The sequence below is a fragment of the Crotalus tigris genome, unplaced genomic scaffold, assembly GCF_016545835.1.
Source record: "Crotalus tigris isolate CLP2741 ecotype Arizona unplaced genomic scaffold, ASM1654583v1 scf7180000018491.14276545383:2951260, whole genome shotgun sequence".
Lineage (NCBI taxonomy): Eukaryota > Metazoa > Chordata > Lepidosauria > Squamata > Viperidae > Crotalus > Crotalus tigris.
Window position 1 is genome coordinate 724,740 of NW_024097037.1, and position 72,089 is coordinate 796,828.

Sequence of the window (72,089 nt, forward strand, 5' to 3'; positions counted from 1 at the left end):
TTTCTAAAAGGTATTTATGTCTAGGTGGTTTTAAAAGCATTTCCTCGAATGCAGGGGGAAAAACAAACAAACACAGCCCCTTTTAAAACCCACAGCTGGTTTTTACCTTTGTAAAAAATCTAAACACACATATTTTGCCATTTGTACCCTGAATAAAATTTATTCTGCCCGCCTTCCCACTATAGCAAAAGACAAGGAATATTAACAGGAATTAAAATGCTCACAAGAGGCAAGCAGCCAACCAGGCTCACAAGAGGCAAGCAGCAAGCAGCCATGTGTGTTTCTGTCTGTCTGCTAGTAAAAAAAGGGGGGTTAGGCCTTGTTTGGGACGTGCCCGGGCATGTCATGCTCCCCGTGATCTGGGCATGCGCAATGCTCAAGGGCGTGTCATTGCAAGGGGCAGGGGAGTTTGCTCCCCGTGATCTGGGCATGCGCAATGCTCAAGGGCGTGTCATTGCAAGGGGCAGGGGAGTTTGCGCGGGCAGGGACATGCCCGGGCATGTCATGCTCCCCGTGATCTGGGCATGCGCAATGCTCAAGGGCGTGTCATTGCAAGGGGCAGGGGAGTTTGCTCCCCGTGATCTGGGCATGCGCAATGCTCAAGGGCGTGTCATTGCAAGGGGCAGGGGAGTTTGCGCGGGCAGGGACATGCCCGGGCATGTCATGCTCCCCGTGATCTGGGCATGCGCAATGCTCAAGGGCGTGTCATTGCAAGGGGCAGGGGAGTTTGTGTGGGCAGGCCTGAACAGCTAGCGATTTAACCCCAGCAGTCTTTTGAAGATGGCAGCCTCTGATGGAGATTTGTTTGATGTAAATTTGACCCCCAAACCACCCAAGCGTGGGCGCAGAATAAGAAAAGGACCTGAGTTATACAGTTTCATTGAAGAGAACAAACTTATAAAACCTTGTTATTGCAGATTCTGCAAAACATCAAATGGTAAGTAAATATATATATATAAAATTAAGAAAACAGTATTTTGATTGGTTGAAACAGCTAGCCTAAATCTACCTTATTTCCTGCTTTAGAAACGGCGGAGTCTCAAAATGTCAGCATGCCTCAGATTCTGAAAGCGTGTATTATTAAAATATTACACCACTGTTTAATGGGGTGTCTACAATCAGATGAAGACCACGTGGATGGTACCAGTGAAACAGAACATATTAAAAGCTTATGCTTTAGACTTTCTATGCCTCATGTTCTCTGGATCATCATCAGTATTTCTGACAAAATGAATAACTTATATTTCACCCAGGGTTCCCTTGATGAGGTCAAGACATTCATACAGCGCATCGAAAAGAGCCGTAAACCACTGTCATTAATGTCAAAGATTGAATCTGAATTGCCATTGTCTCTGAAGAGGCTCATATGCCAAAATGTAACAGAAATTAATTACAAGAATCTCTTAATGCTATGAAATTTATAATAAAATGGGTTTTACAAATCACATGAAATATGTATTATGTTTTTCTTTTGCTGACCCCTGTTTAACTTTGGCAGATGTTAAACACAATTTAATCAAAACTCAAGGGGTATTATTCAATTGGGTTTTCCTGATGAGGCGGGGCTGGCCAGATTTGCAAAAGTTGTGAAAAGCACACCTCCTCTGATGTGATTAAGTTGTGACATCACCAGCGTATACAAAAGCAGGGTCCATACTGGTCTAGTCACATTTGCTGGTTTCTGGCATATCTGTACCTCCGGAGCCATTTGATCTGCTAAGAAGACCCTTTTCAGAATGGAAGCCACTATTGTAAGTAGTTTTATGGCTAATTTTTGAAACACTTAGATGCAAAATGGAGTTTTAGAATATTCTTGTCTGCTTGCTTTTTGACTGATTGATTGTTTTATTTCACTAGAATGAATTGACAGACTCAGAATGTTTGAGGGCTTATGAAGGTATTTGTCTTTCATACTTTTCACACATTTAGATTCTGGTAAACATTTCTGCAACAAATCTGACCATAGGATTTCTCTTTTCCTTCAGAATGGGAGGATGATCAGCTATTTACTGGAGTAGTTATTGCTATTGAGAACCAATTGACAGACTCAGAATGTTTGAGGGCGTATGAAGGTATTTGTCTTTCATATTTTCATAACATTTTAGATTCTGGTAAACATTTCTGCAACAATTCTGAACATTGGGGGGCTTTTTTTCCTTCAGAATGGGAGGATGACCAGCCCTATGTAGACCTTACATTACCCCAGGAGCCCCAAGAGGCCCGGCCATGCACAAGCTACACAACACGAATGCTGTTAGGAGGTATAATATTTAGCATTTTATCCAACTACAAAATCATTAGTATTATTTTTTAGAAACTAAAGGTAGGGGAACGGTATTACATTATTAGGAATGTTGGTGATAGCCTTTTGTTTGTTTGTTTAACCAGAGCCGGCCTGCAAAAAAGCAAAAATGCATGGAGGTGGACTTCCCGCATCCCCAGCAGACAGTCATAAATGTGATTTCATGCCAGCATCTCAACCAGAAGGGGAGATATGTCATTCTACACCACAGCTACAAGCCCCTAACTCTGCAAACTCTCAGAATATGAACAATGTTTATTTGGATATGGTACAGGAATGGGAGAAGCCTATCAGGAATTTCAGGGCTGTGGAATATTATCAACGCTATAGATTTATTAATCTTGACTGAATCCAGTCTTTTGTAGATGCTATAGAGGCTGTTCATAATGTGATACAGCCTCTTTTGAATAATGTTGCTAGGGACATAGGTCCAAACGATTTTGTTCAACTACGGCTGGATGCAGAGGGGTTAAATCATCCTCTCTTTTCTCTTAGGAGGAATATCAATGATTTAAATGCTGAGGATTTTCTGACCGGTATTGAAAATCTGCTGCAAAGTAAGGCCGAGATATTGTGGGGGGGTGATTTGCAATTAGTGGTTACCGTCGTGAAGAACAAGGAGGGGGGAGGTCTTAGGAAGTTAAGCACTGTGCTGCTCACCAGAGTGCTGGAGAAAAAAAGGCAGCACCTAGTAGATTTCAATGTGGGAGGTGAATTTCTATGTTTTGCTAGCTGTTTGCTCTGGCTGATTGGCGGGGATGTTAGAAATCAAGAAATTATTACCAGGGCCAGGGAACTTCACAATAGACTGGGTGTTTCCACAGAAAACAGAATTGACTTTTCTCAGATACACCTCTTTGAAGAAGCTTTAAGGGTCACTATAAAGATCTTGTTTTATATGCAGGACGGTTGGCGGTTTTTTGTCACAGGTAGCCCCCAGCAAGAAAAAATAGTGTTTATATTGTTACACGACAAGCATTATTATGGCATCAAAAATATCAAGGGCTTCCTGGGTGAACGCTATTTCTGTAAATTCTGCCACACAGCCTACCACCACAAATTTAGTCATGGCTGTCAATATATCTGCAGAGCCTGCCTCACCCAAGAATGCCAGCAGGTGGTGGGGGAGAAGGCGCGCTGCTGTAGGTGCAAAGAGTTTTGCCGGTCTAAGGTGTGTCTTGAAAGACACACACAGCTTGCTATGGAGGGAAAAGTAGACTGTAAGAATAAAGAATATTGTGAAACGTGTGGGGTTTACGTCTTTAGCCCCCACAAAAAGTGCAAGGAAACCAAGTGTGGACAGTGCTCTGAGAAGGTTGAAAGTTTGGAAGGGCATTTATGCTTTCTAAATTCGTTGGACCGGCCGCAAATTGGCAAAAGATATATTATTTATGATTTTGAATGCTGTCAAGAGACAGGCATCCATATACCTAATTATGCCTGCGCCAGGGATATGTTGAAGGATGAGGATGATAAAGATGTTGTGAGGTGGGATTGTTATGGTGTTAGATGCCTGGAGCAGTTTGTAAAGAATTTTATAAATCATAAGTTTAAAGGATGTACTTTTATCGCTCACAACTCCAAAGGTTATGACGGGTACCTAGTACTGAAGCAATTGATCCGTGAAAAGGTTAGGGTTCAGCTTATAAATCAAGGGGGAAAACTTTTGTGTATCACCCTGCCAGATTATAAGATCCGGTTTATTGATAGCCTCTCATTTTTGCCCCTTAAATTAAGCAAATTACCCAAAGCTATGGGGTTTCAAGGCAGCAAAGGATATTTCCCCCACTTGTTCAATACAATGGCCAATCAAGACTATGTGGGGCCACTCCCTGAAATCAAGTATTACAGCCCTGAAACCATGATGTCCGGGGAGAGAGAAGAATTCATGAAATGGCACTCTGCTAATACAGGTACTGTGTTTAAACTAAAGAAGGCTCTGGCTTACTATTGCAGACAAGATGTAGATATATTAAGAGAGGCCTGTATTCGATTTAGGGAACAGGTGATGGAAATGACTGAGCGAGAGTGTTTCAGGGGGGTCGGGGGGGATATTGTTGAGGAGATAGCGATTCGAGGCATTGACCCCTTCCAACATATCACACTGGCATCTGTCTGTATGGCCCAGTACCGGTTCATGTATTTGAAGAGCTATACCATTGCATTAGCTCCTTTGGACAATTATCACAAGACACAGAAAAGGTATTCAGCTCCAGCGATTCAATGGTTGTTGCATATAGAGCACACTGAGAATCTCAATATCCAGCATGCTCTGAAGGGGGGTGAAAAGCAAGTAGGCAAATATTTTTTGGATGGTTTTGCTGTCATAAATGGAACTCCCACAGCTTTTGAATTTCGCGGGTGTTTTTTTCATGGGTGCCCTGTCTGCTACTCTGAAAAAGACTTCAACAAATTACTTGATTCAACATATGGAGGCCTGCACAATCGTACTAAGATTAAAGAAGAGTACCTCAGGGGCCAGGGGTATGCTGTGCGCTGCATCTGGGAACATGAATGGAGGGCCATGGTGGAGGATGACACCTCTTTGAAGCAGTTTCTAGTTGAGAATAAGCTCCCAACTCCTTTGAATCCTCGAGATGCTTTTTTTGGTGGTAGAACAAATGCTACATGCCTGTACTACAAACCAAAACCCAGTGAACAAATCTTATACTATGATTTCACCAGTTTGTACCCGTTTGTGAATAAGACCAAGGAGTACCCAATTGGCCATCCGCAAATCATCTACCAAAACTTTGGGGACATAAAGCAATATTTTGGGTTGGCCAAAGTCAAAGTGTACCCACCAAGGAATCTCTATTTCCCAATCCTACCCCACAAATCAGGGGGCAAATTAATGTTTAGTTTGTGTGCAACCTGCACAGAAAAACTGCAAACCACCCCCTGTAAACACAGTGATGAGGAAAGAGCTCTGACTGGGACATGGTGTACCATTGAATTGAATGTAGCTTTAGAAAAAGGTTACAGAATTGTTGAAATCTATGAGATCTGGCATTTTGAAAGAACATCAAATGAGCTATTTTCAGGTTATATGAACACGCATCTCAGACAGAAACAGGAGGCCAGTGGTTACCCTGACTGGTGCAAAACAGAACAGGATGAAGAGCAATATATTCAGGATTATGAAAAGATGGAAGGTGTCCGCTTACGACGTGACCACATTGAAGTAAATCCTGCTAAAAGACAGATTGCCAAGCTGTTTTTAAATTCGCTGTGGGGCAAGTTTGGTCAGAGCACCAATCACCCGACCACATCCGTGGTGACAAACCCTGAGGATTTATTCAAATACCTTTTTGTGCCCTATTATGATGTTTCCTCATGTGAGTTTGTGGATACAGAGACAGCTGTTGTGACATGGAAAACAGCCAAGAACCACCCCACCAAATCGACATGCACTAATGTATTTATCGCCAGCTTTACTACTGCTTATGCCCGGCTGGAATTATACAGACTACTGGATGGGCTGGGCGATAGGTGCCTGTACCATGACACCGATTCAGTCATTTTTGTAAGTAGAGAGGGGGCGTGGACACCTCCTTTGGGTGATTATTTAGGACAGCTGACAAGTGAGATTCCACCAAACACCTCGATAACAGAGTTTGTTGCAGCTGGTCCCAAAACGTATGCTTATGCTTTGTCCAACGGGGAAACGGTGCTAAAAGTGAAGGGGATCACGCTAAACTGTGGTAATAGCAACAAGGTTAATTTTGACAGCTTGAAAGATTTGGTAGATGATTATTGTGTGTCTGGTGCAGAGAGAAAAAAGGAGATCGGGGTAGAGCAGTTGGGGATTGTTAGGGTTAAGAAAAATTGGACCCTAGAAACGCGGGTCCTCCGAAAAACTCTAAAAGTAGTGTATAATAAAAGGTTATTAAAGAGTGAGGATTACTGTACGCTGCCTTACGGTTATTAAGGATGGCAGAAAACATTGCACAATTTGTACATCCTTTCTCCTGTATTATAAGCGGCCCATCCAATTCTGGCAAATCTTTTTTTATCAAACAAATGTTAGAACATGGTGATGTTGTGTTGTCTCAAATGCCTCAAAATATTGTATGGTTTTATAGTTGTTGGCAACCTCTGTACAAAGAACTGCTTAATAAAGTTCCTTATATTAAGTTTATGGAGGGGCTTCCGTCTTCTTTTGAAGATGATGATTTGTTTCCGCCAAAACAAATCACTCTAGCTGTGATAGATGATCTCATGGCATCGGCCGGTGACAGCGATCAAATAGAGAAGGCTTTTACACAGTACGTCCATCACAGAAACCTGAGCATTATTCTCATACTACAAAACCTGTTCTTTCAAGGTAAGAAAATGAGAACAATAGCTCTGAATTCCAAATATTTGGTTTTGTTCAGCAGCCCCCGTGATCAGATGCAAATTGTCACACTGGCCAGGCAAATGTATCCCACTAACACAAAGTATTTTTTAGAAGTATTCCAAGATGCCACTCGCAAACCACATGGGTACCTTTTGGTAGATTTGGCAGCCACCACTCCAGAATCCTACAGGTTGAGAACAGGCCTCTTCCCGCCTGATTGGCCTACTGTTTACACAATGAAAAAGAAGTGTAAAAAGCAGTAGCTCAGTTACCCTAGCACTAGTTCATTTAAGATGTCAGAGAGGGTACGTAGAAATTGGGGGCTTTTAAAAATCTTAGTAAAGGCTGGACCAAGACAGAGAAAAGCCATCTTATGCAATGCTAACAATGACCTGGTGGGGGCAATAGCAGAAATAGCTCTGAACACCCTAAAAGGAAACCTTCCTCTGAAACCTTCACAATTCCGGTCTCTAAAGAGAAAGAAAGGTGTCATTAAAAAGTTGAGTGATAGAAAGGTCTCACTAAAAAAGAAGAAGAAGATCATACTTCAGTCGGGTGGTTTTATCGGGCCCTTACTAGGGACAGCTATTCCGCTGTTGACTAGCCTGTTAGCTGGATAAACCATGGATCATGCCGAGAAAATGTACCTGGTGTCGCGTCATCAGATGGAGCAACTACAGGGTAGGCCACCTACTATGGGGGCTATAGCCACTAACCGGTTGGATGATGAGATGCGTACCATTCTTCAGAGAGCTGATTTGTCTGAGGATGACAAGATTAAGCTCTACAATTCTACACTGCAGAGGTATCTAAGACTGACCAGGCAAAATGAATCTGAAAAGGACAGACTGAATCTCATTTATCCACCGGAAGAGCCTCGACCACTTCCAACTTTACCAGAACAGCCGCCACAGCCATCTCCGCAGGACACAGCGATGGATGAGATCCTAAGGGGTGTGAGCACCCGTTACAGGAAAAATGCAGAACTTTTACTGAACAAAATGAAGCAGCATCAGGACGTCTCAACCTGGGATGATCGTGGTACCTTTTTATACAAAGGGGTCCCTATTCCTGGTACTAATATTTTAGACTTGGTAAAAGGAGCCTCACAACACCGAGCTCCTACTGAGAAGCGGAAACCTAAAGGCTGGGATGACTTTATGAATGCTATGGCCGAGGTGAATGTTCCAACCTCTGTGTTGGGATCTACAACTGTTAAAGAGCAAATAGAAAAGTTGAAAGATTCTCTGGTTGTTAAGGATGAAGCTGCTACTAACCCCGTCTCTGTTATGACACCCCCTTTTGGAACTCAGAAGCCTCTGATTACCGGTACCCCCTCTAGCCCTTGGACATTAAATCCTAGAAGTAGGTTCAAGTTTGGTGACTGGCTCAATTTGTAAAATGAATAAAAACACAGTGAAACAAGTAAAAACGTTTAAGTCTTCTTCTTTATTTTACAATAAGGCATGCATGTCTGCATGCATTGGTGACGGTTACAGGTTCCAAGCCCCCTTCCCACCTTTATAGTTTTTACAAACAGCTTTACCATTTGATCATTTTTAATATCGGCTTTGGAGTACATCTTTAAAATATTTTCATAGTCCACTCCTTTAGTCCGGTTCAGTAGAAAAAACGCACAGTGTTGCCCGCAGGTCACAGCGCTGGGGTGTTGCAGTTGACGTTGGTGAAATGTGTACTTTTCAGCTTGCTGCTCTAAAAACATCACTATAGAGCCAGGAAAGTCAGGGCTATCCGGCTGTCTTCCATAAGAATCAAAAAATTCCCCATATCCAGGAGATGGGAAGTAGAGGGCCAGCCAGTGTTCACCAGGCAGAGTGTGAGGGTGAGTATTTACAATTAATCCAAAAGGTCTTTTGGAGATATGTCTCTGGGGTAGCAGATCACAAGGGTAGACCCCTAGAAAGGCAGTATTTCCAGAGAACAATTGGAGGAGCTGCAGTGTGTCCATACTCACATATAATCAAAAAGCACATTCCTTGTGTGACTTATTTCAATAAGGTTTTCAAAAATTGCATAGAGAATCATGTTGACGGTGTTGGGGAGGGGTTGTGCAAATCTAATTTCGGCTCTGAGGTTACCATTCTTGATCAAAGAATAGTGCTCAGAACACCCCTGATCAGGACTCAAGTCAAAACAATACAAAGTATACCCTCGGTTAAACTCTTCCTGGCTGATTATCAGTGGCCTGTCTTTCATGCCTTTGCCCGTGGCTTGCACCATCTGCATATACTCTCTCACAAAAAGACTGTGTTCATAATCAGGCTGGAGAGGCTTTGCAGGGATCTGCTCGCCATCACAATACAGGGCGCAAAAATTGACATTGCAGTGTTGAAAATTGAACGGGTTTCTTTCATAATCCCCACTAAAAGATGCATTGTCCACAAACCCAATCACTAATTGTTTAGGTAGCTGCCCCAGAAATAGATTTTCCTGATTACACACAAGGCTCCCTGCAGGAATGCTGTAAACCTTCATCCCCACTCGATCAATGGGGTATTTGGCATTGGAGGTGAGCAAAGCTTCTGCATGCCCAAGGCGCACTCCCGGGGCTATTTTTACACGTTTTACAAAGAGAGAAGCTGCCAGGAGTTGCACTTTATAATTCTCATTGCCGTCCTTCATCACACAAAATTCATTTCTGCTTCTTGTGAGTTTGACTTTCACATCAACGCCATTAATCAGCAGTCTGTCTTGAAAAAACAGATCGCTATGCAGAGGCCCTAGCAAATCCCATTTACGACTACCGGCCGTGTGTCTTGCTCTCGCTTTGAAACCGGAGTTCCCAGCAGCTGTCAGTAGAGTACTCTCCATGAGTTCTGAGTCATCTTTGTAAAAACCCCCAGCTGTAAATTGGGTACCCAGTGCATCACTACCAAAGTTCAGAATCAGTTCAATCATGGCCCGATAAGAATAGCAATGATGGCTCTGTGTAATGAGCCGATCTCCCAAAGTAACATCCAGCTGGTTAAATAGTGATGCTATAGGGTAGTTGGTCAGGCCCACCCTTGCCCCATCATCAATATCCGTCCCATCCGCCTTTACAATCTTGCAACTCACATACAGCAGAGTGTTGTTTAAATCCGTGTAATGCTCACCATGCCCCGTGATAAAAAATTCCAGGGGTGCGTTGGGTGTTAGCGCTGATAAAGGAGGGATCTCGACATAGGTACTGTTTTCAATACTGGTCTGTGTAGGCGCCAGTTGAAAAAGATCCAGTTCTGATTTAACACATTCCTCTGAAGCAGAATGAATAAATGACATATTGTATTAGAATATGTCTTCCTTGTCACAGAGCTTCCTCTTCTGCGCACGTCTCCTCTTGGTATGACGGGGCTTTTTCACAAGTCTTCTCTTTTTAAGCGGAATAGGCGGGCCCGATGCATAATTCTTCCTGGCTATGAACAACCCTGATCCAGCCTGCCCCCTATCAACAACTTGGGATACAAGATTCCCCGCAACATCTCTGACAATGTTTTTGGCAGCAGATTTCACATGCGGCTTAATGATTTCTAACCCACGCCTCAAAAAAGGCATTGCTTTTCGAAAAAGCCCACGGAACAGACCCCCTAACCCTGTCCCGTACATAATGGGGGCTCCTCGGAAGCCTGGAAAGCCTCCACCGGCTTGTGCCCTGTAGTAAGCCACGTAGTCTTGAGGGTTCCTGTGCTCCTTGATTACAACCATCCTTCACTTTTCCGAGGCCTAAAATGAAGCTTGACAATCACCTTCCCGTTATAAAAACGCACGTTTTTGTCCTGGTCGGTTTTGATTTCTATAGTAACGGTATCGATGTGATGTTTGCTGACTGGTACATAATGTGGACGGTCATAGGTTATTGTGATGAAATCATTGTCTTGCCCTTGCACAGGCACACAGCGCAGTAATGGCACATAGTAGTCACCCACTATCTGGAGCTCTACAATGTCTGTGTAAACATATAAGGTGTTGAATCCAGGGAATGTACTTAACAGATGTCCAAGTTCTCCGCTAACTAGAATGGTATGCGGTTCATCACCTTTAAGGTTAATTTTTCGACCCACTGCATCATACTGTAGGGTTGTCTTAGGGCCGTCCTTGGCACTTGATATAAGCTTGTTCATATTTTCTAACAGTTGTTGGATGCTAGTATAGTATCCGCTTCTCAAAGAAAAATGCCATCTCTTTCTCTCATTAGCAATTTCAAAATATCCAGAAGAAGTTAATGTGTGCCAACTATGCGGATACTGTATCTCTGCTAGCCCTACTTCCCATGACCCTGGAAGATCCAATGATCTTGCTAATTGTATAGTAAAATTAGAATTTCTGTTTTGGGGGAAAATTGCTGCTGACGCATTGCTGGGAAGGGTGATGTAAAACTCTGCCATATCAAAGATGTTGTACTTCAGTCTCCTTAACCCAACTGTTGAACTTCTCTGGCCATCCAGTCCATTTGACTAGAAATTCTCTGTGTCTCCCCCGCCCTCTTTTTTGGATAATTTTCTCTATTCTGTATATGCGCTGTTGGTCAGCAGGAACCTTTTGGAGCTCCTCAAAGTAAAAAGCCCCCTTTACAGGGTCACCAGTGTAATCATTTAATCTATACACCGCTCTTTCCCCCCTTGTCTGCAGTTCTTTGACGATGAATATCTCATCCGTATAGGTTTGCTGATAGCCCTTTTCAAACTTACCCTTCAGTCTGGATACCCTGACATGATCCCCCATCTTAAGACATTTTTCCTTTCTTTTTCTTTTTAAAGTTGCCCCATAAAGCCTCATCCACACACCCCTTTCGTTAGACAAATTTACGGTGTTAGGAGCAGTACCGATGCTACGATGGTAAGAGCTATTGTACCCCTGAATAGTATCTGCTAAAATGTCCACATACCGGTGGGTATTTCTAGCTGTGAAATATCTCCAGAGTTTGTTTTTTAGGGTTCTATTAAACCTCTCTATAACGGCTGCTTTAGTTTCGCTATGAGTGACAAAATGATGAATGCCGTAACGTGCTAAAAGTTTCTTCAGTGGAATATTCAAGAACTCTTTACCTGCATCTGTCTGTAATTTTCGGGGTGCACGTCCTGTTTGAAAGATATTCTGGAAAGCGGATGTAACTTCCCTCCCTGTTTTATCAGATAAAGGGGAGGCCCAGGCATATTTAGATAACACATCGATAACTGCTAAGATGTACTTTTTTCCATGATTCTCTTTAGAAAATTTGGAGACATCTATGAGGTCAGCCTGCCATTGATGATCTAAGCCAGACACTACTGTTTTATTTCTAGGAAAATTAATTCTTGCAGGCTTATGAAGCATATAAGCGTCTTCCCCTGACAGCCACGTCTTGACTTGCTTCATGGTCAGGTTTTTATCATGTTTTCTAGCTTCCTGAAAAAGGGCATTCACACCTCCATAACTCCCTACACACCCCGGAGTATAATAAATACGACTTAAAAGCTTTTCATGCATCGTTATACTGAAAGACCACTGACAAATGTTCAAGTGTTGACATTAACACAGTCTTTTATTGGTTATACAGAATTCAGAGGGTGCACGGCTCCGCCATCAGAAAAATATCCCTCATCACCACTATCAGAATCAGAAGATAATACTATTTTATAATACTCTGACCCGTCTGAGCCCCACAAATCACGTCCGCAGTCACAAGCAAACCAGTCTTTACACAAATTGCAGCTCTTTAACTCACAAGGTAGATAGCGTGGTCTCTGGGATAGCTCATAATCCCTGTTACAGTCTAGATCAGAGAAATCTGCAGAAGCTTTCTGACCATGGCGATTACCACAGGAATCTAAAAGCGGGGTGTCTTGAAGTGTTTGCTGTCTAGGTATTACTAATTCAGAGTCTGCAAAATATAAAGCACATCCTGTTAGCGGTGTATCCGCTCCAGCACCATTTACATTATCATAAATAAAAACATATTTACTTACCATTTGATGTTTTGCAGAATCTGCAATAACAAGGTTTTATAAGTTTGTTCTCTTCAATGAAACTGTATAACTCAGGTCCTTTTCTTATTCTGCGCCCACGCTTGGGTGGTTTGGGGGTCAAATTTACATCAAACAAATCTCCATCAGAGGCTGCCATCTTCAAAAGACTGCTGGGGTTAAATCGCTAGCTGTTCAGGCCTGCCCACACAAACTCCCCTGCCCCTTGCAATGACACGCCCTTGAGCATTGCGCATGCCCAGATCACGGGGAGCATGACATGCCCGGGCATGTCCCTGCCCGCGCAAACTCCCCTGCCCCTTGCAATGACACGCCCTTGAGCATTGCGCATGCCCAGATCACGGGGAGCAAACTCCCCTGCCCCTTGCAATGACACGCCCTTGAGCATTGCGCATGCCCAGATCACGGGGAGCATGACATGCCCGGGCACGTCCCAAACAAGGCCTAACCCCCCTTTTTTTACTAGCAGACAGACAGAAACACACATGGCTGCTTGCTGCTTGCCTCTTGTGAGCCTGGTTGGCTGCTTGCCTCTTGTGAGCATTTTAATTCCTGTTAATATTCCTTGTCTTTTGCTATAGTGGGAAGGCGGGCAGAATAAATTTTATTCAGGGTACAAATGGCAAAATATGTGTGTTTAGATTTTTTACAAAGGTAAAAACCAGCTGTGGGTTTTAAAAGGGGCTGTGTTTGTTTGTTTTTCCCCCTGCATTCGAGGAAATGCTTTTAAAACCACCTAGACATAAATACCTTTTAGAAAAAAATATCTTTTAGAAAAAAGGGGTTAAATGCAGGCTCTGGCTGCCTTTCAGGGGCTTCTTTTTCCCCAGCTTTTGAGGCACTGATTTTTAAAACTCCACAAAAATTAAAAGCATCGTTAGGCTAGAGTGATTAGAAATAAAAAGCCTTTTTTATTTTTTATTTCACAGCTCCCCAAAGTAGGGCTTGTTTCCCAAAAACACAGGCCTCTGCTAATTATTCACTTAGCTCTTTTGGGTTTTGAATGTCCATAGAAATAGTCTAGGGTTAACAGCTCCCCAAAGTAGGGCTTGTTCCCCAAAAACACAGGCCTCTGCTAATTATTCACTTTACTTAGCTCTTTTTGGTTTTGAATGTCCATAGAATTAGTCTAGGGTTAACCTAATCATGTACCCAGAGGGTTGACTGCCAATCTTGATGGGATTAGGCCAAAACGTCACATCCGGAGGGTGGGGGCTGAGCACGTCACTTCCTTTTAGGGCTGTGCCCTGTTGACGTAATCAGCACGTGGGTTTGTTTACTTTGATGACGTCACTGATCAAAAGTGCTGATAATTTTCATTAAAAAAAGGTATACACTACTTCTACTGTCAGAGGTTCAAATCTGTAGACTTTATTATGTTAATTTTGAGATTATTATCAGCACTGGATTTGCAGTTAAGGGGGGGGGGGAGAAAAATACTTTTAAGATAATAACTAGAGCACAGAATGGTAAAGGTAGAATTTAAAAGCTGTTTTTTTATAGCACCAATTACACTGGTTTATTCTCAGTGCTGTCCATCTACTGATGAGTGGCAGGTCAGCTTTAAAATAGATTCAGTACAAGATCCTGGTCTTGAATATATTAGTTTCAAAAAAGGCACAGAAGGAAACCTATTGAAAGAGTCAAGTCCTAAGGAGTACTAAAATTGTAATATGATCTGAGCCAATATTCCTTATTTTATCCATGTGTACATTAGATTAGAAATAATGAATATATGGAATATTGCCCTGGAAAGCTGGTGTGCTTGTTACAGCTGCATTATACCATACTTGACTGAAGTCCACAGAGAGGAAAAGATGAAAAGTTGCCACCTGAACCTTACTGAGACCATTGAATTTTTATTTTTATTTTTTTCATCTGGAGGACAAGAACTTGAAAGAGACTTCTTCCCAGCAGGATGTAAATAATGCATTTGTTGCTCTTTTGGACATTTTTTTCAGAACATACAGTTCTAAAACTGTTTCTGTGACCAGAAACAGAAATTCTCTTCAATAGGTGATTGACCAGTAGCTTTCAAGCTTCATGGGGGAAAATGCGTTCTGCATTTTCTGCCAGTGTTTCAATTTATTTTGATGAATCTGCTTCATTAGACATTCACCCATCTCTCTGAGAGAGACAAAATTGGTGGTACAACTTAAAGTTCTGATGTCTTCTTTTTTTGTTCTTTCTCATCATCGTCCTTTTTTTCCCTGTTTTCTGCACCTGAACATATCTGCTTTCTCTAAGTCAGGTTGTCAAACTCAATTTCACTGAGGGCTGCATCAGCATTGCAGTTGCCCTCGGGGATGTGTGTGTAGCCAGGGTGGATGCAGCCTACTGGGTGGGCATGGCCAGCTCTACATCGTTCACATCAAGGGTGCCTGTGGGGGCCTGGGCACGAGTGGGACAGATCTGAGGGTCTCTGGCAGAAGGGGGTGGGACCAGGGCAAGTGCCAAGGCATGGTCCATTTCTTCATTCTTCACAAAGGGTGACACCTCCCCAGCATGCACCCAGGGGGCGGGGCCGACATGGCAGGGGCTGGTTCCTCCCTGTTTCTAGACGGCCTTGTGGAGCTAAGACTGAATGCCTTTCAGCATTGATGGCCACCACAAAATTGTACATTGGCTCCTGACTGGCCTGGGCCAGGGCTAAGGCAGTGGGGGCTGTTCCCTCACTGTTTCCAGGATGGCTTCACGGGCCACATGAAACCACTTCGCGGGCCACATCCAGCCCCTGGGCCTTGTGTTTGACATGTCTGCTCTAAGTCATTGCCATAATTTTAAAATCTCAGTTTTCTGTTGCAGAATTAAATTTTTGAAGTCCTGTATTTTCAAGAATGCTGAAAAAATACCTGTTTCCAGTGGTGGGATTCAAATATGCGAACAAACAGTTCTCTGTGTGGATGCTATGTCTGGAAGTCCATTCTGGGCCTGGGCAACAAAAAATTAGCTACCGATTCTGCTGAAGTGGTGCGAACTGGCTGAATCCCACCACTGCCTGTTTCCTCGTGTGTATGTTTGCTCTTCTTCTTTTCTTTCTCTTCACTTTCTTTCAGCTCTTGTTAAAAAGTTTGCTGATTCATTTTAAAGTTTTCATTTTATCTTATCCACTTATCATCTTAAAATCAAATCCAAATAGCATTTTATTCACTACTTAACTAATCAGGGAAGCAACAGGGCAAAATACGATACTGTTTGAATTAAACAGAGCCAGTGCAATATAGTGGTTATGAAGCTGGAGTAGAACCAGAGAGACCTAGTATTCAAATCCTCATTTTCCATGAAAACTCATTGAGTAACTTTAGTAAAGATATTATCTTGTAGCCTGTCTCCTACTATTGGATGCCCTTTTAAGCTCCTGGAGGAAAGTCTGCTGGAAATACAGCAATTACAAGTAGTTACTTTATTTATAACAATAAAATAAGACTATTAATTAGCATTTTTCTAAGAGGAGAAATTTCTACTACACGAAAAATAAACATGGACAAGTATGGCTCAGTTTTACTGCTATTAAATCATTTGCACAGACTATTTAACCTTTCAATTTTCAGTTGCACCATTTGAACACCCATATGTGAGTATGATGGTTTCTAAACTTATGGAATAACAGATAGACACAGCCCAGCAGAAAAGAAATGTCTGGTGTGCAGAAGCCAGATGGTCCAGATTCAGTTCCTGATGTTTCCCAATAAAAGGGTCAAATAACAAGTGCTAGGAAAAAAGCTCTCTGCTGGAGAAGCTGTGAAGTGACAGGAAAAAGTATCAGTTTTATTCTCTTATTAAACACACACATGCAGTTTCTCGAACCCCAGCATTTTTCAAGCTATATGGATATTCTAAATAAACCAAACTGGATCCTCCAAAAAGTTCTGAACATAATTTCTGCTAGACTTGTATCTGGTTGTTCTCCAGTTATCCAATGCCTTTAGCTGCATGGTTTCTCCCATTGATGATTTTCTTGTCAGGTAAAACAGTCTGAGATTGATTATAAGGCTGGTCAGGTTTCTCTTTTTCCCTAGCCTTGAGAGTGGTTGTCTGCCTATGGACACTCATCCAGTATATTGGACACTGGATTGATGGGTTTGGCAGAAGGTGTAATTTGTAACTTGAAGGGAAGCTGACAGGGATAACTAAGCAATTTTAGATTTCAACTTTTCTAAATCTCTTAAAGGCAGTTTCTTTCTTTGCTTTTCAAACGGTGTATTTATGTACTACTTATATACTATTTGTTTCATACAGAGTCATGTGTAAGCAACCAGATTTTAAGGAAGAGTCTGATATAGAAAAATGAACTGGTCAGGCAGGGAGGGTATGTTGTGGAAACCACCACTTAAAGAATTTTGACTGTGTGTCAAAATTCATGGTCTGTGTGTCTAAGAATGCCTGGAACCCTTTAGTGGTTGATGGGTTAAGAGGGCCCCTTCTGCCTTTTTAACTTTCTCAATTGTTCTTTTAAACCATGTTTTGCTTCTGTTTTTAAAATATTGTTTTAACTATGGCTTTTATATTCAAATAATATAATTATTTCACATATTAAATATGTATTATTTCAGAACAAAGAATATTTTAAAGCAGCCTTCCTCAGTCTGATGCCCTACAGACATATTGGGAAAGAATTTCTGAAAATTATGGTACCATTAGATGGGGAAGATGCCAGGCTGGGAAGGTTGATCTAAATAGCTATACAGTACTGTAAAACAAATAAAGAAATAAATGATGATGATGATGGATACAATTATTAGGAAAAATTATGATAATTAGCCATTGAGTTTACCAATTCAGATTACAAACCATTTGTTTAGCTCAGTATTTAAATTCTTTTTATGTTCTGGTTGGATCATAGGTTCAAGTAGTTGAGTATCTTTTGCTGGAAGTTTTCAGCTGTATTTCTGCCAGGAAGAAGGCACCACTCATGAGTTTATCTCAGTGATAAAAAAACAGAAGGCAGATAGCAATGATATAAAACTGCATGGTTAACCATTTTTGTCTGTTGAGGGTTACCAGCTTGATTTTGGCCATTTGTAAATATGCCATTGTAATTTCATCCTTGTCACTAACAGCCACAATGCAAACATGACCTGTTAATAACTTGTTAATTGAGCCTAAATGATTCAGTCAATCAGCCTACACGTTATGAGTCATTGAGTTACAAAGAACTGAACAACTGTATACTACAACATGTTGAGGAAATGATAAATCTCCTGTTTCAGCTGCTGGCTAGGATTACAAAATGAATGTGGGGTAGCAGGACAAGTATGTTATTAGAGACTGTAAGGTGGTGGCCATCTTGGGTGGTAAATGGTAGAAGATGGTAACAAATTTAGAAAGAGGGAACTGTGCAACTTGCTCTGGGTCTGCTAAATTGTTTCAGCATTTCAGCTTTTATACTTACAATGAGAAAATCACCATCTTGATCTTTGCTCTGTGCATGAAAACATTCTGGGCTAGCTTTGGACTAGGGATGAGACACATTCATCCAGCTTTGAGCTCTCTTTCCTGCTCCAGCATCCAACTGAATATTAATTAAGATGGTTGCCACAAGAATGGGAACACTAAGAGTTCTGTTACAAAGAATTTTTTAGTTCTGGTTTCAGTGATTAATAGAATAGGTTTCCTTAGCAGTGGCAGAAGAGGTAGTATTTTTTTCAAAAAATAAATGCTGGCACATGCAAAGAAAGTAGTGGATTTCTTTTCTGCTTTGCCCATCAGGGTTTCATTCTTTTAATTCTTCAAACTTTTTGTTCCAGACATTTATGTTGATCCATATACCACCATGTTTCTCAGTATACCAGTGAATTCTGGTGGAGCATTGAAGACAATTACTATTCTAAGAAGACTACAAGTTGTCAAAAAACTGGAAGACCACAGAATATGGCTGATGGTTCAAAAAAGCCAAGTGGTAACAAAGTTCTTACTCCACCTGATAAATGCAACAAAGTTTTGTATTGAACAAGAAGTAGTAAACTATGACAGATGTTCATTGTTGAAATAATAATAATGATGATGATGATGATGATGATGATAATAATAATAATAATAATAATAATAATAATAATAATAATAATAATAATAATAATACCTTCGAGGTCATCTAGTCCAACCCCTGATCAGGCAGGAAACCCTATACCATTTCGGACAAATGGCTGTCCAGTCTCTTCTTAAAGACTTCCAATGTTGGAGCATTCCCTGCTTCTGGAGGCAGGTTGTTCCACTGGTTAATTGTTCTAACTGTCAGGAAGTTTCTCCTTAGTTCTAGGTTATTTTTCTCCTTGATTAGTTTCCATCCATTGCTTCTTGTCCTTCCTTCAGGCACTTTGGAAAATAGCTCGACTCCCTCTTCTTTGTGGTAGTCCCTGAGATATTGGAACACTGCTATCATGTCCCCCCTCGTCCTTCTCTCATTAAACTAGATATACCCAATTCCAGCAGCCTTTCCTTATATGTTTTAGCCTCCAGTCCCCTAATCATCTTTGTTGCTCTTCTCTGTACTCTTTCTAGAGTCTCAACATCTTTTTTACATCGTGGTGACCAAAACTGGATGCAGTATTCCAAGTGTGGCCTTATCAAGGCATTGTAAAATGGTATTAATACTTCACATGATCTTGATTCTTTCCCTCTGTTAATGCAGCCTAGCTCTGTGTTGGGCTTTTTGGCAGCTGCAGCACACTGCTGGCTCATATTTAAGTGATTGTCCACTAGAACTCCAAGGTCCCTCTCACAGTTACTACTATTGAGCAAGGTATCCCCTATACTATACCTATACATTTGGTTTTTCTTGCCTAAATGTAGAACCTTGCTTTTTTCACCAGTGTATTCTGGAATTCATGTTTACATTTAGAAAAGTATGAATAAAGATTGGTAGTTGATCATTAATGGTGTTAGTGAAACAAGCTTTGAGTTGGAAAGATAGTCCTTGATTCATGACCACAATTGTGACCAAAATTTCCATTGCTAAGCAAGGTGCTTGACATCTGAGCTGCATCTGATTTTATGATCTCTTTTCCATGATTGTTAAGTGAATCTCTGCAGTTATTAAGTTAATCATACAATCATTAAGTGAATCTGGCTTCCCCCATTGACTTGGCTTGTTGGAAGTTGTTTCGGAAGGTTGTAAATGGTGATCACATGATGCACAGATTCTGCAGCCATCATAAATACATGTCAGTTGCCACACAAAACTTGATCACACGACTCTAGGGATATTGTGACAGTCGTAAGTGCAAGGACCAATCATAAGTAATTTTTTTTCAGTGCTGTTGTAACTTCAAAAATGGTCACTAAATAAAGGGTTGTAAAGTGAGGGTTACCTGTAATGGCAAAGCTATTGCTGTCATTACAGGATCATAATGGTATTCTCTTTGAGCCTCATGATGCTCATAGACTCTGAAGCTGTCTTCAGAATTTTCTCCCAAAGCTTTGAAAGTGAGGAGTTATGGTAAGTGCTGCTTAAAGAGAGTGGTAGCAATATCCCACCTGAGGATCTCCTTTTAAGAAAGATCTCACTGACCTTATCTAGAAATCTAGATTATGGTTGTATACAAATTCTATCATATACATTACATATACATACATATATACATACACACATATACATACACATACATACACATACATATAAAATAGAATCCACTAGCCCAGTGGTTCTCAACTTGTGGGTCTGGACCCCATTTGGGGTCAAACGACCATTTCACGGGGGTCGCCAAACAACGCAGTCCACCATCCCCCCCCCCTTTTCCTTAGCTGTGCTACTCCCTTTTATTCTACTGGCTTTTGAAAGCCAATAGAATAGACTCTCTTGAATAGAGTCTAATTCTATTGGCTTTCAAAAGCCAATAGGAATTGTCCAGGCTGTCTCTGCCCTGCTGAGCCCGCCAAAAGTCCCATTCTGCAAACGGTGCTGCACCAGTTCAGTAGTCCTCGATTTACGACCGGTTGAGTAGTCTTTGACTTACGACCGGTTGGGGGTCGCGGCATTAAAAAGGTTGAGAACCACTGCACTAGCCAAACCCATTTATGTTCTTCTATGCTTTAAATTATTTTCAGTCCTTTTTAAAGAAACATATTAGTTGATCTTGTTTTGGAAACTATTACAGAAGTTCAGATCAATTTGTCTTCAGTAAACAAAGAAATTTTAAAAAAAGCAATCAGACCACACATTGTTTTTCTGGGAGTATTTGGCTCTCTCTTACCTTAGTCAAGAAGTGGAAAAATGCCAAGAGGAAATTATTCACTCTGTTTACACTGGAGATTAACCTGATCACGAATTCTCTTACGATACATACAAGAAAACATAGCTTACAGTTAAAGTTATATGACAATTATTAGCCTGCTCAGTTTTTGATGCTGTGAATGAAAAGCCTAGGATAATATTGGTGCTTACTGAATTATAAATGACATCAAAATTAAAACAAATTAATGTTTTAAGGAAGCTATGAATGAAATAACAGGGTTTTCAAGAACTTGAATCAAATGAAACCTGATAACTCTGAACTACATTTACCTGAAGCCCTGACTTGAACCAAGTATCACTTTAAATAGATCTAAAAATGGTTGCTTGAAGAACAATAATTCAAATCTCCTTAAAAAAAATCATATTGATTTTCCCCTCTAATCAGTCTGAAAGTTACAACTGACATGTAGAATAACCATAACATGATGGTAAGATCATTTGTTTATTTATTTATTCAAACTTCCCTACCACTTCAATAAAGCCTGCTTTATGCAGGTTACACACTTGCTTAAATGAAGTAAAGAACGACACAATAATAAACATCTAGTGTTATGCTACATCATTAAACATTTACCCAGCACCTCTGAATCCTCAGGGAGACACTTCTCAATATCAGTACTGTATCCTCTTCCTCCAATAGGCCCTTTAGAACAACCATGTCTTTCCTAAACATCATTAAAGAAGGAACCAGACTCACTTCTGGAGGGACACTTTTCTTTGACAAGCCCCTCACAAAGAATGCTTGTTTATGAGTTTTCTCTCATGAAACTTCTCAATAGTTAGGACATTCAACATGCCTTCTCTGCTAGCCTATGCTATGTGGGCAAATTTTGGGAGGAGCAGATGATCTCAAAGATAGCCAGGTCCAAAGATTTATACAAGTTTATAGATAACAACAGTACCTTGAATTGCACCCAGATACAAATGATAACCAGTGCACTGTCCATAGCATAAATGTTATGTAGCAATAATGGGTTTCAACTGTTAATATAAGGGCAGCTGCATTCTGTACTGGTTAAAGTTTTTAGGTAGTCCTTGAAGACAGTCCAAGTAGAGTGTGTTACAGTAGTTCAATTTAGAGGTCACAACTTACTTGGAAACTGAACAAAGTAATTGTTTACATTGCTTACCTTTACAAAGCCTTTCCCTGTTCTTCTAACAAGGGCTGTGAGTCTAGAATTTCCTTTAAATTATGGGTTGTACTTGCAGGAACGCAGCCCTATAAAGAGTCAAAATTGGGACCATCTCAGATCAGTTTCTGGATCAACAGCCATTAACAGATTTGATGGACACAAGGACATTATACTCCATGAAACGATGTTCCAAAATTTGAAGAAGTAAAGACAATAGTTATGCAGTTCCTCATAATTAAAAGAAGCAATGAAAAATGTATTTATCTTTATTTATAATCCCAAATCTGTCCACAAAAGAATACTGAACTCATTAGCACTGGTTGGAAGCTAAAGAACTAATAGATAAGAATAATGTAAAGGAAAATTTACACTGTGCTTACTTAAATACATTTAATTCTGTTTAATCATTATAATATTATTACTTTTCTCACATAGCTTTATTGTAAGGTGGTAACTCATATACTTAACAGAATATAGTGTTAAAAGTGTGATTTCAACTAGCTTTAATAACTTGAAAATTAGCTTTAATATTGCAATGTATCAATAAAAATCAATGCATATTATTGGTACATTACATAATTATACTTATTTTTAACATTCTTAGATGTTAAAATATGACCTAGGCAGTATATAAATATTGTAAATAAAAATATAAGGGGAATTGGTGCCAAATTAATAATATTTGGCAAGAGAAAATTTATGATTTATCTATTTGTAGAAGACGTGAGAAAACAAATTGTGTGTTCAAATTAGTATTTTTGTCTAATAATCCATTCATATAGCATCTGTTTTGATTTGTGTACCCTAGGATGTAAGTAACAACCAATTAAAATTAACAAATGAAATTTAAAGATATCTGAAGCCTGAGAGCTAAGCAGATCATGCAATGTTATATTTATGCCATTACTGTACAAGCATTTGTAAAAATGCTGATACAAACAAAGGAACTACTTCTTCCAGAGGCATCCATGAGGGAGGGGGCTGTCAACAAATGTCAAAAGGCAGCCAAAATGACTTTCAAGCTTCCACTGCAGTGGCAGATATAACATTTTAATATATGCTTAAAAATTTAGAATGATTAAGTATGCAAAAGCTGAGAATATAACTAGCAAGGGCTGAAATTTGATATTCTTCTCTGGGGTGTAGATCAGAACTGATTTTTTTTTTATCACCGATTATGCCTTGATTAGTTTCAGATTTACAACTTAGCATGAAACTAATGTAATGAGTCACATTACAAACTGATTTATTTAATTAATGCATTCCCTATTTTAAAAGTACAGGTAATTTTATAATATGTTTTCATTGTTTTTCTGTGGCATCACCAATTTGTCTGGTATTCCAGTAATTTTTAAATGATTTTTTTAATGCTATCATAGAGCTTTGGATTCTCTGAAATAATCAGATACTTAGTTCTTGTGATTCCCCCCCCCTCCCATTTATTTGTAATGTAAAGAAGACAAAACCTTCTTTCTTTAAGCTGTGTTTAAGTTAAGGCATTTAAACAAACATCTCTGATATTTTGTCCCCACCTGTCCCTTCTTATAGCTTCCGAGATGTGCACAAAAACAATATCTTAATTAATAAGTGCCTGTTCAAGCATTTTTAATAGTTAACTATTTCTCTGCTTGCAATGCCATTGGCTTAAGGCTGGCTATATGCCTGTACAGCTGGTAGTAATTTATAAGCTCCTATTCTCTTCAAGCTAAACAAGGGCATTTATCATGCTTTACTGGGTTTTCAGTACTTTGTGTTCCTTGTCTTTCTTCTGAAATGCAATTCCACAAAATACCATCTTTCCACCTCTGGATAGGATCCTACAATCCTCCACCTTCTCTTTGCAGTGGTGTTCAAACCATTTTCAACATACAGTATTTCAAACATTTGCCAGCTTGCTCTGGAACAGGCAATGTTCAGCAGCTATACCTGATTAATCCATCGTGAATCAGCACCCATCTTCTTCATCCTCCAATCTCTGAGGTTAACCAGGTTTACTCCTCTGGCCATTGTATCAGCAAGAAATTTTCTGTATTAAATTGTTTACCTACCATTCTCCCACCCTAAGTTATTGGCTACAGGTTAAACATGACTGCCTGAGAAATCACCTAACATGCGTTCAGCTTCTGCATCCTGCACAGGTACAATTGTAATTCAATGGCCATCCTTCATCAGTTCACTGGAACAACCCAGAATGGAACAGAAAATGACTCAATTTTCAAAAACAAAAGAACAAATCCATGTCATCTGGAGGTGTATGATAAATACATGTCACTTCTACTTCTTTTACCATAGGTGAACTTTTTCTGTGGGGCACACATTAAAAGGCCTGTGGATTGTTTTGAAATTATGTGAAAAGAGTCCAAGACTTATCTGCTGTGCTATAGAGCAGTGGTTCTTAACCTGGGCATTATCGCCCCCCAGGGGGTGATTTTGTTTTTCAGTGGGGCGAAGGAACAAAAAGGGGGTGATATGGGGGCGATGGAGCGAGAGGTTTTGGGACATTTTTGAGACTTTTTCGTACAGTGAATCACTGTATATCTGATGGACGGGGGAGCGCTTCTTTCGAAACATTACATGCTGAGTGGCTCTGTAAAACATTTTGTATTGTACTTTTTTAGCATGCACTCCAGTTCGATATTATATTTTCTTTGTGTCTTTTTAATCCTTTTTACAGTGTGCATGATTATATATGCTTTCCTCAAATCTTAATTTAGTTTCAGAGTTTTTGTCTTGAAATTCTTAGTTCCTGCACTGCGGTTTGTTCTTATGCCCTTTTTATATTTCTTTTTGCATCTTAAATTTCACTTGTAATTCAATCATTAAATGTTACTGTTTTTCTTTTCGGGCATTTCACTTTCTTGCAATTGAATTTTGTTTTCAGTGGTCATTACATTTAAGTGTCTTGAATAAATAAGATAATAATGAAATACATGTATCACAAAGTTTGGGAATAAAGTGATGGGTGGCACCAAATTTTTTTCACACAGTTGAGATATGGGAAAAAGACTGGAAATAAATTATTTGCATCAATATGTCCTGATGACAATTTTAAAGAAAATAAAAAAAGTGTTTGGATAAATTGAAGAATTATTTCCTATGTTGTGATTGAGAGGTTATGTAGGGAGAGGGGGGGGATGACAACTTCCTCATTGGCTCAAGGGGGCGATTCATTCAAAAAGGTTAAGAACCACTGCTATAGAGCACCCCATAACTTTGGAAATTAAGCAGTTCATCACATAAATTGATATTTGAGTCCCTTGCTTTAGGACCGGGGCTTTTTTTCTCATAGAATGCCCAGAACAGAGTTCTGGCACCTTTTTTGGATGGAACCTTGTAGGGTAGGAAAGGCGGGTTGTATGGCACCTTTTTTTTTTTTTTTAAAGAAAAAAAGCACTGTTTAGGACCATCTGAATGGCCTATTAATAATGTTTTTTAAAACTTAATTAAGACATTTTTAGTTAAGCCAGTATAGTTTTGAAAGTTGGTCCTATATTTTTTCTCCCTTGAAATGCACTTTAAAATGATTCTACATGGTATAGGTTTTCCTGCTTAAGGGGGTTGGACTAGAAGACCTCCAATGTCCCTTCCAACTCTGTCATTATGTTATTTAGTTATCAAGGATGAAGCAGGAACATGAAGAATTCATGTCAACTCCAAAGCAGTGATAAAGGCAGAGGTGACCAGATTAATCCCCCCCCCCACCATCAACTTTAAAAGATGATTCAATTTGCCTGAATTTGGCCACTTTTATCACTTCAGAAGGGAGGTCATCCAATTACCAGGGGGAAAAAAATGAAGTATTACTTTTAGCTGATTTATCCTATGATATAAATGGAGAGACATCAGAATATAAAGTAAAGTGGGCTTTTTGATGTGATTTTCTAATGAAAATATTTAGGAGTTTCTGCCTTGTTTTCCCCTTGTTTGCACTGATGCATAAATAGGATACTTCTAATCTACAAAAGAGAATTTTGTGTGCTACAAATGTAACTTTTTATATATGCAGCCTACATTCTGTTCTCATATAATAACTTGACCATAAAACCCATGGTATTTTGGGGGGGAGGGCATTCTCTTTCACTAACTGAATTGAATGTATGCTATCTTCATCTCTTAAATGCGCCTGTACTTGACCATGGTCATATGAATATCATCTCCCCCCCCACAACCCTCAATTATTACAACCACAAATTGATAAGCAACTATCTTTTTTTAAGCGGGAAGGAAAACTGAGATTCTTAATGAACAAAAAACTCTAAGGAAAATTTACATTCCTAAATCACAGAGAATCACACATTGTCCCCCAATAATAGCATTTTCCTTGTGAAGTTGAGTGGAGTAAATCCCAAGTAACCAAGTTGTAAGGAAAAAACTAATAAATTTTATTCTTTCCTTACTAGTTTATATGCTCCTCTAATGACATCTGACTCTTCCTGTATTCCTGAATTCAGGAATTTGTTTTTAAAAAATATAACAGAACAATTAGAACAATGCCTCCTATGTAGTGTCCAATGCTTTTGAGATTTCCTTCTGCTTTGAAGTATTGCCAGGTCTGCTGTAGTCAAGTGGGATACCAGCCAGGCCAGAGCTAATGAGACAAATTGACATTTAGCAAAGAGCTTGTCACTATCAGCCTACATTCACACAATAAAAACGACACATGAATCATCATCCCCAATAACTGCATTGTATCACACTTTAGATCAATATTTAAGACTTTAAAAGCCCATAATGTTGTAACAAATGAGACAGAATTAAAATGCCAGGGTAGAGCTGCTTCCTCTACTCTCCCATATTCCTTCCTTCATTACACAGTTAAAGAGTAAATTCAGTCATCAATCAAAGTTTGTCCCTGTATCTGCCTCTAGTTTTCTGGAAGTAAGCAAAGATATGTATAGTATACTGAAATCTGCTTTCATTTGTGAAATGGCATTTTGTTAACCAATCTCATTCACATAGATTTTTAGAATTTCTTTTGGTGTTTTAAAGCATTGAAATTGACGATAATTCTGGTATTGTGTTTTCTCTTGCACATTGCTCTTTTACACTCCCTTGCTACTCATGATTCTTGATCAGTAAAAGTCCCTGGGAGGAGTTTCCTCATTATGTCTTTAAAATGAGAAAAAAGCCATGGAAATAGCAGAATTCAGGCAACTGTCCCGATCATGCACCTCTATACATAAGAATTGCTTTAAATTTTAAAAATATATTGAAAGCACCTTCTTGAACTGAAGTGAATGGTCTAAAATATAAAGAAATATCAGCAGAGCAATATTTTACAACTTCCTTGACAAACAATAACTGCTAGTTCAACCTACCGCTCAGGCTTATTATTGTGGAAATAAAATACAGGGAGTCCTACTATGTACAATGCCTTGCACTCACAAAGGAGTAATCAGATTTCATTTAATTGGATTGTTTTTCCAAGATTATTTGAAATCCAGGACCCAAAGCATTTGGAGTTTATATTTGTCTTAATTGAGAAATTTATGAAACATTTGAAAATGAGTGATTTGGAATTTTATATATAGTAAATTGAATGTATTTAAACTGTGCTCTTTTTTGTTACTGTTGTTAGTGCACAGTAAGAATAATTCCACTCAAAGTAATGTTCAAAATAACTATTTGATCTTTTTTTAATGGCTGAGAACTGTTCTGGAACATTTGAGTAATTCTGAATATCTGAACTTCAATCTGTGTATGAGTCTATTGTGGTCTTTAAAAAAATTCACTAAGCTCAAATTCTTCAAACATTTAATCCAGGAAAGGAACAAACATGCATGAAACATAAGGTTTTTTGGGCTCCCAATGAGCAATAGTTGAGGAGAATCAGTTCCTGTATGCCCAGTTTCTCCCAAAACATCATTTAAAATGCTGAATATTCAGTTCATTGCAGAAGTTCTGAAAAGATAAATGCACATTAAATCTAGCAGTGTCGGTCAGATATTCTAAAAATCTGCACTTTGATTTATGATAGTGCTTACTATTACATTAGAATCTTGTCTATTTGCCAGATCAAAAAAAAACTCTTGCCTCTTTGCTTTTAGTGGCCCCTTCTCAATATTTCCCTGATGTTGATGAAACTGGTATTTTTCAAAGCAAATGGAATAACCTTAATTTCTTCTATATTAGTTCCATCCATTCCAATCTTTTTTCTATCTAAAATGGGAGCTTTCTTGGTTTTGCTTTTTGCTCTAGTAGATGTTTGAAAAATATTTTAATAACAGGACATTAGAGGGATAGAAGGTGCTTTCTCCAGCTGCTTTTCCTTCAAGTAAGTTTTATCTTGAATTTACTATGCAAAGCTTAATATTTGATCTGGTCAGAACATTAACATCTAATTTATTTGATGAATAATTGGGTTAACAGGGTGCTTATTTTTTAATGAACAGGGGAAAAGAGCAGATGTGATCATTTATTTATAATTGATTAGAAAAATCTGCCTCTGCATAATGCATAAATGTACAGGTCAGTGAGTTCAAAACTTTTTGTTACTTTATCGGCATATCTTAAATTTTCAGAATAATTTTATGAAGATGCTAGTGTGGTTTGAGACAAATTTTGTACCATGGTCATTATTTCCCAATCTGGAAGCCTTCAAATATGTCAGAATTCCCAGCCACAATAGTAACTCATTCAAACTAAATGTTTCACAAGTCAAAACAGATCATTCATATGGTTCTGAAGGAGGACTAAACCTATCTATGGTTAAGAGGGCTATCTATGATTACTAATTTTAATAGCTTTATACTCCAGAAACTAAGGCAGCATATCTTAAGTACTACTTGATAGGGAACAGTGAAATAGAAGTATTATACTCATAGAGTTGGAGAGGATTCTTTAGACCCGAAAGTTCAAACCCCTGTAGTATAGAAATATAAATGAAAGCATCTTTGACAGATGGATATTCAGCCTTTAAACATACCAGGCCTAGGAAGGCTACCATCACGCTACATAGTCATTTCTACTGTTGAACTATTTTAATAACATCAGGATATTCTACTTCAACCAACAATCTTCAGTCCTATTTTTTTCACACTTTCTTCATAGGACATTTTTTTCATCCTCTTAATTATCACCATTTTTCTTGTCTGAAATCATTGTAGTTTGTCTGGGTCCTCCTTAGCTTATAGTGCCCAAAACCAAAGACAGCACTTGACTGATTCATACCATATTTTTAATGATATAACCTAAAAATGCATCTGCCTTTTTTTGCAACCATATAATACTGCTGACTCCATTTTAATTTGTGATTAACTATAGTTCAAAGATCTTTTTCATAAATAATTTTGTCAAGTCAGATATCCTACTCCATCTATACTTGTATGTCTGATTATTTGTGATAAAATGAATAATTTTTCATTTGAGACTATAGCTATTAAATATCACAGTGTTATTTTCCAGCCTTTTCTCTAACTAATCAAGATTGTTTTATATTTTGTTTCTGTCTTCTAAGATATTAGCTAAACCAGTCAGTTCTGTATCATCTGCAAATCTGATAAGATTCCTCTCTGTTTGTCTTTCCATTGATTAATGAATGTGTTGAAGAATAACAAATCCAAGTCTGAACTTTTCTGCATCCCATTCAATATCTCTCTCCAGTCTGATCATAAACTATTGTAGCCACTGGTGTACAAGCAAGCTATGGATCAAACTGTTTGTGGAATGTTAATCAGAATGATATAAGGTACTTTGACAAAAGTTTCCTTAAGATCAGGATATATTATATCCATATCATCCACACAATATATTAAGGCAAATGTCCTGCTGTGAACAAATATCCTACTGTGACTTTCTGGAAATCATTTGTTATTTGGCCACTAGATGACCCAAATGCTTGATCCAATTGGTTTGGGGCTTGTGTAATAGGTCTTTTAAAGTTCTTATTGTAGACTGCAGGAAAAACTCTAACTTCTTTTCCAAACCATCCAGGGTAATTTGCTTGAAACTGAATAATGGACTAGATAGGTCTGATTGAACAATGCACTTATTTCCGTACATTCATATGTATTCTTAGGTTGGCCTCTGGCAAGTCATTACCTCATTGTTTTATTTACTAATATGAAAACCTACAAGACTGTAAGGCAGATGAATGCAATAATTATTATGATTATATCAATGAGAGAGGTACTAGAAGAAATTAATATTCATAATGTGAATAATTTAGAATCAAGATGAGATTAAACCTTTCCCCTTTAAGTATCTCTCTTGTTCTGTACTAAGGAATAAGGAATAAAACCTTATTCCTTTTATAACAACAACAAAATCTGTTGCTACTAGATAAGTTCCTCCAGTACTAATGTCCTCTATTTGAATTGGATGTCAATACCTACAATCAACAAGCCTGGTCAATAGAGGAGATGTTTGAAACCAAAGTCATTGGAGGACACAACATTAGGAGAAGGCTGCCCAAATGATATCATACAGAAGACACTACAATCACTGATGTGGATGATAGGAGTTGAAATCTAAACATATGTACTAGGTTACTCATTGTTTTGCCAAGTGTCAGGGCAGCGATTAGGTGCCCAGGCAATTGATTCTTTTGGCTCCAGAGACAATAAACATGCCAGTGAATAAAGACATTTTAAACTTTATTATTAACTCAAGCAAACAGATTGAAAAGCATAACATAAAAAGCATACCTGCCAAGCAAGATAACAACCAAATCTCTTACAAGCTGTCAGGAGCTCCTTAATAATGACAGCAGAGATGATACCCAAGGGTGGCTAGTTTCCACAGTGCCCAGAAGCAGCCAACTTAAAGGCCAATAAAGCTGGCACTATGACTTCATGGCCTTGCTTCTATGGTCATGAGGCTGCAACACCTGATGTTGACTGGGATGAGAACCAAAAGTCTGAGACTTTCACTGAAGAGAAATGCTTTGCAGTTTTGTGAAGATTTTTCTTATTCCCTTCCACCCACCTTTTCTTTTATTCAGCAAGCAAGAGTGAAAAACAGATAGAATGTTTCAAACTGAGTACTAAACTTTTATACTTTTCTTAATGTGAAGGAGAAATCAAAACATTTTACTGAACTCCTCAAAATATAATGGTCTTCCACAGTGCTTTTTTTGTAAAAAAAAAAAAAAAAAAAGGTGCCAGAACTCACACACGTTATACAACCCGCTTTGCCTACCCTACAAGATTCCATCTAAAAAAGGTGCTGAAACTCCGTTCTGGGCATTCTATGACAAAAAAAGCCCTGGTCTTCCATATTTCAACCATATCTTTCTCTATACTAGATGACTCCAAAAAGTTAAAAAGTTTTGAAATATCTAGGGACCTATACAATTCTGTTCTATTTTGTTCCAAATGGTTCTTTTGCCTAAATGTTTCCTGTTAAGTAAGCCAATGGGCAACCTTGTTTCTAGAGTTCCATTATGTCATACTCTCAAAACTAACTTCTAGAATTCAAACACGAAGGCTTTAATTAAAGCCATTGTGTCCCCATGTTTATAATAAACATTATGTCATTTTATTCTATTGGTACAATAAATATTTGTCTAAATTAATATGAAATTTCCTGTAAGATTCCTTGGCCTCTTCAGGGAGGTTTTTTTATTTAACTGAAATATATAACAATTTCTTTCCTTCATTTTCTTTGTTTGGAAATTAAACAGCTTGAAGTTTTCTGGCAAATTTTCAGAAGGATATAGTGAATGCAGTGGGTTGGGAAATAGGGCCAAATGCAAATTTCATGGACTCTTAAGGGATGGAAAAAAAGAAAAGATGTTAATGCAATTACTGCTGATAAAATTCTGTGTGTGGGAGAAAAATTAGCACATAATCTCAGGTTCCTTCATTACAAGCATGTTAATTACTCAACAAAGTTATTCTCTTCTAATGAAAGGGCTAAAAAAAAATTAAGAACTGTTGTTCCATTTAATTCAGAAAATGCATACTGAGGAAGGGTGGACAAAAATGTAATTTGATGCCAGTGAAAATCAAGATAAAGTTCTATACTTAGGGAAAATTAGCTCAAATGAAAGCTAATTTCATAATATGAAAGCTAAGGTTTTGAAGAAGTAAGCACCATTATCCAATGGCATAAATCAGTTGGGATTGCATTTGATTCATCAAAGCATTGAGAGAGGCTATTGACTTTAACACCCCACTCAGTGCAGGAATTGAAATTAAAATATTCCAGAGAGAGTGGCCTCTACTTGAATGAATGCACAAAACAGAAGCCAATATTTCTCTGGGTAACTGAGTCAATTTTCAAACCCATTTTACTCTTAAGATTTTCCCCTAACATTCAGTTGTTATTTTCTGTCCTGAACTCTGTAAAGATAGAGAGAAGTGTTTCATCTTCTTGTGACCTCCTTGTACATATTTGAAGAGTGCTATCATAGCCTCTTTTAATCATAGAATTTAGTTTCTAGTCCACAATCATGCTCACTGCCTTTCTCTAAACTTGTTTCATTTTTTTTCTAAATCCTCCTTAAATTGTACTTGAGGTGAAGACTGCCCAAATCAAAATAAAGTGGATTGATTACTTCCCATGATTTGGAAATTATATTTCAGTTGAAACAGCCTAAAACTGCATTTGCTTTTTTTTCCCAGTAAAAATTTACACTGATGGTTCATACTCAGTTTGTAGTAAACTATTAGGCTATGTTTTTTCAAAGTCCTTCCAGGCTAGATATCCCCCATCTCATACTTGTGGGTTTGATTTGCATATCCTTGATGAATAATTTTGCACTTATCTCAATTAAACATATTTTATTGCTATTACTGTCAAGATTGTTTTGAATTTTATTTCTCTCTTCTGGCATATTCACTGAATATGTTTGGCATATTCAGTGTCCCCAAAATTTTGTGCCATCTGCAAATATGATGAAGATTCCAATAAAAATATTTAAAAAGTAGTAAAGCCAGGACAGATCTTTATGACACTTTACTCAATACTTCTCTCCAGTGTGATGATAAACTATTAATGAGCATACTGTGAGTATGATTTTGTTTCAGCTTTGCATTATCATGCCATCCTGTGTCCATTTAATAAACTTGCTCATCAGCATTACCAGCCATCCTCTCTCAAGCTAACCACCTGACAGATTTGTTGTAGAGAAAATAGGAACTAGGAGTATTAGAAATGTTCTCCACCTTGAATTATATATATATATTTTTAATGGGAAATAATTATTATTATCAAGGCCAAAATTCATAAATCATCCAATGATTTGAAGTGCTGAAAAAGAGACAGTAGATCTTCATCACAAGAAGGTTGCACAACCTGATTATAAACAACAACATAATGATTCACTGGAACCTCTATGAAAATTATTGTGTACAGTAATGAAAAATGGTGGGAATATAAAGTTGGAAAAGTAGTAAAAACGAGCAGGTTAAAATAGCATGGGATTTCCAAATACAAGCTGAGAAAGTTTTGGTGCCTTAACACATCAGATTTAACTGTGGTTCAAAAGTGTGGAATTGAAGTACCAATACTGCAATACCAGAGGATAGTAGAAGACAAAGAATTGGAGACTGCAAAATATCAAGATCTGAAAACTGAAGTCGAAAGATATGACATAACCAGCAGTGATGGTTCCAGTGCTTATCAGCATACTGGGTGCCAGATCAAAAGGCCTTAGATGACACTTAGCAAATTCTATGATTCCTTCTCTTGGCTACTGTTTCAAAAGAAAGTTTTGAATTGCCTCACAGACTAATTGCTTTACCATTTCAAAATTAATTCTCTGACAGCAATAGTGTTGTTTCTCTTAATATAACCATGTGCATACTAGAATCCCCAAAGAGTTAATCAAGAGCTTTAATTAAATTTAGCTGGCAGTCTCTCATGGTTTTCACAATCTTGATCATCTTATTGCTCCATATTTTCTCCCTATACAGCAAATATAAACCATCTTCCTCCTTCCTCCTGAATCCCATAGGAGTCTGCATTTCTTCAGCAATCTGAAGGTTTAAGCTCCTTTTTTTTTTTTGTTGCTAACCATTTTTCCTTCTCCTTCCTTCTCACTTCAAAGCCTTCCTGCCAGTTCTTTAGCCCATTTCAGCTCCCTTTTCCCCTGTGAGAGACTCTGTGGGTGTATGATATTTCAGGTCTTTTCAAGACTCAGAATATCAAACCAAATACCCCTTTATCTCCGGAAGAACATTTATCAGGATTGCAGACACTATTTCTCTACTCTGTCAAAAAAGATAAAGCACCATCACAAAGAAAAGCCTTGATCTTGAATTTGCCAATCAACAATTAGCAACTGAGCAGGTATAAAAGATGCCCACTCAATTTTCTTTAATATAACTAAGTGTAGAGAATAAAGAAGATGACCTTCATGGAGAGAGGGAAGATCTGTTACCAAAGCAACAAAAAGAGAAATGTTGCTGATGTCTAAATTATGGGGGAGGATTACAAAAACTTCTCAGACACCCCTAATTTAAAGGAATATAAAAGGGAAGGAGGGGAAGCACAATCAGACTTGCAAGATTATTTCACTATAAACAGTTCATGGTTTCTCTGTTCATATTTTCTTGGCCTAACAGACAGTAAGATATACATACTTTTCCTACCTTATAATATACTATGGTATAAGTCTATATAGTGATTTGTCCTAAGTAAAATTAGCAGATAAATTTACATATATCTATATCATCTTTCTGATCACTTAGGGTGATATTATCTTGGCTTATGTATTTAATTAATTATTCATTTGATTACTATCTTGCTTTTTTTTTTTAGGAGTTCATGGTAAGGTGCAGAGCATTCCCATCTCACACTCTGAGCCAGCCAAAGTCAACTATTGATATAGAGAGCTGGGAACAGAGATATATACAAACACCTAATTGGACATTTACAGATAATTGAGGGGGGGGGGCGGGGCGGAATTTACTTTGTATTGTTTCCATGAGAAAAACCTCAGATTCAGCTTACCCTACTTCTGTAACCACCTAAGCTTCAATAAAGTATATCCTTGGCAAAGACAAAAGGCCAGGAGTCTTTTTTTTTTTTTTTTTTTTTGCTAGATGACTGAGTGGGATGGTTGACAGTATCATGCTGATTCTCATATCTATATAGTCATCTTAAGACCAGTGCAAAAGATTATTTGCTTTGGTCAGCATTTGATATAGATTGGAATAGTGATGGCTTCATGAATAAGCAAACAAGTGGGTTATTTTGGCTGTTTATTCTTTCCTTTCTTGGAAAATCATGTACAAAGCTTTGTTTCAAAATATTTAGGATCTTACCTGCAGAATTAGAGCATAGACAGAAAAAGGCTTTCCAAGCAAACTAGGAGCACGTACGATATTATTTCAACTATTTTATTAGATCATATCCACCCCACTCTGCTTCACATAGATACAGTAAACATATCAGACACAAGAAAAGAATGGGGAAATGGAAGAATGCTCTTCTCCTTCGCTGGCTCCCGCTAGAGTTGGGAGATACCAGCAATCTCCTTGTGGAAAAATCTTGGCTTTCCAATACCATGTTCTCACTTTTATGCTGTATTGATACCTGTGTTGATTTTTACGACATTTGTTTTAGTTTTGTCCTGGCCTTGTACTTTTCCTTCCTGTTTGGATTTGTTGCATCTTTTCTCAAGGAATAAAGAGTTGTTTATTAGTACAGGCCATGCAATCGTGATGAATAGATGTTTTCTTTAGTTGGTTTCTTTTTATCAGTAAGAAATGGTTCCAGTTTATCATTTAGCTTTATCTTTTAACTTTCTTATCTTGTTCTTCTTTTTGCTCTCTTTATTTTGTTCAGCTAGTAATAGAAGGATAGCTATAGAGCACAGAAGAATCCAGAGATAATATAATGAAATGATACAAATAGAGTACAGAATAAGAATGCATATATGAATCCATTTCATATACTTTTCTTGGTTCGTCATGTCTATAGTTGTGGGTAACCTTTCTTAATGAGAAATCACAGGAAATTATAATGAGGATATGTTTGTCTCAGTTACCTATTAGCAATGTGCAAATCTTGCTAGCAGACCTTTTGGTCCAATACAAATTAGGTAACTAATTAGGCAGTGGTAACAAAAGGCAGGTTTCTTTCCATCTAAGGCATAAAAATTAGAACTACAAATAGCAAATATAAATAATTTCCCCTAGCCATAGTAATAATATGTTCAGAACCACATGGTAGCTCTTCCATTCTAGAAATCCTTTGATTGCTCACCCAGTGAATTGCTCTATTCAGCTTTTCAAAAGTTACAGATCTCTTATGGTTACCTATAGTGAAAGATATTTGGAGGCTGATTGTCTAATTTATATATCACCATAAACCAGAAAATGGTATTTGTTGGCTTTGGCATATTGTATTGTATATGCCCAAATGATAACTTTTTATAGCAGAGATAATATAAACTTAATCAATCTGATTTATATTTTAGTATCAGAGTTTAGGAGCAAGAAGAGAAAAAGCATATATTCAAATGCCATTCAAGTACAATCAACAATGTAGACCTAATATAATATAGCAGAAATAGCAAAGAAATAGCAGCATGATTCATATACCTACCATCATAGGTAGTCCTTACTTAACAGTAAGCTAATTTGGACCAGAAACTTCATTGTTAAGCGATATGGTTATAAATTGAAAAATTAGGTAACCACACCACTGGGTGATGGCAGTTCCAGCAGTCCCAACTGCCACCATTAAAAAAGGACCATGTGGGCCATTAAATGAGAAACTCACATGACTGTGACTTGCAACCTTCTATCAACTTCCCCATTGTCTTTGCTTGTCAGAAGTTGGCAGGGAGGGTTATAAATCACAATCATAGACAGAACTATAGACCTATAGAATCCATAAAATTATCTGGGACACTACACACCCTCTTCATGACCTGTTTTCCTTGTTACTTTCTGGGAGGCAGCTTCGTGGTATCCGTAGCAGAACATCCAGATTCAGCCATAGTTTCATTCCATACAGCATTAACCTTGTGAACTCTCAAGCTTCCTCCTGCCATTATATATTCAAGATGAACAGTATTTAATATTTATTTGCTACGTAAATGTAGGGGTGTGGGTCTATACATATGTTGTTCATAGTATGTTTAGGTGTGTGTCATGTATGTGTTTCACTTTGAGAACGGGCAACTAAATTTCATTTTTGATGTGTGCCGTTGTGCCCACAGTAAAAAAATGACAATAAAGGTTATCTCATCTCATCTCATCTCATCTCACTAGATTCCTTCTCCCAATTTCTAGCCTGCTGCTTTAACCACTACACCAAACTGGTCCTAATACAATACTGCTAAAGCAGTTATTCAAACAAAATTTACAGGAGTTAGCAGTGTAAAGTCCAAGAACCAGTACATACCAAACTTTTGATTGTATACATAAAACATGCACATAAGGGAAACTAGTCACGATTTAACTATACAGAAACAGCAGGTAATGTAGGCTAATTATAATATTTCAATCCAACCAATTTCATAGAATTATTTTTGTGAGTATAATCTGAGAATAGATTCTCCCTCTCATGATACATGTTGCCTTTATTGCTCAATGAAAAGTTATCATCATCATCACCATCAGCTTCAACACCATCATCACCATCATCATCATCACCATCCTTAAAAGAAGAAAGAAAAAAAATAAAAGGGAAACTAAGAAAATATATAATCAACATTTGATCAAATGTCTTGAAAACCCTCTTTCTTAAGTCTCGGTCAAAAAAAGATTTATTCAGACATTGACAAAAATACATATCAATAAGCCATGACTGCACATCAGTCATTACATCTGTCTTTCTGATATTGCATATTTTCTTTTTTAAATGGCTTTAATGGTAACATTTGTTTCTGCTTTTATGACAGCTCTCCATCTGTCTGTTTCTGCAGTCACTTAAGAGGTAATGCAGCACATGATATGAGATGTAAATGCAACAATGCACTAATCAATTTTCCTGTTACAATGCAACGAGATCTTTGATCTTCATGTTTGAGAGAACAGCTCAGCATGCAATCTGGAAAATACATATGGCCTGACAGCAAAACCCTAAGATCTGCCTTTTTACCTGTCTTTCAAAGGCTTCGTCTCCTGTTGCATTGAAACAAAGTTTGCCATTGTAGAAGAATGCTGAACAGCCTATGATGCATTTTCTTTCATTAACCATTTTTATACATTCTTATTGAGAAAGTCCAGAAAACATTCCTGTGAAAAGTCCTGATTAATTCAAAAAGATTAATTCTTCAGAGGACAGGTTTCTCTTTCTTGTACCCTCCTGTCACAGAGTGGCTATTATTAAAACTAATGTGCACTTCAAGGACAGTATAGCTTCCTCCCATTCATTCATGTTAGTGAGATGTGTGAGTGAGATTAGGAGGCAATGGAATATCAAATCCTTTCTAACCACTTAATTGCAGAGCTATCTTGGCAGTAAGTGTTGAGAATGCTTGGCACAGGGCAGAGGCTCTCATTCTGTTTGAACAGAAATATAGAATTTCAAGAGAATAATCATTAAACAAAATCCAGTAATGTTGACTCTTGCCCTAAACAGAATAGAGCAAAAGAATTGTCTTGGAAGATCAGCTTAGTGCTCCTCTGGTTCAGTAGGCTGTGTTTTCCAATGACCAACGAGATTCATTCAGAAACCTCACAACAGGACATGCAATCAATAATCTTCTGCAATTGCTCTCTAACAATTTGTATTTAAACATACTTCCTTCAGTTCAGGAAGTTGTATAGAGTAATCAAGATTATCTTCCATGAATTTGTCTAGTCTCATTTTAAAGCAGTGGCCACCACAATACCTGATGGCAGCAAATTTCTTAATTTTAACTCTGCATTGTGTAATAATTATTTCCTTTCATTAGTCTCCTAGCTTTTTCCACTGAGTTTCAATAGATGACCCTATTTTTTATTATGTTACAGGGAGAAATTTCTGTCCATTTCCATTTTCCACAATATGCACAATTCTCTGTATATCTATCAAATCTGCCCCCTTGGCTTTTTTTTTTTTTTAAGCCCTAAATGCTGCTCTTTTTCTTCATTTGGAAACTTTCAGAGAAGCAATGGAGCAATCACTTGGAAGTACATATGATTTCTGCTTTCATATTCGGCACAGGCAACTTGAAGATATGTATTGCACTCCTTCCTATGCATTAGTGGCTGAATATGGGATCACTATTGTAAAATCCATTGGTATCAATATTCTGGATTCTTGAATTAAAATTTTCCACGTGGATCTTAATTTTTGATATTGCCACAAATTTTCCTGGGTTTGTTCCTTATAATCAAGTTAACTATCCTTTTGTCCTTGAACTGACAAAAAAAATCATATTGGCATAAAATGTGTTGCCCTATCACACAGAAGACCAATGCCAGGTAATGGTGCAGCCCTTAGTTGCTGTTGTTGATGATGATCATGTTATCATTCAATCATGTCTTACTCTTGGTGATTCTGTGGGCCACATTCTCTCCATGTCTTCCAATCTTACACTACTTGTTAGAATTGTTCTATGCTCTGGCTGGTGTCAGCTTTGATGATGTCTAGCCACAGTGTTCTTTGGCAGTCTGGTTTCCTTTTATTGCTAACTCTTCCAAACACAATGACACCATATGACAGGGCCAAAATAAGTGAAATATAGTTTTGTGGTTTTGCCTTTCAGTGACATGTCTGTGTTTTGCCCTCACCCTTGGTTATGTTGCATAAAGCATATTAAGGATGAAGACTGGTAGATTTCCCAGGCTTTGTTTCCATCACCTCCCATCGAAAATCCAGCCAGTGGGAAATTATGCACCCATCACTATCTTTAACATGGTATGGGGGCTGGGAAAGAGATATTTTGATATATGGCTGGACAACCATCCCTGATCTGGTAGAAGTATTTTAATCATGCGAGACAAATCTTATTGCATTCTTTGACTAGTGACAAAATTAGTGGACCAGAGGAATGCTTTGGATATAATTTACTGGACTTCAGTAAGGCATTTGATAAAGTAGACCATAACCTACTACTTGATAGATAGAAAAATGTGGGTTAGACAGCATCACCACCAGATGGATTCGTAGCTAGCTGACCAGCTGTACTCAGTGTGGTCTTCAATAGAACTGCATCTACATGGAGGGAAATGTGTAGTGGGGTGCCCCAGGGCTCTGTTCTAGGCCCAGTGCAACATCTTCATAAATGATTTGGATGAGGGGATAGATGGAGAACTTATCAAATTTGCAGACAACACTAAGATGGCAGGAATAGCCAATACTCCAGAAGATAGGCTTAAGATACAGAAGGATATTGACAGACTTGAACATTGGGCACTATCTAACAAAATAAAATTCAGTGGTGAAAAAAGTAAGGTTCTACATTTAGGCAAGAAAAACCAAATGCACAGGTATAGTATAGGTGGTACCTTGCTAAATAATAGGAACTGTGAGAGGGATCTCGGAGTCCTAGTGGACAATCATTTAAATATGAGCCAGCAGTGTGCTGCAGCTGCCAAAAAGCCAGCACAGTGCTAGGCTGCATTAACAGAGGGATAGAATCAAGATCACAGGAAGTGTTAATACCACTTTACAATGCCTTGGTAAGGCCACACTTGAAATACTGCATCCAGTTTTGGTCATCACAATGTTAAAAAAGATGTTGAGACTCTAGAAAGAGTACAGAGAAGACCAACAAAGATGATTAGGGGACTGGAGGCTAAAATATATAAGGAATGCTTGCTGGAATTGGGTTTGTCTGGTTTAATGAAGAGAAGGACTAGGGATGGCATGATAGCAATTTCCAATATCTCAGGGGCTGCCACAAAGAAGAGGGAGTCAAGCTATTCTCCAAAGCACCTGAAGGCAGGACAGGAAGCAACGGATGGAAAATAACCAAAAAGAGAATCAACCTAGAACTAAAGAGAAATTTCTTCACAGTTAGAACAATTAATCAGTGGAACAACCTGTTTCCAGAAGTTGTGAATGCTCCAACACTGAAAGTTTTTAAGAAAAGACTGGATGGCCATTTGTCTGAAATGGTATAGGGTTTCCTGCCTGAGCAGGGAGTTAGACTAGATGACCTCCAAAGTCATTTACTATTTTATTATTATTTTATATTATTATTATTATTATTATTATTATTATTATTATTATTGTTGTTGTTGTTGTTGTTGTTGTTGTTGTTGTTGGAGGGGAGGGGTTGCTGAGGATATCCATCTCAAGTATGCAGGCTGGAATTTCCTTAATGTAGAAAGAAAAATACTTCCTGCCTTATAGACCCAGGGGATGTATTCAGTCCAACTGCAAAACTCTGATTTAGAATCCTCTTTGATATTCTTTTGATCGGAGCCTTCACAGAATGCACACCTTGTTTCATTTATAGATATATGGAATGTATCTTTACTGTGTTTCTCTCCTCACCCCCCTCCCCATAGGATAAGAAGCTCTAATTTCTGTCTCACTGCAAAATATTATCTTGGTGCTTCTTTCCTGTCTCTTGGCTATATTCCCAAGTACAAATGTATTTCTAACTCTTTTGCTTTCATGCTGCAAATTAATACATGGCTTTGTGATGTTGCTGAGCCTGCAGTCAGGTGAACTGCAATAACCACACTATTGCTCAAGGAGTGAAATTGCTTGGATTTCCAATCCAGCAGTCTGGTGAAGAGAAGTAAGCAATCTGTTGTGTTCAGCTATATCATCTATTGTCCATTCTGACAAGCATTGTGGGAATCCCAGTCCAAAATAACTGAAAGTTGGGAACATACCTAATGTACCTTCCACCTCCTCTTTTTCCCACAACAACATCCCTGTGAAGTGGGTTGGGCTGAGAGATTGGCTTGTTCAAACTCACACAGCCAGCTTTCATGTCTAAAGTGAGACTAGAAATCACCATTTCCTGGTTTCTAGCTTGGTACCTTAACCACTAGAACAAATTGGCTCTCTATAATAAATATTATTAAAGGCAATATACAACACAGAGAGAGAGAGAGAGAGAGAGATTGGAATTGGTGGGTAGTCAGAGAGACTTCAGAGTTTTGGAAAGACATGTAATGAAAAGCACCAGCATTTAAATATTCTCCATCACTTTCAACATGAAGAAACTGTTAAAAAGAATTATAAATATTTTTTAGTATAATTTTAGGCATAATGTTATATAGCAACACTGGGTTGGTTTCTCTGAACATTTTTTCTTTGGTTCCAATCTTTGCATCTTTACAAACAGAATCAATTCCAGCATTCTGTTTCTGACAATGCCTGAGCAAATGCTTTTGGACTCAAGCACCCGGAATGTGAACAAAGAATAATTCATATGGTATTCAGATGCATAGTTAAATCTGCAATCAAATGCAGCAGTTTGATGAGTTCCAGATCAATGTCCACTTCATTTTCCTAGTTTCCATTCTCTTACAGGATAGGAGAAATTATTTGGTTGCTAAACCAAAGGGCTCTTCTGGAACCATCATTTTAAACTGGTTTTCAAAATAATTTAACCTTTTACAAATCTGATAATGTCTTATACCTGGGGTGGCGCCATTTTGAACTTACAAGAATTCATACTGAAATAATATTTCATTTTTTGTGTGTACAATAATATCTTGCATATGGAGATTATATTGTTCTTCAGCTATAGTCTTTTCTAGGCTATAGGATCTAACATCAAAGTTAATTACCTTAAGGATGGAGTATTGGATAAATTTTATGTGCAGATGCCTTTAATGATAATGGCAGCCTTCAATGAGTAGAAGATAAGATCAGCTGGATACTAACTAGAGGCAAAGAAATTTCATCATATAGTATTGTTGCTGAGACCATTGCATGGGCAACTGGTACAATTGGGGCCCCAATTTAAAATACTGAATTAACTTTTAAGATACTAAATGCTTTGGGACTGAACTGTGATCAAGATAACAATCAGCTACTCTTAAGCTAAGATGACTATCAGTTACTCCATTCACATCCTGACCAGGAAAAACTATTATATTTGTTACAATAAGTAGGGCCTTTTCACTATAGGCCTCATAATCATCTTATATTTTTCTCCATTGTTTAACATTGAGTCAGATTCTTCAGTAGTAGGTGTTTAACTTGCTTTCTTTAATAATACTCCTTCCCCCAAAGTACTTTCCCCATCTAGTACTCCTTTCCCCAAAGATCTGTAATGCTTCAATTTTCTCACAGTTCTGTATAATATTAGAATACAGAATAACAGAGTTTGAAGGGATCTTGAGGTTTTTTAGTCCAACTCCCTGCTTAAGCAGGAGACCTTATACTATTTTAGACAAATGGTTGTCCAGTCCCTTCTTAAAAGCCTCCAGTGTTGGAGCGTCCACAGCTTCTGAAGGTAAGCTGTTCCACTGGTTGATTGTTCTTACTGATGGGAAATTTCTCCTTAGTTCTAGGCTGTTTCTCTCCTTGATTAGTTTCTATCCATTGCTTCTTGTCCTGCCTTCAGATGTTTTGGAAAATAGGTTGACCCGCCTCTTCTTTGTGGCAGCCCCTTGAATATTAGAACACTGCTATCATGGGACTCCTAGTTCTTCTTTTCACTAGACTGAACATACCCAATTCCTGCAACCGTTCTTCATATGTTTTAGCCTTCAGCCCCCCAATCATCTTTGTTGCCCTTCTCTGTACTCTTTCCAGAATCTCAACATCTTTTTTATATTGGTATATTTCTGCTGAGTATACCATTGCTTCATAAATCTGTATGCTTCTCCTTGTAATACTTCTACCCATTTTTTTAAATTAGTCAGGGCACAATGTTCAATAAACAACATAAATAATAACATAATTGGCTTATGATTACTAATACACTTGTCCTTCATATACTCCAATGCATTCTTATAAACAGGTATGCAAGATACTATTTGTGGCCCACTTCATTATGCACACATGCACAGGCACAGGCATCAATCCAGTTCTCATTTCTAGTACTTTCATTTGCATCATGCTGAAGCTTTGCCATCTTGCATATAAACAAGAGTCACTTAAAGCCTTCATAACTCCGTTGACATTGGCCAGAATGATTTATTGTATGTGTGCTATTCTGCACCCTTATCCTGTCAAAAATGAGGCAGGGGAGTGTACAACCTCTCCGTAAGCTAACTCAGGAGATGATGAGCTATTAATATCTCTTTGGCCAGCTGTATTGTTTGGTTGGCAAAAGGTCTGAAAAATTAATTAGAAATTCTGGGCGGGGGTAACATTGGCAGAATAATTCCTTGGCAAAGTGGATTGCAGGAAAGTTGAGGCAGAGCAGAGGCAAAGTGGTAAGGAAGAAGAAGAAATGCAGGAATGTGATTGAGATAGAAGTGAAATATAGCAGCCATAGGCAGTTGCTTCTAAACTTAGTAACATCAAGTCTCTGAAAACCTGCCTGTCCTGCTTAGTCTTCAATCTTTCAAAGACACGGGTGAAGATAACTTACCGTACTAAGATGTAAAACAGTATAATCTTCAGTGGAGGACAAAATAGTTTTTGTCTAGTGATAATTAGCCTCCAAGCACTACTTTCTGAAGGGAAATTATTTAGAAAGTAAGACTGCAAATTCATACCCTATGTGTATGCAAATTGCAAATGCTATGCAAAAAAGCATTTCATCAATATTATTCTAATTTGTATAAAGGGAAAGATATCTCTCTGGACTAAATAGATGAATACCTAAAGAAACAAAATTTACCAAGGATTACAGAGAACAGAAACAATTATGAATGGACCTAGAAAAATAAGGAAAGTTTGTGAAACTTCAGAAAAGATTAAACTAGGAAAGTTGCCTGGACTAGACATATTCCCAGGTTCTTATTATAAATATTTTAAGGATGAATTTTTACAATCTTTACAAAATATGATGAATTTCATTTTACAGGGAGAAAAGATACCAGAAGTTGGAAAGAGGCCAATATAGCATTAATAACTAAACAGGGATAAGATTTGACTTTAACAAGAAGCTATATGCTGATATCATTATTGAATAATGACCACAAATCATTTACAGTGATTTGATTGATAGGCTGAAAATAATTTTGCAAGAATTTTTTCAGGAGAAACAATGTAGATTTTTACCTAAAAGGTAGTTAAAAGAATAATATTAGAAATGTGGTGGACCTTTAAGAGTATTTCAAACAACGTAATGAAAAACAAACCAAGCTGGTGTTCTTAGGTGCCCAGAAGCCTTTGACTTTGTTCAAAGTTTTGGAAGATATGAACTTTGGAGGGAATTTTATAAAATGAGTAAGATCAATTTACAGAAAGCACAAATAATAGTTAATGGCAATCTTAAAAAGCCTTGTGAGATATAAAAAGGAATAGGATAGGGATGCCAGCTGTCTCCTCTCTTGTTTATTTTAGCTCTTGAAATACTGAATAGACACAACACAAAAAGAATATCACTACCATATATGGCAAACATCTCGGAAAAAACCAACAATTTCAACTATATAACATGACAGAAACATACAAACCAACCAAACTCCTCCAGAACATCTTAAGTAAATCAAGAGACTTGGAAGTCCAAGAAAGAAAAAAACCAAACAAACAGAGGACTGTAACAGCTACTATATAGGATAGGTAGAAGACTAGCAGAGCACATCCTCAAACACCAATTAAAGGTCAGAAGATACAAAAAAAAATCTCCTTAATGCTAATACATGGCAAACTTAACCATAGTTTCAATCATCTATAACAGAGGACTTTAATGGCTACTATATAGGATAGATAGGTAGATGACTAGCAGGATGCAACCTCAAACACCAATTAGAGGACAGAAGATACAAAAAAATCCCATTAATCTTAATACATGAACAAACTTAACCATAGTTTGAACTGGGAATCTGTGAGCATCCTGACCAAACTAAATCCAAAAATGCTAGGAAGTTCCTGAAAGTCTGGCACTCAGACAAAAAGTCATCAATAGACACATAGAAATAAACCATATGTACACATTTTTCAAAAGAGACAATACAAAAAGCTAAGAAGGAAACAAAAAAATTCAGAATATATCTTCTTCTGTACTCAGCATCTAGATAAGCAGGATTCACACCAGACAATCAACCAGAAAACAATACCCTAATCAAGAAGCCACCAAGAAGAAAACCACATCTCCCACCAAATCTAGCAGGCTAAGCTACTATCTAAAAAACGGAGCAAACCTCACACTCCCTTGTAGTGATGATGTTACCTAATTGGGTAATGAAATGTTTCCAAGCAAACAACCAAGCATTAAGGATGTCACAGTTCAACCCTCAACTATTGGCATCATTTTTGTGTATTGCAGAGGGCAAATTTTCTTTTTTTTTTCTTGTCTGATAAAAAGATTAATAGTCTCTCTGAGAGACTTATGATAAGTAAGCCAATCTCTGAATAAGAGCGTAAATATCTGCAGAACCAAGATTTTCATTCAAGCTTAGTGTAAAGCATGATAGGAACTATTAACAGCTATATCACTGTTGAGTTGAGCCTGCATATAAACAGCTATCAGATAAATAAAGGGGAAATTCACATTGATAAGACAGCCAGTTGGTAAAAGATAATGTTTGCATTGTGATGTCACAGGCATAAAACTTAATCCCTCAGGCAGGAAAGACTTTTTAGAACACATCCTTTAGATGTTTTTATTCTGTCAGCACTTGTCTTTCTTCACTTTCCCAAGTAACAAGCAGCATCTCAACCGATAAAAGATAATCAAATAGGAAACAGCTGTTGCTCATTCCTTTTTAAAACCAGAAGAAAAGCTGAAACAGCTGCTCACCTTGAAGATGTATTATTGCCATACTTCTTATAGATTATATTAATATTTTATTCAAAGTGATTTATAGAAGATATTTCATCAGCTCTCTGAGTCCTTTCTATTATTACCTAATGATGACAATGATCTTACTATTTAGCATCTTTCGTAATTTGCTAATAGCTGGAGTTCTGTGACCATTTGACCATTTTGCTTCTAAATGATACAAAAGAAATGATACTAAAGATTGCCTAGGAATCTGAAGGGTGCACTCACCCAGCTTTATCTTTACTTTATATCTGTTCTAAGCATAGCAATCCAGGCAGAAGCTTGAAAGTGGTGGGTGGATAGATGGGAGTGAACAGACAAAAATTTAATTAAGAGAAACAGTTACTTAACTGTGTATTTTCCCCTCCCAAATATACTAGTGATTTAAAAAAAAAAAAAAACAGCAGCCCTGTTGACCATGGGAAAAATAAGATTCTCTCCCCTACAACCTGAAAAACCAGTCAAAAGAAGATTCCTTACCATCCTTTTTTGTATTTAATTCTGATTGCCACAAGATAAAAAAGGTACAGCAAAACTGGTAAAGACTGCTAAGAAGATCAATAAGGATGATGAAGGGCTTGGAGATTAAAGCCTAGGAAGTTCAGTTAAAGAAATTTAGACCAATCAGCCTGACAACAATACCTAAGAAGATCTTGAAAAAGATAATCAAGCTACAGATCTGTGAATACCTAGACGCAAGCAAAATTATAACCAGAAACCAGCATGAGTTTGTCAAAAACAGATCACGCTAATCAAATCTTATTTCATTCTTTGACAAAATGATAAATTAGTGGATCAGCGAAATGCAGTGGACATAGTAACTTGGATTTCAGTAAGGCATTTGACAAAGTAGATCACAACCTACTTTTTAGTAAGTTAAAAAAATGTGGGATAGCATCATCACTAGATGGATTCATATCTGGCTGACAAACCACATTCGATGTGTAGTCCTTAATGAAATTGCATCTACCTGGAGGGAAGTAAGCAGTGGAGTACCCCAAGTTCCTGCTAAACCGTTCAATATCTTCATAAACGGTTTAGATGAGGGAAGAGAAGGGGAACTCATCAAATTTGCAGATGACACCAAGCGGGCAGGAATAGCCAATACCCCAGAAGATAGGCTCAAAATCCAGAAGGATCTTGACAGACTTGAACACTAGGCCCTATCTAAAAAACTGAAATTCAGTGATGAAAAAAGTAAGGTTTTATACTTAGGCAAACCCCCCCCCCCCAAATGTATAGCTATGGGAATAGGTGGAACTTGGCTCAATATCAGTAACTGCAAGATCAATCTTGAAGTCCTAGTGGATCAATCTTGAAGTCCTATGAGCCAGCAGTATGGCAGCTGCCAAAAAAGCCAGTGCAGTCCTACACTGCATTAATAGGGATAGAATCAAGATCACACAAAATGTTAGTATTGTTTTATAATGCCTTGGTAAGATCACACTTGGAATATTGCATCCAAGTTTGGTCACCATAGTATAAAAAAGATGTTGAGACTCTGGAAAGAGTGCAGAGAAAAGCAACAAGAATGATGGGGGGGAGGCTGGATACTAATACATATGAAGAACAGTTGCAGGAATTGAGTATGTGTAGTCTATGGTGGTGCAGTGGTTAGAATGCAGTACTGGAGGCTACTTCTGCTGATTGCCTGCTACCAGCAGTTCAGCAGTTCAATTCTCAATGGCTCAAGGTTGATTCAGCCTTCCATCCTTATGAGGTCAGTAAAATGAGGACCCAGATTGTTGGGGAAAATATGCTGACTCATTAAATTGCTTAGAGAGGGCTAAAAAAGCACTGGAAGCAGTATATAAGTCTAAGTGCTATTGCTATTGCTATTGCTATTGCTAGTGAAAAGAAGGATGAGGGGTGACATGATAACAGTGATCCAATGTTTGAGGGGCTGCCACAAAGAAGAAGGGGTCAACCTATTTACCAAAGCACCAGGACAAGAATCAATGGATGGAAATCAATCAAGGAGAGAAGCAACCTAGAACTAAGGAGAAATTTCCTGACAGTGGGAACAATAAACCAGTGGAATGGCTTCCCTCTAGAAGTTGGGGTACTCTATCACTGGAGGTTTTTAAGAAGAGATTGGACAGTCATTTGTCCAGAATGGTCTAGGCTCTCCTGCTTGTGCAAGTTTCCTTCCAACTCTGTTATTCTGTAATTTCTGAATTTAGTAAGTTTAACCTAAAAAGGAAGAATGCTAAGGAGAAACATGATAGCAGTTTTCCAATACATGAAGAGGTATCACAGGGCAGAGGGTTTGGATTTATTTTCCAGAGCCACCAAGGGTAAGACAAGAAGGACCAATGGCTGGAAGCTTTAGAGAGGAATCTAAGGAGGAGGAACATCTGAATGTGAGCACTATTAAGCAGTAGAATAGCTTGACTCCTAAAGTCATGAGTGCTCCATCACTGGAGATTTTCAAGAAAAAAAAAAGATAGCCATTTATATGGACTAGTATTAAAATTCCTGCACAGGGAATGTTGTTAGATTAGATGACTTCCAAGGTTATTTCAACTGTATGATTCAGTGATTAATATCAACCTTTCTTTGACATCAGCTGTGCCTTCTGTGCTGATTAGTGAGACAAATTGTGGCTTTTGACCTTGAAAAAGCCCACCCTGTTTTAGGCCATCTGATCTACAAAAAAAAATTACACTGCACTAGTATATTCTCTGAGCTCATGTAGGCTAATTCAACTGGAAGGGAATCAGAATTTATTGTATGGCAGGTGGCTGTGAAGCCTGGGAGAAAAAACGTATTAGGAAATACCATTCCTGATTTATACAAGCAATGAAAACATCTTAGGTAGCCTTCTATTTTCCTGTTTGGCCTATGTGCAAGAAAATGATCCAGTTATTCTGAGAAGAAGCATGAGTTAATTAATATAAGCAATATGCTTAGAAGATAAGATTTAAGTGTTATTATTAATAATTTATCTACAATTTGCACCATTGCTTAGAAGTCAGGAGTAATGTGCCATGTAATTATATGATATGGACCATGGACTAAATTAGGCCCTTGAATGCATGCACACTGTCCCTTTGACATTACAAAAGCTGTTGTATAAAAGCTTGCATGTGTATGTGTGTCTGGGTTTATTTCTATCACCTAGCAAATTCCACTGAATTAACAAGCAGCTAAGAGGTGAACATTTTGCAATCTATAAGCTCTGGTACATAAAATGAAATGGTTTTGTACAGTAAGTAATTTTTTGGGGGGGTATCAATGTAAAATCCAGATGAGACTAAGTTATGAATAGTCTAGGAACAAAGTAGCTTGTAATTCTAAAATACTTTTAATTTGTGCATCTTTTCCCTGCTCCCATAGTCTGCTGAATAAGGATTCTATAGAGTAATCTAAACCTGGAAAGAAAAACATAGTTTACAGTGTGGATATTAATGATAAATTGTTGACATTTGATTAGAGACAAATGGCATATGTAACATGTGCTTTGGGGTTTTTATTTATTTAAGACAAGGGCAGGCAAAGTTTCTCAATTTTTAGGGTTTTTTTTCTTCAGGGAATTGTAGCGGGCATGGTGAATGTTACCACACCGCAACATCCATTTTCACAAACAAACAATGCTAAATATTTCAGTTCAGTTTATCCATTCTGGAAACATGGCTTTTTAAGGGGTGTTCATGCAGCCCATGTACTACAGTTGGCTCACTCCTGGCTGAAGAGGTTTGTTTTGTTCTAATAAATTAAACTGATTGATTCTATTTTATTTATAAATATCCTAAAAGAGTAAACATATCTACTCAGACAAGTACTCCCACTGAATCCCATAACTTCCCAAGGCAGTTTTATTGTTGAATGGCTCTTAAATTTACTTTTTGTGATTTCAACCTATTCTTTCTTGTCCTGTTTCTGAAAAAAAATCTAGTCTACCCCATTTTCTACTTGATAGCTGTTCAAATAAGTGACAACAGATATGGTGTCTCCAGGCTAAACATAAAGATCTCCAACTATTCTTCATTGTTTTTTCTTCCCAAGTTTCTTATCATTTTATTTCTTTTCTGAATATGTTCCATTTTTGTTTGTGAGGGGTCCTTGGTGCTCTCTGAGCTTGGTTGTTTTCTTACAGACATTTCATTACTCAACATCAATTTTTGTCAGTGTCTTTCTAAGAACTGGACATAATATATTCTGACCAATATAAAATAGAGAGGAACAAGAACTTACCTTAATTGTACCATACTTCTGTTGATTCAATCTAGAATTACATCTATTTTCAGTTTTGATACACTATGATATACAGAATATTTTTGCATGTACGCCTGCCATTATCTTTGATCTCATATCACAGCTTTGACTGTTCTTATCCAAACTGCATTTTCCCTGCTGATTTCACCCTATTTCTCCAGTTTGTCAAGATCATGATAAATCTTCATACTGACCTCTAAGATGTTTGCAGTCCTTCCTACCTTTATGTAATATGCACATTTGATCATTATATATTCCAGCCCCTAACCCAAATCATTCATAAATCTGTTGAATAGCTCAGGGCCTAGAATGGAATCTTGTAGCACATCACTCAGCATCTCTTTCAACTTAATATAATAAAAACATTTATGTATATTCATTAGGTATAATTGTCGATGACCATGTATCATACTGTAACAAATGTTATCTAAGGTACATTCCAATACTTATATTTCAGGACTCTATGATTCTTTTGAAAAGCAGTTAAGACTCTGAATTTAAGGTAATGGAAAATAGAAAAGTTATTTTGAATTAATGGAAATCTTGATTACTGAAAAATCTAAAAGGGGAAGGAGGAACATTTCACTTTCTCCCTGCTGTGCTAACATCACCATGTCATCAGTTATCCCTGACATTGTTATTTTAAAATGTTTTATAATGTAGTTTATTGTTTCTCTATTTTTAAAAACAATTTATAGAATAGCTATTGGTCCAAATCCATGAGAGAAGTGGGATCTAATACAATTTTCCTCCAGAGCTCAGGATTTTTTTTTTATTGAAAATGTTTATTTTTTAACATACAAACATAAAAATACAATAAAATTTTAAAGTAAAATAAATTCATAAGCAACCATTGTTTATACTACCTTTACCGCCCCCTTACCCTCCCTCCCACCCCCAACCCCCCTCCCTTCACTTCCCAGAGCAGAATACAGGGTTAATAATAACAAAATTTATAATAATAAAAAAAGAAAAGAAAAAAAAGAAAAGAAAAAAGAAAAGAAAAAAATGTCATAATTAACCTTTAACTCCATAACCTATAAAACAATTCTCTATAATATTTAATATTCATTCATAAAATAAATGAAACTTTTTAATTCCATACTTTTTCTGAATATAATCTATCCACCTTCCCCATACAAGAATATATCTTTCTTGTGTATGATCCTTTAAATAAGCAGAAATTTTTGCCATTTCTGCAAAACTAGATACTTTAAATATCCATTCTTCTAAAGTAGGCAAAGAATCTTTCTTCCAGTATAAACCTACTAATAATCTTGCTGCAGTTAATAAATTCAACATCAAAGTAGTTTCTTTTTCATTTAAGTCAATGAAAATACCAAGTAAAAATAATTGAGGAGTAAACTTTATCTTTCTTCTAAAAATCTTTTGAATGTTCCACCAAATCATAATCCAAAAAGCCTTTACTTTTTTGCAATTCCACCAAATATGAAAGTATGTCGCATCATTATTACCACATCTCCAACATTTGGGCTGTATATTGGAATACATACAAGATAATTTTTTAGGATCTAAATGCCATCTATAAAACATTTTATAAAAATTTTCTCTCAAATTTGAGCTTGTGTAAATTTAACATTTCTTGTCCAAATTGTCTCCCATAAATCCAATGAGATCGGTTCCTGTATATTCTGAGCCCATTTAATCATACAATCTTTAACCAATTCTGTTTCCGAGTCTAACTCTAATAAAACATTGTATATTCTTTTTATATGAGCCGGACTTTGATTTTTAATCTGAATAACCAATTGTCTATCTTCTAATGTTATTCCCTCTTTCTTATCTACAGTCCATCTGTCCACTATTTGTAAATATTGAAACCATGACTGTAGAATTTTTTCCTGCCTTAATACATCTAGGGATTTCAAATGCCAATTCGAACCAGAGCAAATTAACAATTCTTTATACGAGATTTTATCAAAATTTGTCCCTTTAGACGTTCCCTCAATTGCATGTCTGGGAATCCCCCAGATAGGTATTTTTATAATTTAATCTATAATAATACTTTTTCCAAACACGAAGTAAGGCATTCCTCAAAATATGTGATTTAAAAGTCCGATCGACTTTCTTATTAAAAATTAAGTATGCATGCCAACCATATATTAAATCCCAACCTTCCAGAAAAAGAATATCCATATTTGTTAAGTTAAGCCAATCACTTATCCAAGTTAAGGCGGCTGCATCATAATATAATTTCAAATTAGGTGCCTTAAGTCCCCCTCTTTCTCGAGCATCCTGTAATATCTTAAACTTAACCCTTGGTTTCTTCCCGGCCCATATAACATTATTTATTTTTTTTATTGAAAATTTTTATAAATTTTTACAGAAAAACAAAATAACAATACAAAAAACAACATATACAAAAGAAAAAAACTGAACATGACATAACAAAACTCCCCTTCCCCACCCACCCCCCAAAACCCACCCCCTTCCCCCCCGAGCTTCCCAGAGCAGGATATAGCCGGCCCATATAAAATTATTGATACCCTTTTGCCATTCCTCCAAATTTGCCTCTTTTTTAAGAATAGGTATCATCTGAAACAAACAAAAAAAAGAAACTTTGGTAGAACATTCATTTTTACGGCTGAAATTCTCCCCAACAATGACAATTGCAATTTTTTCCAATCTCTTACGTCCTTTTGAACTTTTGCCCATAATGGTTCATAATTGTTCTTATACAATTTTCCATTTGAAGCAGTTAGATATACTCCCAAATATTTAACCTTTTTTACGATCTGAAAACCTGTGGCTTTAATCAAACTTTCCCTGTCCTTAACTGACATATTCTTAGATAATATCTTGGTCTTATAGTTATTAACTTTAAAACCAGAAACATTCCCATACTGTGTTATAAGTTCTAATAAACCATCAATCGCTTGATTCGGTTGTTCCAAAATTAAAACCAAATCATCCACGAATGCCCGCAATTTATACTCATTCTTCCTTATCTTTACACCTTTGATTAACTTTGATTCTCGAATCTGAATCAATAAAATTTCCAATGTTAAAACACATAACAATGGGGATAATGGACATTCTTGTCTTGTCCCTTTTTGAATATTAAAATTCTCAGTCAGTCCCCCATTTACAACAATTTGTGCAGATTGCTGCTGATATATAGCTTTAAGTGCATGTAAAAAATTATCCCCAAAATTCATTTTCTCTACCAATAAAAATAAAAATTGCCAGTCTAATTGATCAAAAGCTTTTTCAGCATCCAAAAAGATAAAAGCCACAGGAATCTGGTTATTCTTATCCAAGTACTCAATTAAATTAATAATTTGTCTAACATTATGTTTCATATATCTCCCTGTTATAAATCCTGCTTGATCACTATGAATCAAATCTTTCATAACCTGCATTAGTCTTATTGAAAAAAAAAGAAAAAAGGAAAAAAAAATCACAATTCTTTTAAATATTCTTTAAAAAAAAACAAAGAAGAAAAAAGAAGAAAGAATAAAAGCCAAATTCTTACTTTTGTATTTAAAGAGTTAGTCTATATCCAGGTTTTACTTTGTAACGCAAATCAGGCAAGAAAGATGATCGCCATTTTACTTTTCACTTTCCCTTTCTTCTAAAGGGAAAGTGAGCAAAAGAAGAAGAAGAAGAAACTTGCTGAAGTTAAAGGCACCATCAAACTTGAGCACAGTCTCTCTTGGTCTGCTCCGTCTGCTTTCAAATACTCACAAGCAGCTGAAAAAAGCAGATATGGAAGTGGCAGCTTGCTTCATCCCAAAGCTTCGGGATGAAGGCTCCCTGGAACGCGGAGATTGCTGAGGCTCCGAGGGAGCTCTACCCTCTGATCCCCAAAATAACAGGGATCCAGTGGAGCTCTTACCTCTACCTGAGAGCTCTCCTCCTCCCTTTTTCCCAGGGAGGAGATTCAAGCCGTGGGGCAGCTGATTGTCAAAGTCCCGCGGCTTTTACACGGACCAGGAACGGGCGGCTTTGTAAAATGCCACCATTGTCGTCGCTGGAACCACCAGAAGTCCAGAGCTCAGGATTTTTATGTTATATAAAGGGATGATGATGATGACAGTGGTGGTGGTGGTGGTGGTGGTGGTGGTGGTGGTGGTGGTGATGATGATATTTTCAAGTAGAGATCAAGTTAATGTGGTGGTGCCAATAGTGGTTGGCACATTTGATACCCTAACAAAAGACTTGAAAAAGGATTTAGGTGCCTTATGTAATCCAACAAGTGGTTTTTCAAGAGGCAACTGGACTTTCTTGTTTTTCTTTGAAGATGTTTCACTTCTCATCCAAGAAGTTTCTTCAGGTCTGACAGATGGTAGGAAATGGAAGGATTTATAATCCTTGCAGACAGCTGGTCATTTGCATTCTTTTTAGAGATTCATTGAGACCACTTGGGGTTCATCTGTGTCCTCAAGGTCACATGAGTAGTGCAAATGGGAGTGGAGCCTTCTTAGAACTGCTGAAAGAACTATGTTGTACAAATGATGTGTTATTACAGATCAAATACAATAAAAAGAGAATATTTGGAATGAATGCACCAGTTCTGGAAAGAATAACATCCATAATCAGATATAACAACAACACCAACAACAACAACAATAATAATAATAATAATAATAATGGCTGAGCAACCAGGGCCAGCAGCTGCAGAACTACTGGAAGAAAAGGTGTTTACCCGTCGCAGATACACAGTGATGGAAAACAAAGAAATAATGATCTGTTACTACAGATCAAGTCCAACAAGACGAGGATATCTAAAACGAATGCACCAGTTCTGGAAAGAACAACATCCAAAATCAGAAATAACAGAACAGAGACTAGCAGATCAACGCCGATTTATAATACGAAATAAAGTATTCACAGAAACAGAATTGGACGAACTGCAAAGGTTTACCCAGGGCAAAGAAATCAAAGCCTTACCAGAAGTAATTCAGAATGTAGAGGCAAACCAGGGGGAGTTGGCAGTGAAGGAATCCAGCAGAGATATACAACTGTTCTCATTTGGAAACCAGGACCTCTTCCTCAGGAAGAACAAAACCCTCTAACTAAAGAAATAAAAGAATTGAAACAAAGAATAACTGAGCATCTAGAACAGCACAAAAACAACAGAATAAGGCTGCCTGCATTGAAACTTGTTCCAAAGAAACAGCTAGCACAAGCATAAAAGATGCAAATACTGCAATAGCAAGTATAAGCACCAATTCACTGCAAGAAACAAACCAACTAATGTACAGCACAGCTGCATTTATAACTGAATACCTGGGATGCAAAATCAACAAAAAAGAAAAACAAACAAACAGTGCACCAGAAAAATGGAAGGTTAGACTAGAAAATAAGATCAGCAAGTTAAGATCACATGCAAGCAAGCTAGAACAGATGAAAGAAAAGAAGCTGAAGAACAAGAAGACCAAAGAATACCTAATCAAGAAAGACCACTTAGAAACAAGGAAGATCAAGGAAGCACTGGAAATAATAAAGCAACAAATAACAACTATAGCCAGGAAAATCAGTAGATATGAAGCTCGAATTGCAAACTATAGGCAGAACCTCCAATTTCAATCCAATCAGAAACGTTTCTACCAATCCATCAAGGGAGAAACTGCAAGGAATCAGTCAGTACCTGACAAGGAAGAAATAGTGCAGTTCTGGAAGCATATATGGGATAACCCAAAGAAATACAACAAGGATGCGGCTTGGCTAAAAGAGGTGGATGCAAATAAAACAGAAGTTGAAATGAAAGAACTAGTAATAACAACAAAAATGGTAGAAAAAAGAGCAAGGAAAATCAAAAATTGGTCAGCACCAGGTGAAGATGAACTGCATGGGTTTTGGTTGAAACATCTAACTGTTATACACCCACTCATTGCCAAGCAGTTCAACAATATACTACAAGGTGGAGAAATTGAAAAGTGGCTAACAACTGGGAAAAACTACCTAATAATGAAAAATCCAGCAAAAGGGGCAACACCAGGTAACTACAGGCCAATTACCTGCTTACCAACAACTTTCAAATTACTAACTGGTGTGGTAGCTGATGCAGTACAACAGCATCTAGTTGAAAACAATCCCTTTCCACCTGAGCAGAAAGGAAACCGCCCCAATAGCAGAGGAACAAAAGATCAACTCCTAATAGACAAAATGATCTTGGAAAACTGCAGGAGAAGGAAGACCAACCTGAATGTTGCATGGATTGACTACAAAAAGGCATTTGACTCTCTGCCACATGATTGGATAATCAAGTGCCTTGAAATAACAGGAGTCAGTAGAAACATCAGAAAATTTGTGCAGAGATCGATGGCACAATGGAAGACACAGTTGCAGATCAATGGTGAGAAGCTGGGAGAGGTTAATATCAAGAGAGGGTATTTCAAGGAGATTCATTATCATCATTACTATTTGTTATTGCACTGTTTCCTCTGTCAACAATACTGAATAACTCAGGACATGGCTATCAAACATCAAAAACATCTGCCAGACTATCCCACCTCCTTTATATGGATGATCTGAAGCTGTATGGAAAAACATCATCTGAAATAAAATCGCTGCTCAACACTGTCCGTATATATAGCCAAGATATTGTAATGGAGTTCGGCTTGGACAAATGTGCCACACTTACTATCAAACAAGGAAAAATAGTGAAAACTGAAGGAATCAAGATGCCCCACGAAAATAACATTAAGAGTCTGGATGAGGAAGAGTACTACAAATACTTGGGTATTCTTCAAGCTGACAACATCAAGCACACTGAAGTCAAGAAAAAGATTAGAAGTGAATACATCAAGAGAGTGAAGAAGATCTTAAAGTCCAAACTCAATGGAGGAAATACCATAAAGGCAATCAACACCTGGGCAATCCCAGTCATTAGGTACACAGCTGGAATAGTGGACTGGACTCAAGCAGAACTAAAAACAATGGATAGGAAGACCAGAAAAATAATGACAATGAATCACGCCCTTCATCCACACAGTGACATTGACAGACTTTATCTACCAAGGCAAATAGGTGGGCGTGGAATGCTACAAATACATCAGATGGTTGAAGAAGAAAAAATGGCTTTGGAAGAATATCTGAAGAACAATGATGAAGATGCACTGAAATTAGTATATCAGGAAGGTTTACTAACTACTGGAGAGACCAAACTGGCCTACAAGAAAGACCAAATGAAGAACAGAATAGAGGCATGGGAAGACAAAGCAATACATGGCCAATACATGAAAAAAATAGCTGGGAAAGCAGATAATAATAAAACCTGGCAATGGCTAAGAGCAGGAAAATTGAAGAAAAAGACCGAGGGACTAATTCTGGCTGCACAAGACCAAGCCTTAAGGACAAATGCATACAAAGTCAAAATTGAGAAGACAGCAACAGACAGTAAGTGCCGCCTCTGCAAAGAAGCTGAAGAAACAGTGGACCACTTGGTAAGCGGTTGCAAGAAGATTGCACAAACTGATTACAAGCAGCAGCATGACAAAGTAGCAACAATGGTGCATTGGAAGATCTGCAAAAAATATCATTTGCCTGTAAGCAAAAACTGGTGGGATCATAAAATAGAGAAAGTCATAGAAAATGATAAAATTAAACTGCTCTGGGACTTCAGAATTCAAACAGACAAGCACCTGCAACATAACACCCCAGACTTAACAATTGTCGATAGAAAGACAAAAAAGTCTGGATAGTGGACGTGGCAGTGCCTGGAGACAGCAGAATAGAAGAGAAAGAACTGGAGAAGATAACAAAATACAAAGACCTACAAATAGAAATAGAAAGACTGTGGCAAAAGCAAGCAAGGGTAGTACCAATAGTAATAGGCTCCTTGGGTGCAATCCCAAAACAACTGGAGCACCACTTGAACACCATTGGCATTGACAAATTCGCTATTAGTCAATTGCAAAAGGCGGCCTTACTAGGAACTGCTTCCATCCTGCGACGATATCTGTAATACCATCAAACATCCACATCTGCCTATCCCAGGTCCTGGGTAAGGACTCGATAGGTAGACAAAATGCCAAATCCAGTCTGAACATCTGGCTGACTGTGCGATGATCCATAATAATAATAATAATAAAAAGTTGGCAGGGACCTTGGAGGTCATCAAATCCAACCCCCTGCTCAGGCAGGTAACCCTATACCATTTCGGACAAAACAGAACAGAACAGAGGCTAGCAGACCAACATTGATTTATAATAAGAATAAAGTATTCACAGAAACAGAATTAGAAGAACTGCAAAGGTTTACCCAAGGCAAAGAATTCAAAGCCTTACCAGAAGTAATTCAGAATGTAGAGGCAAACCAGGGGGAGTTGGCAGTAGAAAAATCCAGCAGAAATGGTAGAGAAATGTTGAAATGAAAGAACCAGTGGGTTTTTTTGTAAAAAAAAAAAAAAAAAAGTGCCGGAACTTACACATGTCATACAATCTGTCTTGCCTACCCTACAAGGCTCCATCCAAAAAAGACACCAGAACTCTGTTCTGGGCATTCTATGACAAAAAAAGCCCTGGAAAGAACTAGTAATAACAAGAAAAGAGCAAGAAAGATCAAGAATTGGTAAGCACCAGGTGAAGTTGAACTGCATGGTTTTTGGTTAAAACATTTACAATTGGTCTATATCCACTCATTTAGCAACATACTTCAAGGAGGTGAAATTGAAGAGTGCCTAACATCTGGGAAAACCTATTTGATAATGAAAGATCCAGCAAAAGGGGCAACACCAGGCAACTATAGGCCAATTAAATTGCTTACCAACAATTTTCAAATGGCTATCTGGTGTGTTAGCTGATATAGTCCAACAGCATCTAATTGAAAACAAACTCTTTCCACCTGAGCAGAAAGGAAACTATCCCAATAGCAGAGGAACAAAAGATCAAGTCCATTGACAAATGATTTTGGAAAAATGCAAGAGAAGAAAGCCCAATCTGAATGTAGCAAGGATTGACTAGAAAAAGGCATTTGACTCTCTGCCACATGATTGGATAATCAAGTGCCTAGAAATAACAGGAGTCAGTAGAAACATCACAAGCTATTGTGATGGCTCAATAGAAGACACAATTGCAAGTCAGTGGTGAAAGACTGGGAGAAGTTAATATCAAGAGATGAATATTTCAATGAGATTTACTATCACAACTATTAATTGTCATTGCACTGTTTCCTCTGTCAACAATACTGACTAACTCAGGCCATGGCTATCAAATATCATAAACATCTGCCAGATTATCCCATGTCCTTTACATGGATGATCTGAAGCTGTATGGAAAACCTCCATCTGAAATACAATCACTGCTCAACACTATCTGTATATATAGCCAAGATATTGCAGTGGAGTTTGGATTGGATAAATGTACCACACTCACTATCAAACAAGGAAAAATAGTGAAAAGTGAAGGAATCAAATGCATACAAAGCCAGAACTGAAAAGACAGCAACAGACAGTAAGTGCTGCCTATGCAAAGAAGCTGAGGAAACAGTGGACCACTTGGTAAGATCTCACAGACTGAGTACAAGCAGCCTAAGAACTGTTGATAAGAGAGACAAAAAAGTCTGGACAGTGGATGTGGCAGTACCTAGAGGCAGTAGAAGAGAAGAGAAAGAATTGGAGAAGATAAACAAAATACAAAGATCTACAAATAGAAATAGAACAACTGTGGCAAAGGCAAGGAAGGGTAGTACCAATAGCAATAGGCACCTTGGGTGCAATCCCAAAACAACTGGAGCACCACTTGAACACCATTGGCATTGACAAATTTGCCATCAGTCAATTGAAAAGGTCGCTTTTCTCAGAACAGCTTATATCCTGCAGTGACATCATCAAACCTCCAGATTGGCCTATCCTAAGTCCTTGATAAGGACTCAATAGGTAGACAAAAATTCCAAATCCATTTGAACATCTGGCTGACTGCGTGATGATCAATAGTAGTAGTAGTAATATAAATCAAATATTCTTTGAAAGACTGTCTTTTCCCTTTCTCTTTGAATGGGCCTTTCAGTCTATTTCTCCCCTGGTGTTTTTTCCATTCATTATCCTAACTAGACACCAAATATTTATATCACCTCAAGCAGTTGCTGTTACCTGGGAAAGAGCAAGCTGAAATATCAAAGGAAGTCAGATTTACTATTTGGGAAAACAGGAGAGCCAAAAAATTAAGTGGCAGTGAGAGAGGAAATGAAGAGAAGAATGTAGCTAGTTAAGATTTCAAAATCCTTAGTTTATAGGTGAGAAAGCAGTTCCTTGTTTATGCCTGATTGCTTTTTTGCTGCTTTGCACTGGATAGCAGTTAGTCTCTAAGCAGCAAACAAAACACATGTACACATGGATGTACATACACACACACACACAGAGAGAGAGAGAGAGAGACAGAGAGACAGAGAGAGAGAGAGAGAGACAGAGAGAGAGACAGAGAGAGAGAAAAACAGAGAAACAAAGAAACAGAGAAAGACAGACAGGCACAGACAGAGACACATACACATACACAGACACATATGTCTTGGCTATAAGTAGAAGGAAGGCATTATACATTTACTAATATTGTATTAACCTGGAGGCTTACTGGAATCTGGAACCTGCAATAGGAACATAAAAGTTGATTTCATCAGTATTACAAATTACAAGCATCTCTTATATTTTCATGAAGCCCCTGGATATGTTTTAGGACTGTAATTTACAAAGATGCTGGCAAAAGAGTTTCAAAGGCAGACCAAAAAAAGTGTATCTATCTAATTATAATTGCTGGAGAATGCAACCAGGCAGAATCGGAAGGTGGTCTTCGGACACTAGTGGAGAAAACAAGTTTTCCTTCTTGAGTTCAGTAACAAAGAAATGAGAGTTTTTTAAAATCTTCATTGGATTTTAAACTGAAGTTGTTGGATAACATTCAGGTAATCCTTGATTTAGGAATGTATCTATTAACCTATGTAACCTTATTATGGCTTTTACTAATGAGATGATACTAAAGTTTTGCATGACCTTAATATCTCTCTATATTGTAATTGTTTATTTATTTGGTAAGCTTCCTTATGTTTTGGGTTTTTTTATGTTGTACACCATCCTGGCTTTCATCTTGATAAAAAGTTCAGATATTAAGTGAGCAAATTAAAAAAAGAAAAAAGTTTATAAATTGCAGTTTTTATAAGGGTTTGCAACAGTCTAGCCCTTGTCATCATTGCATGTCTCTGTTAATCTGAGACTGAAATCTGGCAAATCTTAGTCCAGGGGTCACCAAATTCTACAGCTCATTGATCCTTTTATGAAATTTAAGATTATTCATTTATTCCCTAACGTATATATTTATAATAACACTATTATTAAAATAATTTAATAAACACTAATAGATCTATAAATAACAACAATAATGGATCATTCTATCAGCCCTTGAAGATGAAGAGTAACCACCCTGGCAAATCCTGCCTTGGCCAAAAGCTTCTGCCTTCTTTATTTTTTTCCCAAGAATAACTAGACCAATATAATTTTAATTCTGGACTAACCTGATGGTTTGTAGTATAAAACCCATTATCCAACTTTGTATTCATAAAAAGAATGATGGTATTTCATTCTAATTTGGAAGGCATCAGACTATAATGAATTATCCTAGTCATATCAAGCTCCTATTGGTGACTGACGTTGATGGTGATAATGAGGATGATATTTTCAAGTAGAGATCAAGTTAAAGTGGTGGTGTCAATAGTAGTTGGTGTATTTGATTATGTAACAAAAGACTTGAAAAAATATTTAGGTGCCTTAAATGCAATTCCAAAACATCTGGAAGAATTAGATCTCAGCCATATTTGTTTGTATGTTAATCTGAAAAGTTAATCAACTAGCATGTGTCCTAAAGTAATGAACAATGAAATTCTTAACATGCAATATTGTTGTATCTGCATTAAATATTGCTATCCTTGCAAGGGAGGCCAAACAAGAGCCCAGGTGAATTACTGTAATTATGCTTTATTATGAGGTTATTACATTAACAGAGAATCTTGCAAATATGAAAGTACATTTCTGCCTTGTTACTTTTACAGCCCAAAAAACTAGGCAAGAACTGGCTGGAGTAGAACTACATCTAAAACCCCTATTAAAATTATGAATATACAAGCAACTGTAAGGAATTCCCTTCACATCCAGTCTTCATATTGGCAAAACAGACAAACAAAAAACCAGAACCCCACAAAAACTCTACTCACTTTTACCTATCACTCTTGGGAAAGCTTCATGTTTCAAAACATTAAGCATATGTTTACATACATAATGTGTAATTTGTTTTATATAAAAATATATGTACTGTATATGCATATGTATACTGTACATATATACACATTAGAATAAGAAATAGAAAACTTTCTGGCACTTCGGCTATTTAAGTTACAGTATATGCTACATTTGAATAGTCTTCAGAGAGCTGAAGGAAATGTTGGATTTTCCTTCAGCCTTCTGCTAGAAATCAGCCTATTCAAAAGCTCCCTTAAGTCTCAGTTTTTGTATTGTTGAAATATTCATCCAGTGCATGTTGCTAATCTATTGGTATTCATGGAAGCAGCATCTAAAGGATTTGAAAAAAGTGCTTTAATGTAAGGAATGGTTCTGATTCACCCTGGCTAAAATTCTACAGGGATCTCTAGAACTGATTGTATGAAGTTATTTAAAATATCATTTCTGGCTGCAAGAATTTCATAGGAATCTCTAGAAATTGATTAAAGATATCCAGATTTTAGCCATGGATGGAGAAAGATAAATGCTAGATTACTAATTTACTTCCATGAAATCTAGGTTGGATAGCTTTTGCATTCCTAGCTGGCCTTGAGAAGTCTGTCTTCTGATCCAGCATTATATTTTTATTATTATTATTATTATTATTATTATTATTATTATTATTATTATTATTATTATTATTATTAATATGCCATTAGTCTCCTTATACAGTGTGTTATTTCCATTTTTCTTAATCTTTCTTCTTACAGCAATGTGCTTTTGTCAATAAGTGGAGGTCCCATTGTCACACAGATTGATATTTTTTCTATAAATATTAAGAAGACATTAAGATGAAACCTGTATTTACAAAATACATTTTATGCTATAAAATTTTTCAAAACATATGTCTTTAGGGAATTATATGGAATTGGACAATTATATGGAGTTGGATATGGATATTCCTCTTCTTCGTGCAAATGTATATTTTCCAGTAATTAATATATAGGCATCCTGAAAATGTCTCCTATTGTTAACATGATTGTCTAAGAAGAACTACAACTAAATTATAATAATGGAATATTTAAATTAACAGTGACAACAATGGAGAATTTAAAGCCATCAAAACTGAAGAGAATGTATGGGACAATTTTCTTCCTAATTTGTGCAATTGTAAAGCCATGTAAATGCCGTGCCTATGGGGAGAAATATTTTTATAAATAGAGTATAGCCAAATGGGAATTTTTCCATTGGGCCCTGAAATAATTAACATCATAATCATGAAAGCAGTCTTGTGTGAATTCCTTATTTATTTTGTAAACCTTGTACAAAGAAAAGATGGAGGGTATTTGGAGATTCAAATACTAGGCAAATAGAAAGATTTGGTTTTAACAGATCAGAGCCATGTTCCTTGGTAAAAATAAATATTAGTATGTCATTTTGGGTTTTATACTACATTGGGTTTTGCAATGCAGTTCCTAGCTAGAAAATTAAACCAAAAGAAAGCATTAGAAAATTTCAGGGTTTTTTTGGAAGTGTATTTTGAATTTACTGTTTGTAAAACTGCACCAATTCAAACACACTATTCATATGACATTTTAATCTGGATTGTGGAGAGTGGCTTTGCATAATGGGGCTGCTATAGACACTTTGCCTCTCAACCAACAACTTAATAACTGGTCATCAACACCCCAATCAACAACTAAAAAGCCACACATACAACCAGGCACCATACAAATACTATGCATAGAATAGCCCCAAACACACGTTTTAGTAAGAGAGAAGTTCCCTGAGGATGGGCTCCAGCATGAGTCCAAAAGCTCAGAAGACTAAACTTCTGGTCCTGGTAACTGACTCAGAATGAATTCTGCAAGTTTGCCTCTCTGTTCGCATTATGGCATGTCCCTTGAAGCTAAATGGACTAAGGGTGAAGTAGCAGCAAACAGCAACAGGGCAGGGTAGATGGCTCCCATTTCATGTGAGGTGATACTGACACTATCTGTACTATGGTAAATAAAGAGATAGTCTTTTTGATTTACCGGTATATCAAGATGTAATAATTTTCTTCCCATCTTGCAGTCACTGAGAGAATACAAAAAAGAGTTATATTTCAGTTTAACACAGACCTTGGGAATCATGTGCTACCTGTGCATAAAGCCATGTAAGTACCCCAGATTCACCATATCATGAGGAGCTGTGGTGGTGCAGTGGTTAGAATGCAGTATTGCAGACTAATTTTGCTGACTGCCAGCAATTCAATTCTCACTAGCTCAAGGTTAACTCAGCCTTCCATCCTTCCGAGGTCAGTAAAATGAGGACTCAGATTGTTGGTATAATATGCTGACTCTGTAAAGAGGGCTTAGAGAGGACTGTAAAGTACTATGAAGTGGTATATAAATCTAAGTGCTATTGCTATTGTTATGATTGAGTCAGCTATGTTGTATGAATATGGCCTAAAAGTGATGAAATCGGTATTCTGACTTATTTGCAATGTAGGGTTCTGTAACTGGAACAAAAAGAAAAAAAAGAAACAAATTGTGTAACAAATTGCTATCTCGCTTTTGTAATCAGGAACAAATTTCATGCAAGCATGGGAAACATGTACACGAATGTGATGTACTGAAGGAGGAAATAAGGGAGTGTATAGGAATGATTGATGTCTTCCTTATATTGTATTAACTCTGTTGTCTGATTTTCATTGGCTAACAAAGTTTATAAAGCAATGTTACTAACTTTTTAAGGTGTAGTACTTTTGAACGCAACTGCTGCCAGTGTTCAGATTGTCTTCTCACCCAGGACTTATTTTGATTTAAAATAAAGTGCTGTATCTTTAAGAAACCTCTGCTTGGGTTTTCATGATTGGATTTTTATGATTTCTCAAGTTTTGCCAAGGGCCAGTGACCTTACAGTACCAATTTTCCAAATGAGAGATGCTATGATTTGGCACTTTCCCCAAAAAAGTATTAGGATGCTGATTGGCAAGCAGTCTTCAAGAATTAATTAATGATTAATGTATATATGTATGTCTATTATCTTATGCACAGTATAATTTGGTTTCCTTTTTTTAATCTGTATTTTTCCTTCTTTAATAATTTTGTGTTTCCTTTTTCTTTTTGTCTCTAGTTAATAAAAAGAGAATTAACTAAAGATCAAGTCATAAAATCTGGTGACTTGCCAGGTTTAAATTAAGACCTGAAATGGCTAAAATTAAAGTAACTATCATGATTTTAAAGGGCCACTTGAGGCCTGTGAATTATTCACTGATGCATATAATAATTATCTAGCTAACACATCATTATATTTTTAGTATTTAGGAAAACAACATTAAAAGTTGTTTACATAGACCTACCATGTTAAATCAAAAGGTGGTTGAGGTCTGTTGCATCTCTTGCACGTAAAGTTTTTTTTTTTAAAAAAAAAAAAATCCAACTAGACTATTCCACATAGCTTGTAATTGGGCTATTGACTTAAAAATGCTAGCCAGATCTTCACATAATGTATTGGGATTTTTTTTCTGTACAGCTGGTTGGATTTCCTTTTTCCTTGCTCTCCTACTTTCTTCCAATGTACACTCCCACTCCACTCAGTTCACCTGCTTTTGTTTGAAAAAGAAATCAAAGCTTGAACTAGAGCTTGAAATAAACATTCTTTCATTGATGGATTTCAAAGCAAATCTTTAAAAAAAATACATGAGGAGAGTATCACCATTTATCTCAGCTTTTAGAAACTCACGCCCCCCCCTTAAATAAATATAAAGGGGACAAAATATCTGCCATAATGAAAACAGTTTTTTAATTAGAATGGGTATTGTTGGCATTCGTAGCAGCCATTTTGTTGTAGGAGAATGATTTGCATATTGATAGTGTTGTATTCATGTAGCACAGTGGCCTAGAAGTGGCACAGTGGCCTAGAGGTAAAGATGCTTGACTCCCATTCGGAAGGTTGAGAGTTCAATTCTAGTGTCAGCTGCCACTTTATCCTTGCTTATGCTTCAGTATGTGGTGACAGATTGCCATAAACTATGTGGAGAGGGAATGAAGGGGGGGGAATGCTTTGTGAAATGGAAGTAAGTACTATATCTCCTCGAGATGCTGCCTCAAGGTGCCTTAGCTGGAAGAAGGAGGCAGCTGCATACCAAACTAGTACTTGGACTGACCATTATGAAAACATCTTGCCTGAACCTGAATGGTTACATGGAGGTGGGCAATGAGAGATAGTTAAGGGAGGAAAAAGTAGAACTTAGGGATTTGGGTGTGCGATTCTCAGTTCTGGCTTTGCAATACTGCAATACACTTGATCTCTACTAAACTATTCCTTTCTCAACAAATGGAGTCAAGGATCATTTCTATTTAAAAGTTTAAATTGTAGCAGATCTAACATCTAGGCAGTGACAGATGTTTCTCTATCAGGGTGCAAAGAGAAAACATCTGTTGCAAACTCCACATAGACATCAGGAAGGGCATCCAGCCAGTAAATGCTCAACTCTATTCTGTCGCCCTGACCCCACCCAAAAGCAAGTGATTAATAAGGTCATAAAAAGAAAAAAATAGTGTTGTAATCATGCATCTCAGATTGTTCTACCTTCTCTACATTAAGCGTGTCTTTTCAGTTGAATAAATTTTTGGGGAAGCATAAGATTGGGAAATATGCAAACTGCATCTTACTGCAGCTGCATAAAATGAGAAACTAACTTACCAGGTGTTTGTAACACAAGCTCAAAATAATACTTGTAGATGGTTTCTCCTCCTCTTCCTCCTCCTATTAGGGAGACCACAGAGGCACACAGAAGAACTCATAGCAAAAACGTCTATGAAGATTCTCAGTCATCAATGTCATAGTTGTATCAAAAGTGGTTTTTTAAATTTTTGAACTGGACTGATTTTTTGAGGAAGAAAATGTTTTGCTTCCTATCCTGGAAGCTTTTCCCCACCATCCTGTGAGAACCTATCATTCTCCTCCCCCCGCCCCCAACACCAACTAATCTCAACTGTCAATAACTGTCCTTCCATCTCCCACACCATTCAATACAACTGATGAAACTGCCAGGATAGGAAGTGAAATGTCTTCTTCCTCAAAAAAATAAATCCACTTGCCTTTTCAAAAATAAAAACCACTTTTGATATATCACAGCAAAAAAATCTGCAATAAGAACATAAAAGTGCAGCATTATCCATTCAATAGTCAAACAGTTTACCACACAATGCAATACAATAGTTTATCAGAATGAATATATATGAGCCCATAATTAACTTCAAGGAATACTAGTATTAGGGCTATTGTTAATCTGTAAAGGTCTGAGTGAATAAACATGTCTCAAATGGTAATTTGAAGTCACAATAGCTATAGTTTCCTCAGTAAAAAGTTTGATAATTATGCTACCATGGTGTTACCTAGTTGGGTAAAAAAGTTGAGTAATTTGCAAGCAACCAACCACGTTGAAAGGGCACCAAAAACTCCACAGTTCAACCCTGAACTCTGTTGGATAAGAGACTATATGCAGTTCAGATAGTTGGAGCACAATCACAAAATCAGACTTCAGTCTAATCATACTGTGGACAAGAGACACAGGTAAGATCATGGGCCACACTTCTTCTGCTGACTTGTGTGTAAGTTAGGTGGTATTAAGGGAACTAGTATTTCAAATACTTGCTGAATTTCTCTTACTTGATGATACATTAATCAAATTATTCATAAATTAGTTATTTCATACACAAACATATGGCATATGTGGAGAAATTTTTCAGGTCTAAAGGTTCATTGGTTCTGAGCAAGCACAAAGATGGGGATTTTGTTTGCTAGGAAGAAGAAGACTAGGTCATGGTTTGCTAGACAAGGCGTTGACTGATGAAATCTTTTGCTATTAAAAGAAGGATATATTAATATCTAAGATACTAATGATACACAGAGATATTTGGTTACTTAGAAAAATATCCACAGGTCCTATTGTACTTCACAAAATCATAGTGGTATTTTGTGACTGGTAGGGATCCACAAGGAATCATCACTTTAGATCTGAGCACAGATGACTTTTCAAAATTCTCCACCAAATTTGTGGGCAGAGAAGTTCTCCAACAATTTATTGCAACAGATATCCTGCTACTAGAGTACACAGAAGCATCAAGAAAAGTAAATATTTCCTTCATAATATTTTCCCTCATGATTTAATGGAAATGTGGAAAGCCAGAGAGGCTGTAATCTTCTGGAGAGAAGGTTGTACAGGACATGAATGTACAAGTAAATAAGGGCCAAGATACTATGCAACATCATGTAATATCTCTGAAAATTTGCTCCAACTTGGAAAAAAAAATTTCTTTATCAAATTGTATAAACATTGGTAGGAAAAAAAGGTATAGGTTCAGAATTTGTTTTATTTATATTACATTTTGGTAGTACTTTCATCAATCAATGAAGGGAATATTTACTTCATCAATTTTATATATTTCTGACTTTGTGATCTGAAATAAATTTGCAATTACATTCCCTGATCTCTGGACTGGCACTGCTGATCCCATGTTAGTTAACATTTATTTTTGCAAAACAGAGAGAGTGGATTGTTAACCTCCACTTTAGTTAACACCCACTTTTGCAAAACAGAGAGAGTGGATACAGTTGACTGAATCATTATATGCCATAGCTTTTTACTACATTGATGCCTGGCCCCTATAGTACCATCATTTTATTTCGTATATGGCAGTGTGTGCAATAAACATTGGGATCTTTGCCATACAGTATATAAAACCACCCACATATTTTCCCTATAACAAGGGGAACGGCCTGTATTACTAGTATGTACTATAGGCATGGGCAGTAACCATGCCACTTAGACAATGACCTTAGAGCTTATTTCTACTTTAGAGCTACATTGTTTCTCTGCATTTATTGACACTACTGCTTATTTGTGTTTTAAGCACAGATCTTTTACAAACTCATGAACTCCTCCACACAGCCTCTTACTAACTGAGCCAAAGGAGCAATTTTGCAGCCTTAACTAGATGTTATCATCATTTCTCTTTTAATGTGTTATTGCTAATTTGCCTCCCGAGTCCTTTAACTTCCAATTTAATGGAACACAGGGGCAGTATTTTTTCCACTAGTATTTCCCCCCACTAGGGTTTACAAAGTAAAAAGGGTAAGCAAAGACAAGAAATAAATAAAAATAGTCAGTTAACTAGAGAAGAATGGCAGTAAAAAGATCACCTACTTTCTATCTTTCATCCTATTGTTAAAAGTTCAGAAATAGAATCCCTTTCCATCACTTGTTACTTCCCTAATATTTAGGAATTTCACTGGAATGCTGTGTGTAAAATACTGGTTTTTGCCTTTTAAAGGCAATATAATATTCATAATCCTAGACTTTGTTATAACCAATCTCCCAATATCTGAAAACTTGACCAAGTTGTTCTTACTGCCTTCCCAATGCCAAGTAAATTCTTTAAGGAATTGCCATCACTTACCTCTGCCCCAATGAGACTTCATTCTTTCTGAGTCCAAGTGTCTTTCCAATGCTTATGACAGAGAAATCTAAAACAGGGAAATTACTAATTTTTCCATTTCATATTCAAGAATTTTCTATTATTAAAACTTTTTGGAGGAGAGTAATTCTATCTTACCTTCATGGTTTTGCAGTAAATTTGAATGAATATGGCATGCATCACAGAGCTTAGTTAACTATTCTATCTGGAAGGATTGCTAGGAAATTAAGATGAATAAATTATGAGGCTGGTCTCTGATGGTGTAACTAAATGCAATATTTCCACTTCCAAAAGTTATTTTATGACAATGTGATCTTTACTACATTTCCATTTCGTTACTATTCTGAATAATGAAACAATTACAATGAAACAATAATTGAAAGTGTACACAAATAAAGTTTGATCTTCTCTCATTGCATATACCATAGCATTCATGTTTGTTTCTCAAAAGTTCATGGACATTATACAACAAAAAGAATATAGAAACAAATATATGATATACAAATACTTACACTTTTGAAGGAGACAATGTAGAAGCATATAAAATCATGCATGTCATAGACAACATGGAAAAACAGAAGATTTTTTTTCCTGCTCACACTTTATTAGAATTTGAGGTGCTCTACTGAAACTAAATGAAAGTTTGGTCACCACCAATATAAGATACACAACAAAGCACACCAGGAGAAGGTTTGATTACTCAGGATGCATAGAAGCAGTGCTTTTTTTTCTTTAAAAAAAAAAAAAGGTGCTGGAATTCACACACATGTCATACAACCCGCCTTGCCTATCCTACAAGGTTCCATCCAGAAAAGGTGTCGGAACTCCATTCTGGGCATTCTATGAGAAAAAAAGCCCTGCATAGAAGTAAATACTTTCTTACACAGCGCATAATCAAATGGTGCTGCCAGGAATTATGGACCTAGGAGCCAATTGGATTAATTTTAAAGTCACACTGGGTAAGTTCATAGGGAATCAGATCAACGCATGTTAGTTTTTATGACTGTTTGCTATCTCCCAAATCATAGACAGTATTGCTAGGAAGAAAAAGTGAAAAGGGGCTATTACTAGGCTTATATGTGATAGAAGTAAAGGAAAGGTCTTCAAAATTTAATATTGAAAAAGAAATTTAAAATTGAATTTGCTGTAGTGGAAACTTACTGAGTGGAGAAACAAGCTTATCAAAGAAACTATAATGAATGGAAAACAGGAAAAGATAGCATAAAGGGAGGATGTAAGATAAATATGTAGACAAAAATTAGCTGGGTCTTAGAGTGGGAAAGGAAGAATACAAGCTATAAAAACAATTGTAAGAGGAAATGTCTAGCCAGGGAAACTTAACTAAACTGAAAAACAGGAAAGAACCTATTGTTCTAAGGGGCCCAGAATTCAAAACCAGCAATTGAATATGTCTAATATTTTATATTATTAATGTGCATGTGATGTATGATTTAGTATGTAGCAGGAAATAGGTAGAGATGGTTGGAAAGAGTGTAACCTCACAGTACCTCAGCCAATGGGGAAAGAGGAGGGATGTGGTGGCCAGGACAGAGTTGGGTTGAAACCTTTGAGAGAACCAAG